The sequence below is a fragment of the Schistocerca americana genome, chromosome 2 (assembly GCF_021461395.2).
Source record: "Schistocerca americana isolate TAMUIC-IGC-003095 chromosome 2, iqSchAmer2.1, whole genome shotgun sequence".
In the NCBI taxonomy this organism is placed as follows: domain Eukaryota; kingdom Metazoa; phylum Arthropoda; class Insecta; order Orthoptera; family Acrididae; genus Schistocerca; species Schistocerca americana.
The window spans coordinates 197,526,919-197,599,007 of record NC_060120.1 but is presented as its reverse complement, the minus strand read 5'-3'; the positions used below and the strand labels follow the sequence as shown (position 1 = coordinate 197,599,007).

The window sequence follows — 72,089 nt, the reverse complement described above, 5'->3', positions numbered from 1 at the left end:
TGAACGCATAATAAATTCAGTAATCATTTTTTTAACACAGTGATCATAACAGCTTCAGTCTCCTCCCCCCCCCCCCCCCTTTTATTCATTTGAATTCTGAAGTGTTCTAAATTGGTTTGACCAGCAAAATTCAAAGTCAATATAAAAGTCAAAATTTATCCGTGTTTTATCTTTATCAAAATTGACATTTTGTGTGTGGCACGAAAGTGATATTTCTAGGGTAACCTATTTTAATCAGATTAATAGACAGTATAAAGTTTTGTAGTATACATTATAGTGTAGTGTTATGTATTCATGGTTTTACCATATCTATACAGAACGTAAAACTATCAGTTCAATAGATTTTTTGGTTCTAAAATTCTACTATATTATGCAGTGTTACAACTTGTTGTTTTGCATGAATATATACCAACTTGTACAGGGAAGAAACTCAGTTAACGCCTAATTAGGCTGGCGACCGTATTATTATCAAATTGGTAGCATCTTCAGTGTTGCTTTTGGTCCATCCTGGCGTGTAATTGCATTTCGAACTTGCTTGACGGATCATTGTTATTACAGAGTGGGCGTAAGTCTGATTTTCCACCATTCAGTTACACGCGGTCGATATCTATACAAAAATCCTATCTCATAAGGTGAACCCCGCTCAATTACCATAGCACAGGCTTTAACGAGTACTGTGTCACGCGCACATTACAAGCTCATAATAGGAGGGAAACTCTATGATACACAGTAACTGTAAAGAAACTTCTAAAGAAACAGATTACTGCATAACAAATTTAAAAGGAAGCCTAGGAGTATAGATAAATGCTGAATGCGACGCGTTTGGCTGTCAAGAGACCAATGCGTGATGCCTTCAATGACTACCATAGCAGAATAATGTAAAGTGGTCCTTCACAAAACCCAAAGAAGCACGAGCTGAAATTAAGAGTAAAACGCTTTACTCTGTTTTCAAATATTCCTTTACAAAGAAAAACCCAGGAGTATTGCCTCAACTTAATCTTGTACCTCTGTAAATATGAGTGAAATAGATATTAGTCTCAGTGGCATTGCGAAACAGCTGCAATCGCTAAAATTTAACAAGGCCTCAGGGTCTGATAGAATCCCTGTCAGATTTTGTACCCAATTTGCTGCTGGGTTAGCCCCTCTCTTAACTACACTCTACTGTAGGTCCCTCGAATAAAACAACCGTGTCCAGTAGCTGGAAGAAAGCGCAGGTCGTACCTGTGTAAAAGAAGCAATCTAATTATTTAGCTTTCTCTCAGATCTTTCTGAAGACTGGGCTAAAAAACCGTGAGGCGGAAGTCTCAAAAGTTGTTTCTTACCACTACTTAAGTGAACTCCTGCTCAGTATTACGAAGTGGCATTCTGTTGTGCATTTCTGCCATTGCATTATCCAGATCCTGGTTGCAGTTCAGTTCTTACGATATACTTCACAGCTTCTGAAGCACAGCAAATAAAATCTATTTTTCTTTCTTAGAATTAATTATCTGTACATGTATGAAAGGCAGTGTCCTGACTGATTATTATCGCCCGGCTCAAGCAACTAACGATAAAAACTCGGAATTTGGGGAGGGTGCTGATCTTACACTGCAGTAGTCGCTTAAGAAGGTATTTTTCGAAATTACACCTCTACGGGAGTGAAACAAGAGATGAAAGAATTTTTGAAAAATGTCGCTCTTAAGGCATTTTTGAAGCTTGACCTACGAAAATTGGTATTTGGTTCTTCGGTCACAAATAAATAAATACGTGTTTCGGCATTTTCGGAAATGGGGGAGAAACAGCGGGTTAAAGGTTTTTAAATAAACAACTATTAAAGTATTGCTATAATACACTCCTGGAAATAAAAATAAGAACACCGTGAATTCATTGTCCCAGGAAGGGGAAACTTTATTGACACATTCCTGGGGTCAGATACATCACATGATCACAATGACAGAACCATAGGCACATAGACACAGGCAACAGAGCATGCACAATGTCGGCACTAGTACAGTGTATATCCACCTTTCGCAGCAATGCAGGCTGCTATTCTCCCATGGAGACGATCGTAGAGATGCTGGATGTAGTCCTGTGGAACAGCTTGCCATGCCATTTCCACCTGGCGCCTCAGTTGGACCAGCGTTCGTGCTGGACGTGCAGACCGCGTGAGACGACGCTTCATCCAGTCCCAAACATGCTCAATGGGGGACAGATCCGGAGATCTTGCTGGCCAGGGTAGTTGACTTACACCTTCTAGAGCACGTTGGGTGGCACGGGATACATGCGGACGTGCATTGTCCTGTTAGAACAGCAAGTTCCCTTGCCGGTCTAGGAATGGTAGAACGATGGGTTCGATGACGGTTTGGATGTACCGTGCACTATTCAGTGTCCCCTCGACGATCACCAGTGGTGTACGGCCAGTGTAGGAGATCGCTCCCCACACCATGATGCCGGGTGTTGGCCCTGTGTGCCTCGGTCGTATGCAGTCCTGCACGGCGCCAAACACGCATACGACCATCATTGGCACCAAGGCAGAAGCGACTCCCATCGCTGAAGACGACACGTCTCCATTCGTCCCTCCATTCACGCCTGTCGCGACACCACTGAAGGCGGGCTGCACGATGTTGGGGCGTGAGCGGAAGACGGCCTAACGGTGTGCGGGACCCTAGCCCAGCTTCATGGAGACGGTTGCGAATGGTCCTCGCCGATACCCCAGGAGCAACAGTGTCCCTAATTTGCTGGGAAGTGGCGGTGCGGTCCCCTACGGCACTGCGTAGGATCCTACGGTCTTGGCGTGCATCCGTGCGTCGCTGCGGTCCGGTCCCAGGTCGACGGGCACGTGCACCTTCCGCCGACCACTGGCGACAACATCGATGTACTGTGGAGACCTCACGCCCCACATGTTGAGCAATTCGGCGGTACGTCCAGCCGGCCTCCCGCATGCCCACTATACGTCCTCGCTCAAAGTCCGTCAACTGCACATACGGTTCACGTCCACGCTGTCGCGGCATGCTACCAGTGTTAAAGACTGCGATGGAGCTCCGTATGCCACGGCAAACTGGCTGACACTGACGGCGGCGGTGCACAAATGCTGCGCAGCTAGCGCCATTCGACGGCCAACACCGCGGTTCCTGGTGTGTCCGCTGTGCCGTGCGTGTGATCATTGCTTGTACAGCCCTCTCGCAGTGTCCGGAGCAAGTATGGTGGGTCTGACACACCGGTGTCAATGTGTTCTTTTTTCCATTTCCAGGAGTGTATTTTTAAAGCTATGTCTATGAAAATTGGTATTTGACTTCTCGGTTACAGATAAAAATGGAAGTTCCTGAGATTCCGGAAATCCAACCCCTAAGGGGGTGAAATAGAGGATGAAATGTTTTATGAAATATTTCATTAAGAGAGCATATGTAAAGCTAAATCTACGAAAATTTAAAGTTGGCTTCCCTGTTAGAAATTTTAAAAAACCGTGTTTCACTGTTTTTGAAAATTCAACCTCTATGGGGATGAAATAGGGGATGAAAGTTTTTATGGAACTCATGCAAGCATTTGTTAAACTAAATCCATGAAAATTTGTATTTGGTTTCTCTGTTAGAAGTAAAAAGACGGGCATTTTTCACTCTTTTTGGAAATTCAGTCCATAAGGACTTGAAATAGGAGGCGTAATGTTTTATGAAAATATTTCCTTGTGAAACCATTTTTAAAGCTAAATACAAGAAAACTGGTATTTGGCTTCTCGGTTAGAAATGAGGAAAAATACCTGTTTCCCGTTCTAGGAAATTCACCCCCTAAGGCGGAGAAAAAGAGCAAGGCTGATTCTCTGATTCGTCATCATCCAGCTCAAACCGCTAAGAACAGAAACCTGAAATTTGGATAGGGTGTGTCTGTAGACATCATTTGTTCAAATTCAACTTCTAGGGGAGAGAGGGGGGGGGGGGGTTGAAACACAGGGAATGAAAGGTTTTTTGAAAAGATCTCGCTATTAGGCCCCCTTGAAGCTAGAACTAGGAATGTTGGTGTTTCGTTTGTCAGTCATAAATTTAAAAAAAATACGTGTTTCAGAATATTTCGGAATGCAACAGCTAAGGGGGTTAAACAGTGGATTAAAGTTCTTTATTTGAAAATAAATCAGTGTTCAGGAAGTTCTAAAGCATTTTAAGGCTACATCTACGAAAATGGTATTTGACTTCTCGGTTAGAAATAAGAAATATCTCGTTTCAGTGTTTTTGGAAGTTCAGCCCTCTAAGGGAGTGAAACACGGGATGAAAAGTTTTACGAAATTATTTCGTTATGAAAGCATTTGCAAAGCTAAATCTATGAAAATTTGTATTTGGTTTCTCTGTTAAAAATTTAAAAATACGCGTTTCATTTTTGAAGCAAATTCTCTGAATGTTAGTATTTCACTTCTCGGTTAGAAATACGTATTTTTACGAGACTGTTTCGTTATGTTAAAACAATTTTGAAGATAATTCTGTGAAATTTGGTATTTCACTTCTTGGTTGGAAGTTGGTTGGGGCTGAAAGTTTCTACGGAATTATCACAGGAAGAACGCAAAAGGCACGATTAAGAAAAACCTTGTATTCCAGCTACCACAATCGCATTTTGTTCAGAAGTACATTCGGAAAAGACCATGCTTCAAAGGCCTTAATTAGCGTGAAATGTTTGGAAGATGTTGCAATTTGTGAACAGCAAATAAATTCGATTAAAGAAAAACAAAAATATCTATGCAGATCACACGGTCTACGCAAGCAAAGCAGCGGACGCTAAGCTAGTATTTTACAAATACAGGCACATTTTCTGTTTTGATACGCTTGTGTGTAAAGATGCTGTGCGAAGTTTTATGTGCAATACTTCTTAATTGCGTGTTGTATAAATCATTACCAGTTCGCTTTGTGTGTGAGTACTGTTTGCGGCTGTGCATAAGCAGACACTCTGTAAGAGAAAGCCAGCAGGAGTGGCCGAGCGGTTCTAGGCGCTACAGCCTGGAACCGCGCGACCGCTACGGTCGCAGGTTCGAATCCTGCCTCGGGCATGGATGTCTGTGATATCCTTAGGTTAGTTAGGTTTAAGTAGTTCTAAGTTCTAGGGGACTGATGACCTCAGAAGTTAAGTCCCATAGTGCTCAGAGCCATTTGAACCATTTTTTGTAAGAGAAAACAAATCACTGTGAGATACCTGTTCCATGATGTCGTGGGCGAACCAGCAGTAGAGGTAGACCTGAATGGCGGGTATTGGCAAGTAGACAGCAGCCTTCATTGCGCTGCCTGTGTCCGGATTCTGAAAAAATTACCAACAATGGAGAGCACCGTAAAACCAATCTTAAATTAAATTTAGACAGACAAAACATATTACAATGAGCTGAAAACAACGGAATAAGAAATTCGATGCTGCGTACACAACATTCCAGCCGACCGATTACGAACCTAAAATGAAAGCAGTACAGAATGAATATGGAAATTACAATAGCTAGATCTGGGTTCGTTAAGGGGAAACAATTTATTTAAGGAACTCGGGGTATTCACAATACCTTCGCAATAATATATTCACTTATGAAATATTTTATCAATAACATATCCCAATTCAAAAATAACAGCGAAGTGCATAGCCACAACACTAGAAGAAAGGATGATCTTCTCTATTCTGGGTTAAATCTGGCTTTGGCAGAGAAAAGGGTGAATTATGCTGCCACAAAAATCTGTGGTCATTTGCCAAATAGCATTAAAGGTTTGACAGATAGCAAAACAACATTTAAAAACAAATTAAAAGGATTTCTGAATGACAACTCCTTCTACTCAACAGCTGAATTTTTAGATATGAAGTAGTAACTCTAAAAAAATTATTTTATGTAAAGAAAAATTATGTTAAAGTGACACGTTCCTCATCATTACGAAATGTCGTATTCATGATCTATGGAACAAGTATTTATGTATGTCTGTGCACGCCTCTGAAAATAGATTGAATAAATAAGAAATGTTGCAGCGTTTTCGGAAATCTGAGAGAAAGCCCATGACATGGCGCGTTGCTGTTCTTTACATCCTCTGTATCCAGCCTGGTAGATGTTCCATACCGACGAATAGTACTCAAGAATTGATCGAACAATAGTGTGTGGTGTGCGAGACGACTTTCTGCGTTAACGTATTACGCTATCTTGTGTTCCACCCGGGAGAGTTCAGTCTGGTATTGCTCACAGATAGACTTACATGCTCGCTCTATTACAAACATCTTCCTTCCTCCCTCCATCCCCCCCCCCCCCTTCTGAGATTTATTCATACAAACACAATACTTCGAGGTTCTGAACAATATTAGCAACTGCAGCAATATAAATTTGTACTTACGAAAGTAGATATGCATAAAGTCATACAAGCCACGGTCACACTCGATGCGAACTGTATCAGCACAACTGCACTCATTGCCTCCTGGAGATGGCGCACGAAACTGTAAAAAATCACGTATGCATGAAAGCGAAGCCTTCAATGTCGACTTGCTGATAACAACACAAATATTATAATTAGCATTGTTATTAGAATTACACGAACCGCCACAACAGAGCGCAAATAAGAAAGAAACAGTTGTTCTGAAATGTGCCCAAAAACAGGTTCTACCATAAAGAAAGGAACTACCAAAAGTTTTGTACTTAAGAACAACTATTACATCAAATTTCTTCGTTTAAGATTTCTCAACCCCAAAACACCAATATTTTTACAGCACTGTCGTAAGCTTCCTAATTATTTTTACCGTAGTTTAGCGATATCAGACGACGATTTAAAAAAATCATGAAGTAAGGTATGTCGGAGCGCGTTTTCAGACTTCCTACTTTCCATCTAACGTAAGCTCATCATCCAAGAAGCCAGTACCCCGGTGAGCTCACGCAAATCAATCGCCGATCGAGGTGGCGCAATGGTTAGCACACTGGATTCGCATTCGGGAGGACGACGGTTCAAACCTGCGTCCAGACATCCCGATTTAGGTTTTCCGTGATTTCCCTAAATCACTTCAGGCATGTGCCGGAATGTTTCCTTTGAAAGAACACGGCCGACTTTCTTCTCCATCCTTCCCTAACCCGATGTCATCGATGACCTCGCTGTTTGGTCCGCTCCCCCGAATCAACCAACCAACAGAGATCAACCTTTAAGCCTTTTCATACGGCGCAACAATCGAGTCACGTGCTTAAACATGCGAGCACTTCCTCTCTTATAAGGCAGGAGCGATCAGTGAAGCATTTATGTTTCAAGAGAACATCATACAGAAACATGGGTAAATTGTAAGGAGACGTGACAGAGTAGGAGAAAGGGACAATCGTGTTTGGCCCTGCCCGTGGCCATACGTTCTGTGAATTTGCAGGATTTGTTGGTGTTTCGCGGCGGGCTGTTCAACGTGACTTCAAGCACTGGTATAAAACACGTGGCTACGAAACACCACGTTAGAACTGCGGTCGGAGAAAGCTCCTAACTGAAAGGTGCCGGAGACGCGTTTCACGCACTGTGAATCACAATTGCCGGCCGCGGTGGTCTAGCGGTTCTAGGCGCGCAGTCCGGAACCGCGCGACTGCTACGGTCGCAGGTTCGAATCCTGCCTCGGGCATGGATGTGTGTGATGTCCTTAGGTTAGTTAGGTTTAAGTAGTTCTAAGTTCTAGGGGACTGATGACCACAGTAGTTAAGTCCCATAGTGCTCAGAGCCATTTGAACCATTTGAATCACAATTGCTTCCAAACTCAATATGAATTGCTGCCGGCAGTTTATGAAGGTCCATCCCCATCTGTTAGCAAGAGAACATTGCGACGGGAACTGCATGTAATGGACATTTGGAGTCGGTCACCTAGCAGGCGGCCACTGCTCAAACAGGCGCTTAGAGACGACAGCAGAGAAAGTCATCGGTGTAAACTGAAGGGGATCACTGCTGTTAGCTGTGGTGGGACATTACGCGTACGACTGAAAACGTGTATCGAATCGGGATTCGAACCCGGGATCTCCTGCTTACTAGGCAGGTGCCTTAACCACTGAACCATCTACGACACAGGGTTATCGCAACTGCACGGACTATCTCGGCACGCTTCAACGGAGCGCAACCCATCCGCAGTCAATGTCCATTGACTTCATTTTCACTACTCTGAGGTTCCCACTGGAGATGGGACGTACTCGTGCATCGGCACTGAAGAAGGTGGATCCATTGCCTAGCTAGGAGTATGAACTGTATGTATGCAATCTTTCGGACACGTCCGTGAAAACAGACATCACACATTCATAAAATTCATAGGGCTGTAAGTGTATGTAATTGGTTGTCTGAACACTTCCCCACCCTATTACATCTCGACTGGCCTGCAAAATCATCTGCCTCGACCCCACACAAAATCTGCGGGACATGTTGGAAACTTCAACATCGCAGCGCGTCAACAATCGTTCGTTAATATATAAAAAAACTAAAAACCCGCCTCGATTGCGAAACAAGCACCTAGTGTTAAGTGTTAACCCAGGTTTCGGCGTAGATAACTACACCTTCTTCAGAACAACAATAAAACCCACATGTGCCTAAGAAGACCTTTATAAATGATTGAAAGAACACCATAGCTACATATTTATAAACGAAACAGAAAAGGAAAACAAAAACAGTACATATGTACAAAGTCAAAACCACTACTTAATGGTGTACGCTCCACCTCACATTGCGCTATGTTCGATGGGCCATGACCCGCCTTAAACTGCAGCTACAAACGGTCGCTCACTTACAGTCCTGACCCGCTATCCATGCACATGCGCAAGACAAGGGAAGTTACTTGAATGCGCATGCGCATACGTATACGAGAAAGTTTATACATGGGTCGGGGCTAAATAGCCCATATATATTTCCAAGCGTGGATCAACGTATATAAAAAACTGAAATGGATAGAACAAGAGACGAGCTAAATAGGAAATGAAACCTAAAAATAGCCGCACACAGTTGCTTGTATTAGTAAAGAAACTTATATATGAAGCTACCTATGACAACAGGAGGAACTCTTAAAAACCATACCTAAAGCCAGTAGCTAGCCTGGGAGAGGGGGGTGGGCTCAGGGGGATGTAATCTAAAGACGTCGTGGTAATCAAGATATAGGGATTAAACGTGAGATGTTCAACGGGCTAAAATCACCTTCATCGTAAAAGGAAAATGAGGATACAAAGAAAGAAGATGAACAGCTTGACCAACCGCGCTCGCCAATCAGCACGCGCATGTGGTAATCGCCAGATCATCAGATTTACAAGTATGAAGAATAAAGTAAATAAGAGAAACCTTCAAAATATTTTCTATTTCTTAGAAGGAGTTGGTCATTGAGGATGTTGTCTCTAGCATGTTGCAGATGCTTAAAGATCTGCATTTCTTCCAAAACATCCAGTTTTAAGCCCTTAACCTCGGCATGAAGTAACTTGATATTAACTGGATGGCTCGGCGCATGAGCCGTTTCCACAAGGTTTTCCACATAAGTAGAGCCCTTAGTACCGTCACCGCTTGTAGTAGGAATATTCTCTTTATACCTGAGACCCAGAGCTCGCCCCGTTTGCCCGATGTATGACTTTGTACATATGTGTGGTGTCTCCGCCAGACACCACACTTGCTAGGTGGTAGCTTTTAAATCGACCGCTGTCCGTTAGTATACGTCGGACCCGCGTGTCGCCACTATCAGTGATTGCAGACCGAGCGCCGCCACACGGCAGGTCTAGAGAGACTTCCTAGCACTCGCCCAGTTGTACAACCGACTTTGCTAGCGATGGTTCACTGACAAAATACGCTCTCATTTGCCGAGACGATAGTTAGCATAGCCTTCAGCTACGTCATTTGCTATGACCTAGCAAGGCGCCATGTTCAGTTACTATTGATATTGTGGATAATGTACAGTCAAGAGCGACGTTCACCATTTATGGATTAAACTTAAGTATTCCACCACCTACGTCCGTTTTTTCTAAAGTCTAATTTCCTTGTCCTGTTCCAGACCTCACGCCAGCCTGCGTGAGCTAAAACGCATGCCTTTCGGCTTCCTCTAGTAACCCGGTGTTGGCTCTCCTGCCAACCCACAACAATATGTACTGTTTGTGTTTTCCTTTTCTTTTTCGTTTATAAATATGTAGCTATGGTGTTCTTTTAATCATTGACAAAGGTCTTCTTAAGCACTTGAGGGTTTTATTGTTGTTCTGAAGAAGGTGTAGTTATCTACGCCGAAACCTGGGTTAACACTTAACACTAGGTGCTTTTTTCGCAATCGAGGCGGGTTTTTAGTTTTTTAATGTGTTAACCAACGATTGCTGACGCGATGCGATGTTGAAGGTTCTTAAATTCGTACCGGCCGAGGTGTCACATGCAGCAAGTAGATACTTAGATGTTATTCTGAAAATAGGAAGTATGGCTATTCACTTTATTAAACAGTGTAGAGTGCTCAATCTCTCCCCAAGTTTTATTGATGGTTTCATAGGTAAATCCTGCCGTAAAATGCCAGTCCTTAGAAAGAAGCTGCGTTACCAGGTATTTAATGCTAGAATCTCTGATTTATATGCGAAGAAAGATATTTTGAATAAAAGAGCATATATGATGTACGGAGGTGAACTTTACCGCTTTGTCTAGCATTATTGTTTTCCAGCGTATTTACAACTAACATGTTGTTTGTTTACATGTACTTTCTTTATTTCCTGTAAGGGAACAAGGAAGACTAACCTGATTATCAGGAAGTTATGATGCAGGTTTTGTTTACTTTACTTGTCCATAAGGTGGCTGTGTTGTATCGTATTCACATTGTCCCATGACAGAACTTGCTATGAGTCAACGACAGACCCATTCATTACTCAGTGCTATACAGAGACTTACAGTGCAATACGATGGAGCGTTAGCGGTATAGTATTTCCTGGTCGCTGGATTGGAAGGGGAGGGGACCTGCAAGGTCACCTGACCTGAATCCCCTTGATTATTTCCTGTGGGTATATCTAAAGTCACCTGTGTATGAGACCCCAGTGGATACGGAGATGGAATTAATCGCCAGAATTGTAGCTGCCTGTTACGTGATTCAAAACACACCATGAATATTTGTCAAGATTCGTCAGAATCTCGTTCGCCGCTGTCATACTTGCATTGAGGTTTATGGTCGTCGGTTTCAGCACAATTTGCACAAATGGTACGTTTATTTCGTCAATGATGACATTTGCAGTTAACTAATGCAAAAAAGATACTCAGTACTGTGATTTTATTCCTATTATCTCCTTAAGCTGGGTTATCCGACCCCAGGTTCCCTGTCTCAAACTGTTCAGTGAGACACCCTCTGTGTCCTGTCAAATTTTTGGCCGCTCTTACGGAAACACCTCGAATATCTAAAATACTCATCTCTCTCTTGTGTCATTCCCACTCATTTTTAAAAGCTGGTGACGATAGATCGCTAGACTGCCCCTTTTTGTGCACACAGCCACTGGACCTGTGAACGTCCTTCATATCAAGAACAAACAGCGAAACAGAGCTGACATCACGATTCTGCCGATGTGAAGAGAGTTGTGCAGACCGAAAAATGTCGCACTGCAATGCTAAGCGAAATGTCGCGCAGTGCCGTGTACTTTCGGGAGGGACCGAGCAAAGCCTAGTGACGGGCCGTGGTTTGGCCAGCCCATGGCCCGGATACGTTGCACGCGTAATTTGGCACGCCGTGGCCGGCCCTGTTTTAATCGGCTATAGTCATACCAGTGAATGTTGAAATTATTTAAATGGCTCTGAGCACTATGGGACTTAACATCTGAGGTCATCAGTCCCCTAGAACTTAGAACTACTTAAACCTAACTAACCTGAGGACATCACACACATCCATGCCCGAGGCAGGATTCGCACCTGCGACCGTAGCGGACGCGCGGTTCCAGACTGTAGCGCCTAGAACCGCTCGGCTACTCAGGCCGGCCCAGTGAATGTTGTGAGTACTTACTTTAAAATCTGTTGATGAGTGCGGATACAGTTTACAAGTGTCGTGTACCCGACATGGTCTGTAGCGGCCGTCTTTTGCGGCTGGTGCGCTTCGCACGAGGCTACGGGCCCGTCGGTGATTTCGGGACGGCCGTCGCTCTGGTGGTCCCACCCCAGCCTAGACAGACGCCAGTTGAGCAGTCGGAACTGGGCCGTGACGTGCGTCATGATGCTGGCGAAGAAGCAGTCGAGGCCGACGCTGATGTAGATCCAGTAGAAGGTGGACGCGAACTCGACGCCGTAGGCGAGCTCGTAGAGCGGCAGAGGGCCGGCGTCGATCCCGCGGATCTGGCTGAAGGGCAGTAGCCGCTGGGCGGAAACGCCTCGCAGGATGAGCGGGAGAGCCGCCCACAGGAAGAAGATGGTCGTCACGTAGCCCACCAGCAGCAGCGTCAGCCGCGGGGCCAGGCGGCGGCGCCGCTCGTACGCCTCGCCCATCTGTCTGGTAGAGGACGACGTACTTTTTAAATTTTTTTTTTAGTTTGATTTCATTCTCCTGCCCCATATGGGCAGGGAAGGACTGGCAGCGGTACAATCCGCCGCTCTTCAGCCGGGTGATACATTTAATAAAAAGATGAAAATGATACATATACAGGGCGATAAAGGGGGACATAAGAACATACACTACTGGCCATTAAAATTGCTACACCAACAAGAAATGCAGATGATAAACGGGTATTCATTGGACAACTATATTATACTAGAACTGATTTGTGATTACATTTTCACGAAATTCGGGTGCATAGATCCTGAGAAATCAGTACCCAGAACAACCACCTCTGGCCGTAATAACGGCCTTGATACGCTTGGGCATTGAGTCAAACAGAGCTTGGATGGCGTGTACAGGTACAGCTGCCCATGCAGCTTCAACACGAACGCGTCTGTAGCACGTCATCTTGCTGGTGTAGCAATTTTAATGGCCAGTAGTGTAATAAGGAGAGACAGTGGGGGTTGAAATATACACGTACACGTAGACGTTTATTGTGAGACAGTTAAAAGAAAGTCGACATAAAGTAAAAAAACACACAGTCGGCGATTTGTATAGCACGTAAAAAACACTGAAGTCACACACACAAGATAAAAATTGGCCACAAGAATTAAAACATTCCTAAACGACGACACTTAAAAACCACTGTACGAGACGGAGCACATACCATGGAGAGTAAAACCTGACACGAGGGACCTGCCGAGGGAGGGGAGGCCTGAGAGGAGGGAAAAGACTGAACAGGAGGGGACAGAGGGGTGGGAGGAAAAGCAAGGGGGGTCGGGGGCTGCACCAAGGGGTAGGAGACGGGCGGGGTGGGAGATGAGGATGGAAGGCAAGTCAGGAGGAAGCTCCGAGATGCAGATGGGGTTCACTGAAAAAGGAGGGGTGAAGGAGGAGGAAGAAACCGCTCAGAGGAAGGGGTGAGGAAGGGAGACGGAGCTCTGAGGAGGTGGGGAAGCTGAGGTTTGAGTTGGTAGGTGGGGTAGATATCAGGGCGAAGATCACCATCCGGGAAGGGTAGGAGCTGGAAGTTGCATTGGGTAAAGAGGTGGAAGGTGTGGAGATGGAGGGAGGGCGGGACACAATGGTAAAGGCGTAGCAACAGGTTGGGGAGAAAGAGGGTACGAGGCACCAGGGAATGGGGAGGTCGAGTCTGCGACTGATGTACAGGGTGCAGGATGTGTTCGCCGGCCGCTGTGACAGAGCGGTTATAGGCGCTTCAGTCTGGAACAGCGTGACAGCTACGATCGCAGGTTGGAATCCTGCCTGGGGGCATGGATGTGTGTGATGTCCTTAGGTTAATTAGGTTTAAGTAGTTCTAAGTTCTAGGGGACTGATGACCTCAGATGTAAAGTCCCATAGTTCAAAATTGCTTCAAATGGCTCTGAGCACCATGGGACGTAATTTCTGAGGTCATCAGCCCCCTAGAACTTAGAACTACTTAAACCTAACTAACCTAAGAACAGCACACACATCCATGCCCGAGGCAGGATTCGAACCTGCGACCGTAGCGGTTGCGCGGTTCCAGACTGTAGGGCCTAGAACCGCTCGGCCACCCCGGCCGGCAGTCCCATAGTGCTCAGAGTCATTTGAACCATTTTGCAGATGTGTTCGAGTAAAAGGAGAAGATGTGGAAAGGGGATGAGGTCTTATCAACGTGTAAATTCAAACTGTAAGTTGTAGCAGCACACACGTGAAAAAGAACTGAGTATAAAAATTAAGAACGGAAAGAGGAATAAGCCTCCTGGAGTCAGCTTATGAATGAAATGTCAAAATCCCGAATGCAAGACTTAAAAATGTCATGGAAAAGGCTAATACCCGAAGAACAATCAGGTTTTAGAAAAGGTCGATCAACTATTGACAATGATTTTACTGTTGGGTGTAGCCACAGTCATATAAAACTTTTTGCAAGATATAACCGCCATTTGTCTGTAGAACAGGATTTTTTCCACAATCTAGTTTTCGGCCTTAGCCATTTCCAAGTGTAACAAGTATAAAAAACCATTAGACTTGAGAAGAACACAAGCGATTATTCCACAACCATACCAAGTGATGAAGTCATGCTAACTGCCAGTAAATTAGCCTATTACACAAATGTTCTCGCATTTACTTTTGACGAAATTGGTTTATATAACCGAGGATACATAGTTTGATGATGAGTGTAATGTTTTATAATGCTACTGAAACTTGAAAATGGCCTAAGGCCGAAATCTAGATTGTCGAAAAGGACTTCTTGTGCACTCAAATGGCGGTTACATGTAGCAAGCAAAAAACTGGCAATGTTTTTACTTTCCCACAACTTACAGAAAATAGACGAGAGTTCAGTAGGAAAAACTATCTCGCCTTTTTGGATTTTGAGAAAGCTTTCTATAATGTGAATAGAGAAATTCTGTGGAAAATCGTGGCTGAACGAGGTTATCCAATTGGAGGAGTAGTAATCGGTACACAATCGCAATTTACGACATGCTACTCAATGGAACTTGAATATCCAGTGGTAAGTGGGACGCTACATCCATGCTGCGATGGTAGGACAGGACAGTAATTCATAACTTCTGATTGAAAATTCCATTCGCAACGTTGTATTGTTCCGACAAATCGAACAGGGGACTACTCGGCGCGCCACCGTGTCCGTTCAGTGAACTACGATGTATCATAACAGCCAAAACACTGCGACCGGAGCTCACATATCGTGCAAAAAAATGGTTCAAATGGCTCTGAGCACTATGGGACCCAACTTCTGAGGTCATTAGTCCCCTAGAACTTAGAACTAGTGAAACCTAACTAACCTAAGGACATCACACACATCCATGCCCGAGACAGGATTCGAACCTGCGACCGTAGCGGTCTTGCAGTTCCAGACTACAGCGCCTAGAACCGCTTGGCCACTTCGGCCGGCACATATCGTGCAAACGTAGAACAAATAGCTGCTCTAAACATGACAATATTTGCTCAGTGTTAGTTACCTGCACACCTTTCCATCTTTGCGAGTACGGACGTGCAACTGGACGATAAATGTTGCAAACAAAGAAGAAAAAATTGCAATGATACTAAGTTATGGAGAACGTAGGAGAAATGTTGAGACTGCTGTTGCCTTACATGCCGAGCGTTTTCCAGAGAAAGGTCGCTCTCGTTCGTTCTTTTACAAGGCTGTGATCGCCTTTATGTCTAGTGGCAGTCTGCAGACTGGCAAAAGGAAACGAAGAAAAAGTGTTACAGGAAAAGTTAATGAAACAGCTATACTAGCACTAGTGCACCACAACCCACGGGAAAGCGCACGACAGTTTCCCCCTCGATTCCGGTATGTTGTAGGTAGTATTGTCACAATACTGCATCGTCATAAGTATCATCCATACCACGTGTCACTGCATCAAGAACTTCATGGCGCCGATTTGCACAACTGGGTAGTGTTCTGTGAATGGGTGCGTCAACAAATGCAAACGCCCCCCACGTTCTTTTCCGAGGTACTATTTTCCGATGAGTCTACATTCACAAACCATGGTAGCGTTAACCGGCATAACATGCATTACTGGTCACGGAAAGTTGACCATCAACGTTCTTGGTCGGTTAACGAATGCTGTGGTATCATGAGGAACAAACTCATTGCTTCGTTTTATCAACGGCTCGTTACATGGACGTAAATATCGAACTTTTTGGAATAGGAACTACCGGTTCTACTCCAGGATGTTGTCCTGGACGTTCGACAACGTATGTGGTTTCAGCATGACGACTGCCCAGTGCGTTACGCAATTGAGCATAGGAAGTATTAGACCCTGTTTACAGTAGTCGGTGCATCGGGAGAAGTGACTCTATTAATTGACCTGCTAGGTCGCCGGATGTCATGTCGCAGGATTTATTTCTGTGGGTATATTTGAAAGATAATGAGCAGCAGCAAGTGCCAACGTTTACCCTCGCAGCGTGGTGGTGGGGTCCCACGTGCCATTGGATATACAATGACCAATGAATAGTATGTCGTACATAAAGGTTATGTACACATTTCTATTACTCCGATTGCAGAGCGATCTGTGGCAAAACGAAGAAAATGTTTCACACAAAACGTTAGCCTACTGCCGCCGAGCAGTGTGTCAGCAGTGCCGCAAGTAGCCGCAAGTGGCCTATTTAGCGTTCATATAAGTGTAGTGGTCAAGTTGACAATTTGTTTGAGTGTTCTTAGCGCACTTGTTTAGTTAAATCCGCCAAATCATTGTGTAGTTTCGTATTTAGCAGGGGCAAATCTGCATTTTCATATCTGTGACGTGTAAAGTCGCGTAGTCGTCTGTCATTTGTTTACTTCTTTCAAATAGTCTTTGTACGTTACTGACAGTACAGTTCACCTTCTGCCGCCGAGCAGTGTGTCAGCAGTGCGCAAGCAGCAGCATTACTACATTTGCTAGGCAGTCTTGTATTTTAATAACCGTTTAAATTTTGTGTCGAATTGTTTGTGCTCTCTGTAGATTAGTTCAGACGTTCTTTGCACAACAGTATTTAACATGGATAGCGACTGCGAGTGCTGTGTTCGGATGCGGGCTGAGTTGGCATCCCTTCGCTCCCAGCTTCAGGCAGTGTTGGCTTCGGTCACACAGCTTGAGGCTGTTGCCAATGGGGATCATTGTGGGGGTCCGGATGGGAGTTTGTCGGGGGCGGCCAGCTCGTCCCACGCATCCCCCAATCGGACTACGGCTGTGGCTGCCCGGGATACTGCCCACATTGAGACTGACCCCTCACCCGTGGTAGAGTGGGAGGTCGTCTCGAGGTGTGGCAGGGGGCGAAAGACATTCCGGAGGGCTGAACGGAAGTCCTCAGTTTGTCTGACGAGCCGGTTTCAGGCTATGGATCAGAGGCAATCCTCTCCGGCTTCCGGCGAATATCTGATTTGTTGAAGACTGCCAGTCTCGCTAGCAGGATCAAAGCAGAGCTCACCATCTGCAACATCGTCGACAGGACTGACTGTGGACCTTTGGTACAGAGCCGAGTGGAGGGTCTGAATCAGAGGTTGAGACGGTTCTGCGACCGTGTCGGATGCAGATTCCTCGACTTGCGCCATAGGGTGGTGGAGTTTCGGGTTCCACTGGATAGGTCAGGAGTCCACTACACACAGCAGGCGGCTACACGGATAGCAGGGGTTGTGTAGCGCAGACTGAGCGGTTTTTTAGGTTACATGGCCTCAGGCAAGTACAGAAAGGGCAACAGCCTCAAAGGGTGCAGGACAAAGTCAGGACATGCGGGGACCAAGAAGCAATCGGTATGGTAATTGTAAACTGTCGAAGCTGCGTTGGTAACGTACCGGAACTTCAAGCGCTGATAGAAAGCACCGAAGCTGAAATCGTTATAGGTACGGGAAGCTGGCGGTGCATGCAACCGGTGGTGACGTGTTTGTCGCTGTTAGTAGTAGTTTATCCTGTAGTGAAATAGAAGTGGATAGTTCCCGTGAATTATTATGGGTGGAGGCTATACTCAACAACCGAGCTAGGTTAATAATTGGCTCCTTTTAACGACCTCCCGACTCTGCAGCATTAGTGGCAGAATAACTGAGAGAAAATTTGGAATACATTTCACATAAATTTTCTCAGCATGTTATAGTTTTAGGTGGAGATTTCAATTTACGAGATATAGATTGGGACACTCAGATGTTTAGGACGGGTGGTAGGGACCGAGCATTGAGTGACATTATACTGAGTGCACTATCCGAAAATTACCTCGAGCAATTAAACAGAGAACCGACTCGTGGAGATAACATCTTGGACCTACTGATAACAAACAGACCCGAAGTTTTCGACTCTGTATGTGCAGAACAGGGAATCAGTGATCATAAGGCCGTTGCAGCATCCCTGAATATGGAAGTTAATAGGAATATAAAAAAGGGAGTAAGGTTTATCTGTTTAGCAAGAGTAATAGAAGGCAGATTTCAGACTACCTAACAGATCAAAACGAAAATTTCTGTTCCGACACTGACAATGTTGAGTGTTTATGGAAAAAGTTCAAGGCAATCGTAAAATGCGTTTTAGACAGGTACGTGTAGAGTAAAACTGTGAGGGACAGCAAAAACACAGCGTAGTTCAACAACAAAATTAGGAAACTACTGCGAAAGCAAAGAGAGCTTCACTGCAAATTTAAGCGCAGCCAAAACCTCTCAGACAAACAGAAGCTAAACGATGGCAAAGTTAGCGTAAGGAGGGCTATTCTTGAAGCGTTTAGTGAATTCGAAAGTAAAATTCTATGTGCCGACTTGACAGAAAATCCTAGGAAGTTCTGGTCTTACGTTAAATCAGTAACTGGATCGAAACATCATATCCAGACACTCTGGGATGATAATGGCATTGAAACAAAGGATGACATGCGTAAAGCTGAAATACTAAACACCTCTCTCCAAAGCTGTTTCACAGAGGAAGGCCGCACTGCAGTTCCTTCTCTAAATCCTCACACGAACGAAAAAATGGCTGACATCGAAATAAGTTTCCAAGGAATAGAAAAACAACTGAAATCAGTCAACAGAGGAAAGTCCACTGGACCTGACGGGATACCAATTCGATTCTACACAGAGTACGCGAAAGAACTTGCCCCCATTCTAACAGCAGTGTACCGCATGTCTCTAGAGGAACGGAAGGTTCCAAATGATTGGAAAAGAGCACAGGTAGTTCCAGTTTTCAGGAAGGGTCGTCAAGCAGATGCGCAAAACTATAGGCCTATATCTCTGACATCGATCTGTTATAGAGTTTTAGAACATGTGTTTTGCTCGCGTATCATGTCATTTCTGGAAACCCAGAATCTACTCTGTAGGAATCAACATACATTCCTGAAACAGCGATCGTGTGAGACCCAACTCGCTTTATTTGTTCATGAGACCCAGAAAATATTAGATACAGGCTCCCAGGTAGATGCTATTTCCCTTGACTTCCGGAAGGCGTTCGATACAGTTCCCCACTGTCGCCTGATAAACAAAGTAAGAGCCTACGGAATATCAGACCAGCTGTGTGGCTGGATTGAAGAGTTTTTAGCAAACGGAACACAGCATGTTGTTATCAATGGGGAAACGTCTACAGACGTTAAAGTAACCTCTGGCGTGCCACAGGGGAGTGTTATGGGACCATTGCTTTTCACAATATATATATAAATGACCTAGTAGATAGTGTCGGAAGTTCCATGCGGCTTTTCGCGGATGATGCTGTAGTATACAGAGAAGTTGCAGTATTAAAAAACTGTAGGGAAATGCAGGAAGATCTGCAGCGGATAGGCACTTTGTGCAGGGAGTGGCAACTGACCCTTAACATAGACAAATGTAAAGTATTGCGAATACATAGAAAGAAGGATCCGTTATTATATGATTATATGATAGCGAAACAAACACTGGTAGCAGTTACTTCTGTAAAATATCTGGGAGTATGCGTGCGGAACGATTTGAAGTGGAATGATCATATAAAATTAATTGTTGGTAAGGCAGGTGCCAGGTTGAGATTCATTGGGAGAGTCCTTAGAAAATGTAGTCCATCAACAAAGGAGGTAGCTTACAATATACTGGTTCGACCTATACTTGAGTATTGCTCATCAGTGTGGGATCCGTACCAGGTCGTGTTGACGGAGGAGATAGAGAAGATCCAAAGAAGAGCGGCGCGTTTCGTCACAGGGTTATTTGGTAAGCGTGATAGGGTTACGGAGATGTTTAGGAAATTCAAGTGGCAGACTCTGCAAGAGAGGCGCTCTGCATCGCGGTGTAGCTTGCTGTCCAGGCTTCCAGAGGGTGCGTTTCTGGATGAAGTGTCGAATATATAGCTTCCCACTACTTATACCTCCCGAGGAGATTACGAATGTAAAATTAGAGAGATTCGAGCGCGCGCGGAGGCTTTCCGGCAGTCTTTCTTCCCGCGAACGATACGCGACTGGAACAGGAAAGGGAGGTAATGCAGTGGCAAGTACAGTGCCCTCCGCCACACACCGTTGGGTGGCTTGCGGAGTATAAATGTAAATGTAGATGTAGATTTGTCGTAGATTCGTAATTCGCAATAAAAATGGTGTCCCCACTGAAGATTTCAAAGTTGCCCCCGCCACCCACGCACAGCGTGTGATGCGACGGGGAGCTAGTGTGTTGTCATTGGATATCCCCCTCCGAGACAAAAAAAATGGAATTATAACATTTTTTCATCCGATGTGTAGTTTTCAGGATATTTAAATGCCTTCAGTTAAGAAATTGTTGAACATGAATGGAGTTCTTTTGGATCGTGCATTAGACTACATGTAATTTTGTATGCAGATGACCAACTATGGTTACAGAGAATGAAGATGGGAGTCTATAAGTTGCAGCCGATAGCCTCAGATTACAACCTAATATTGTCGGTAGATAAACGAAAGTGATGGCTTTTCAGGACAGACTACCAGTAAGATCTAAAATAGTCTTGAATGACAAAACCTTTGAGTACGTAAAACATTTTAAATATCTAGGATGCGACATCACTTACGAATATAATCATGACCTTGACCAAACATTAAATAAACTTACTTCCATATGTGCAACCATCATAAAAAAAGTAGAATAAAATCAGGGAAGAGAGGTAGCTGAAGTTTTATAAAACAATGGCAGTACCTACACTTACTTACTGACGTGAAGCATCGGTAACAACAAGACGTTAAGAAAGTAGAATACAGGCTCAAAAACTGAAATTTCTAAGAAGAGTGAAATGATGTACGATATCGAAAAAGAAATGAAGATATAAGGAATGATTTGGGAATATATAATGTAACGAAAAAGTAAAGGTTAATAGGAGAAAATGGAAGGAACGAGTAGTGGTGAAAGATTCCCAGGAAAGGCTATCAATTACAAATGCACTGAAAGAAGAAATGTAATATGACCATACAAGAGATGGAGTACCGTAACAGGCAATTTTCCTAACACGAGAAGGGACGAAGGAGGAGGAGGAGGAGGGTGCTCGGATTAAAAAGGCCCCTGGTGTTCAATCTCTACCTCAAAGAATCAATGAAGGAAACAAGAAAAGATTCAGGAGTGGGATTAAAATTCAGGGTGAATGGATATCAGCTATAAGATTCGCTGATGATATTAAGACCTACAACTTGCTTCCGACATTTTTGATCGAATTTCGAAGCTTTATTGTGATGAAACTTACAAAAAACTTAAGATTCAGAATCTTTACCGTCCCTGGTCACTTCTTCCATCATTCGGGCGACATACGAATCCTGCGTCGGAAGAACTGGGTGTCTTCAAGAGAAGATCCATGAATCAATCAAATTTTTCACTTGTTGTTATGACCGGAAGTGCTGTTCAGCTAAACCGTCTACCGTCGATCGAAAAAGATGGGTAGTCAGAGGGAGAAACGTCCGGAGAATACGGCGGTGCGGTAGGACGTCCTATTTCAACGTTTCCAAGTATAAAATGTTCGATCAGGTGAACATCCGCAACTGAGGAACATATTTATAGAATGAAAGTCCGCTTTGGTTGCCACTAATTTTCTTAATTCATTCCATGACCTTTTCCGGAGCTTAAAGCTTCATCTGCAGATGCTACCAACTGCGAACAAGAGGAGAGGCTACTAGCATACGAGCGCTACAGAGCTGACATACTAAAATGGAAGCTACAGCTGTGAAAAGTGGTGTTCTCACATAATTATGGAAACATGAATGTACGGCAGTCTGCACAGTCAATGATGGGCGATCATATCCACGTCAAACGCACGGAACTGGAAATAAACGTTAATTTTGGGGGAGGATTCAGGACAGAAATGAACTCAATAACAATGTAAATAAAGAAATAAGTGCTCGGGGGGACCAGCAACCACAGTCAGGAAAGCATGACACGGTAGTGACCAGTAGAGAAGTCCCAGAGGCCAACTGGCGGCAGCGGCGACTGCGACTCACTTAGGAGATAATGACGCTGGGAACCGAAGTAAATAGCAGCAAAATAGCGGGAAACTAGATCTGACTGGCCAGTCCGATTACATAAGTGTGGTTCACAAGAACGATGCAGACTAGAACTACGAATTAAAGAATAAATATGATAGTATACAAACATGGGAAACAGGTAAAAAGCCTAAAAACCAACGTGGCAGAGCACATCAGATTAAAGAGATATAAAAAAAATACACCTAAAAGTGTGGCTACGAATGATGTACGGAAAAATAAATCTAAAAATTGAGCAATAAGACAACGAGAGCTGAGGATAGTTGGAGAATGGTGCCAGCTGTTAGCATCGGTACCAGTGTATAGACTCATCTTACACAGCAAAAACATCTTAGTATAGAAAGTTTTAGTTACGTTTAAAACAATAAAAGCTAAACGAGTAACAATAGACACATGTAAGCCAGATTCGAAGTATGTTTTGATGGGATTTCTGATACTGGCTCGAGCATTTTATTTCTATCGCTGTATTGTGACCGCTTGTGTTTCAGTAGTCGGCTCAGACGCATCAGCTGCTTTCTATAACGAACTCTTACGAAATTTTCCGTCTGTTTCAATAGCTCCGAAAACCTTCTCTCTTCCACCACCATACCGATCTTCGGCGTTACAATCACCGTTCCTGAAATTCTGAAACCGTTCTTTGCCCATTCTTTCACTGACAGGTGTCTCACGAGAGTTCTCACACAGCGTTTTATGAGCCTCGGCCGCAGATTTCTTCATGGTAAAGCATAAATTTAAAACCTCCCACAAATGACGGGAATTGGTCTCATACGTTGACGTATGTACATGTACGTTTACAGAGATACACCGTACGGTGCGTGGAGGAGGGTGCTCTGTTCCACTGCTAGTTATTTCCTTTCCCGTTCCACACGTAAACAGAGCGAGGGAAAAACGACTGTCTATATGCCTCCGTATGAATCCTAATTTTATCTTCGTCATTCTTACGCGCAATGTATGTTGGCGGCAGTATAATCGTTTGGCACTCACCCTCAAACGCCGTTCTTCAAACTTTCTCAACAGTGTTTCTCGAAAAGAACGTCACCCTCCCTCCAGGTATTCCCTTCCGAGTTCCAGAAACGTCTCCGTAACACTTACGTGTTGTCCAGACCTACCGCTAACAGATCTAGCAACCCGTCTCTGAATTTCTTCGTTGTGTTCCACTAGTCAAGTAGTGTTCCACTACTTAAGAGCGGGTCGCACCAGCGTCCTACATGCAGTCTCCCTTACAGATGAACCACTGTTTCCCAAAATTCTCCCAATAAACTGATGTCGACCTTTAGCCTACCTTACCACAATTCACACGTGATTGTTTCATTTCATATCACTCTGTAACGTTACGCCCAGTTATTTAAACAACTTGTCTGTGTCCAGCAGGACGCTACTGTTACTGTGTCCTAACGTTACAGGTTCGATCTTCCTACACATCCGCATTAACTTACATTGTTCGACATTTAGATTCACCACACCAATTAGAAATTTTGTCTAAGTCGTCTTGTATCTTCCTACATCAACTCAACTTCTAAACCTTACCATACTCGACAGATATCATCAGCAAACAACCGCAGATTCCTGCCCATCCTGTCCGCCAAATCATTAATGTATATAGATAATAACCAAGAATAACCTTCTGATGAAATCACAAATCGACTAATATTTTGATGGCGTTATGTTTACGAATACCTAAGGTTCCCTTCCATCTGCACCACTACTTTCCACTATTACCATCTACTGTAAAACGGACGCAGCAAAGTTGTAGACCTAATAATTGCTATGTTCAGTGAAAGTGGGGAAGAACGCAAGACCCGTTGAATGGAATGAACAGACTAATGAACGCACACAATAGACAGAGTACACCGAAGAAAGACGAGAATAATGAGGAGTGGCAATAATGGAATTAACAATAAACTTGACATGAAATTTCGGGACCGCGAAATAGACGAAGTTAAGGAATTCTGTTACGTTGGAAGCAAAATATTACGTAACGGGCGAAGCACAGATGACGTAAAAAGTAGGCTAGCACTGGCGAAGAGGGCCGTAATTTGAGGAAGAAACTATTGAGAACGTTTAGAGCGCAGCAATGCATGCAAGTGAATGATGGACTGTGAGAAAACACGAAAAGAAGAGAATCTAAAAGTTTGAAATACGTGCTGTTGGACTGTGTTGAAAATTATATGGTTGCTAAGAAAAGAAATGAAGAGGTTCTCCGCTGAATCTGTGAGGGAAAGATTGTGCGAAAACATTGACAAGAAGATCTGGGTGAAGGTGACAGCATATAGGTTTAGACGTCAAGGAATAACTTCCGTGGTACTTGAGGGAGCAGTAGATGATAAAAGTGTAGGGGACTCAAAAATTGGAATGTATCCAAAAATAATAGAAAACACTGGGCCCAATTCTGGCACAGGAGATGAATTCATAGAGGGACCGTATCAATCCAGACAGCTGACTGATGGTCTAAAAAAAGAAGAAACGTACGCAGAAACCAGAAATTTTCTGAATGATGATACTCCATGATTCAAAAGGATTCATCGCATTTCACAAGACTACATCTTCTACATCAATGAATATTGAAAGCTAGGGTGAATTTTAACTTATGCAACGAAAATTGGATTGGTGACAGTTGTAAGTTTGCCGTCCATGTAGTTACTTGGACGGTCTCCTTGCAACAGTTAGCTCTCACCCCCATTCGTTCATTAGCGAATGTGCGTCAAGCTGACATGGCAACAATATAACAATAAAACGGGTTTTGTGTTCTCCGTTTCGACGGGTACAATTCAGTTACTACTATGCGGTGTGATTTTCGTCACCTCCTACAATGTAAGGTTGGCATTTGGCATCCAAATATGCCTGTTCTCATGTTATGTGTTTCTCTTGGATGAAATGAGAACGTTATGAAAGACCCCATCTATATGCCTTCTATTCCAACAACTTTTTCGTTAACTCTACCATCGCATAGAAGGAGTTGTGAATACAGTAACTCCAGATATGCTCGCAAAAGTACGGGATGAGCTCAACTGCAGTCTGGATGTCAATCACGTGACCTGTTGAATGCAAATTGAATGGAATTTGAAAACGTTCTAAGTGCCAATTTTCTACTAAACGCGTTTTCATTTCTATTGTGTTGTCAGTACTCTGTTGCATGTCCTTAGATATGATGCAGTTGCCAAACCATGCATCAGTAGATAGTGCATGTACGTTACGTCAAGCTGTACTTGGCTTTGGAGTCCCAAAATTTAAAAGATATGAAAAGTAGTTTTGTTGTGTGTAGTTTCACTAGTTAAAAATATAATGTTGTATTTCTCTACTTGTTTGATCACTGCTGATAATGTCATTTATTTACACAATTAGCGCCGTTACCGGTTTAGATGCCGATAGGTTCATCTGCAAGCGTCTGCTTAAGTTTGTATAACTTTTGTTGCGAACAGTGCCACCAGCCGGAAATACAACTAATCTGTAACTGGCTGCGTCATTCAGCAGTAATCATTGACGGCGGCGGAGTTCACGAGATCCAGCATGGATAAAATAACAATGTAACACATTGGTTTCTGTAAAAAACATCCAATGACTAATATGAACAACAACTACTGTAATATAAACATGAGCAGCCGTCTGACGATGAACCTGCTCAAATGGCTCTGAGCACTATGGGTCTTAACATCTGAGGTCATCAGTTCCCTAGACTTAGAACTACTTAAACCTAACTAACCTAAGGACATCACACACATCCATGCCCGACGCAGGATTCGAACCTGCGACCGTAGCAGCAGCGCGGTTCCGGACTGAAGCGCCTAGAACCGCTCGGCCATAGCGGCCGGCGATGAACTTGTCGGTTCCAAACCGGTACTAGGGTTGTTTGTGTAAATAAATAACGTTACTAGCAGTTGCTTGTTACTCTTTTTTTCTTTGCAAGAATCAGATTGAAAAAAGTTCTTATTTGCACTTAAAAATGGCTCTGAGCACTATGGGACTCAACTGCTGTGGTCATAAGTCCCCTAGAACTTAGAACTACTTAAACCTAACTAACCTAAGGACATCACACACATCCATGCCCGAGGCAGGATTCGAACCTGCGACCGTAGCGGTCGTGCGGTTCCAGGCTGTAGCGCCTTTAACCGCGCGGCCACTCCGGCCGGCATTTGCACTTAGAACCAGTCAGTTCCCTGGTATGACATTTAGAACGTTCTTAAATAGGGTGCGGAATATGACAACCTAAGGCGTCCTACTGTGAAAAGAAATGGTACCCCACACCACCAGGGCCCGGTCATCGGGCCGTATGGCGTCCGACAGCTACGCTAGTATCACCGCGCCGTCTGAGGCGACTCTAGACACGTCTTCGGTGGTCATCGGGACTTAATTTTAAGCGAGACTCGTCACTGAAAACAATTATATCCCAGTGAATGAGATTCCAGGCCGAAGACGTGTCTGGAGACGCCCCAGACAGCGGCGGGATTCCAGCCTAGCTGTCGCCAGCCGTACCACCAAACAGCCAGGGTGGATGGTCTGGGGTGCCATTTCATTTCATAGCAGGACCCCTTTGGTTGTCATACGCCGCACCCTTACAGCACCTTCTCAACTTTAAGGACACAACTCAGTTATTTGCAAACAGATATACATTTTCTTATTCTCCTGGCACATGACAGATTTGGCACGTAGAACGTTTTCCTTTTCCACTCCTCATTTGTGAAAGGTAAATGAACCGTTGAGCCTAAACGTAATTGCAAAAACTACGGGTTGGTTATATGCCCATGCATGTAAAAAACATACCTTTGTCAAATCGGATGGTTCTTTTGGAAACATTTTGCAGTACTATGCAGAAGTTAAAATTTATCCCAGTTTCTATCTTTATTCATGTAGAAGAGTTAGTTGTTATGAAATCGGATGAACGTTTCTTAAACGCCTTGTCTTCTGCGTAATAGCAGCTATTTGTTTTGATTAAATTATCTCCTTATTATGCATTGGCTGCGGCGTAGGTTCAGCCGCGTACCCATTTTCATGTGACAGAATTACGACTATGTTTCAATCAGTAAAGTAACGTCAACACTCAAAATTACACCGAATAAAAAAAATTTGGGTGCTGTTAAAAAATTTAAAAAAGCCATGCTGGTTTTCATATCTTCGTAATGAACAAGGTTGGGAGACAGCCAGTATGCTGGTAAATCTCCTCCTGATCGTAAAACAATATATGGCTCATTATTTTTTTTATGTTACTGCCACACGAAATTTTATTTGAGGTGGTTAAGATAAATGGGACACCTGTATGAACAGGCTGCGCGAATTAAATTCCAAAGAGAAGAGTCGATCAAAGCTTTGATACGCCGCCGGTAGAAAGGGGCACCTGTGCAGGAAAACGGTTTCAAGATTAAGGATTAAGGCGGTTATGGATACAGCAACGGTGATCAAAGTGCGAAGTGCAGTAGGTCTTTTGCCTTTAACAAAAACGTTCCCAGCTGCATTGCATCGCTAATTAATGGAAGTTTACCAATGGAGCGTAATATCACAAAAATAGTTGTGGTTCTGGTGCCAGGAATTTGAGAAAGGAAGAACAGACGTGCGAGTTAGGCAAAGATTAGGGCAGCGAGTCACCTTTACCTCACGTCGTGTCGAAGGGTTGACTGAAGCCCATCGCCGCATTCTCGCGAGGCAGTCTCTACACGATCTCAGCATCTACATCTACATCTACATTCATCTACATTTATACTCCGCAAGCCACCCAACGGTGTGTGGCGGAGGGCACTTTACGTGCCACTGTCATTACCTCCCTTTCCTGTTCCAGTCGCGTATGGTTCGCGGGAAGAACGACTGTCTGAAAGCCTCCGTGCGCGCTCTAATCTCTCTAATTTTACATTCGTGATCTCCTCGGGAGGTATAAGTAGGGGGAAGCTATATATTCGATACCTCATCCAGAAACGCACCCTCTCGAAACCTGGACAGCAAGCTACACCGCGATGCAGAGCGCCTCTCTTGCAGAGTCTGCCACTTGAGTTTGCTAAACATCTCCGTAACGCTATCACGCTTACCAAATAACCCTGTGACGAAACGCGCCGCTCTTCTTTGGATCTTCTCTATCTCCTCCGTCAACCCGATCTGGTACGGATCCCACACTGATGAGCAATACTCAAGTATAGGTCGAACAAGTGTTTTGTAAGCCACCTCCTTTGTTGATGGACTACATTTTCAAAGGACTCTCCCAATGAATCTCAACCTGGTACCCGCCTTACCAACAATTAATTTTATATGATCATTCCACTTCAAATCGTTCCGCACACATACCCCCAGATATTTTACAGAAGTAACTGCTACCAGTGTTTGTTCCGCTATCATATAATCATACAATAAAGGATCCTTCAGAGAAGAGGTAGAAAAATTTTGGGAGCTCTTAGATCAAACGACGAACAACATTAATAAAAATCACATCAAAATTTTAATTGGAGACTTCAATGCCCAGTTAGGAAGGGAAAAGAGATATAGAGACATAATAGGGAAATGGACAGCACAAAGAAGAAGAAACAAAAATGGCATAAGACTAGTGGAATTTTGCAGAAACCATGACATGATCTCAAAGTCGACGTATGTTAAGAGAAGACCAAGTAAACTAAAAACTTGGAATCATCCAGACTGGAAAAAAGGAGAATGGCAACTGGACCATGTCTGCATGGATAAGAATTACCACAAGGAAATTTACAATGTGAAAGTACTGAGAGGGACAGATACCGGATCAGATCATTACATGATAAAAATTAAAATTAAATTAACCCCATTAGCAAAGAAAAAATCCCACCAGAAGAAGAAGAGAACCTATGACCCTCATAAACTGATACAAAATGAGGATTATGAAGCACAAACCAGGGATATAAAAATAACAGATGATCTGGAAGAAATAATTCCCAAATTGAAACAAATAGCTGAACAAGTTGCCCCTATAAATCCAAGGAAAAAACACCAGTGGTGGAACGATGAATGTGATGAAGCAGTGTTGGATCGACACCAAGCCTGGTTAAGGCATCAAAATGAAAAAACAGAAAAATCATATTTGGAACTCACAAAACAAAGGAAGACAACACAAAAAATAATAAGGAGAGTTAAACGTCAGTACCAAAAAGATATACTTCTAATGATAGAAACAAATAGTGAAAAAACGAACTCAAGAGACTATTACAAAATATTTGGCAGACAATTACAAAGATATGATCCTCCAACATTAATGTTAAAAGATAAAGATAATAACCTAGCCCATAGCAATAGTAAAAATACAGAAATTCTAGCAGAAACATTTAACAAGTTACTAAATTGTGAAGATCCCCCAGAACTTCTTCAGATAAACACAGAAACCCCAATTAAAACACCAGCAGAAAATATAAATCCACCTACAATAAATGAGGTCTACAGAGCTTTGAAAGAACTCAAAAACTACAAAGCAAGTGGAGAAGATCAAACGTTTGCTGAACTTTGGAAATATGCAGCAGAACCAGTAAAGATAGCATTACACCAATGCATAGTAAAAATCTGGAATGAAGAGAAATTACCAGAAAATTGGACTACTGCTGTAATACATCCATTACATAAGAAAGGAGAAAAATCAAATCCAGACAACTATAGAGGAATTTCCCTTTTGGACTGCACGTATAAGATCATGTCAAGAATACTATACAACCGCTGTAAAGATCAATTAGAACTGGAACTGAGAGAATATCAAGGAGGATTTAGATCCTGGAGAAGCTGCCCAGAACAGATAATCACCTTGAAGCTAGTTATGGATGTCTACAAAAGAAGGCAAAAACAACTAGTCATAACCTTTGTAGATTTCAAAAAGGCGTATGATTGCATCCATAGATCTTCAATGATGAAAATATTAAGGAATTTTGGACTTCATCCTAAATTAATAAAAATGATACAGTTAACCTTAACAAACACCAAATCCAAAGTAAAATTTAGAGGAGAAATATCTGAACCATTTACGATTAAAACAGGGTTGAGACAGGGAGATTGTTTATCACCATTGCTATTCAATGGTGCTCTTGAATACGTAATGAGAGAATGGTACAAGGAAAATCCTATGAATATTAAAATTGGAACTAAGAAAGATAAAATAAACCTAAATTGCTTGGGATTTGCTGATGACCTAGCATTACTAGCTAATAATATTCAGGAAGCCACGAAACAAATAACAAGCTTACAAAATATAGCACAAAAATTAGGACTCCAGATATCATTTGAAAAGACTGAAATAATGGTAACGGATCCACTTGTAATAGATCACATCACAGTGAACAATAGGGAAATTAAAATAGTGAAACAATTTAAATACCTGGGTGAAATTATAACACATAAATTGGACGAGAAACCTGCATGGCGAGCAAGAACTAATAAAATGATAAAAGCTCAAAAACTAACATGGTCTACGTACAATAAAAATGTTTATCAATTAAAACAAAATTAAAACATTACAAGACGGTGGTTCAACCAGAGGTTACATACGGAAGTGAAACTCTTTTTAAAGTCACCCAGAAAAACAGAATTGACAAAATTTTAAAAGTAGAGAGAAGAATTGCTAGAACATGCATAAATAAGAAATATCAAAAAGCTGGGCAATGGCGGATAGTTCCAAATGAAGTGGTATACAGAGAACTGGAGCCCATCACTGATACTACACGACAGAAAAGGATCTCTTTTTGTGGTCACATTCTGAGGACACCAGGAACCAGATTGTCAAGGAAAATTATTGAGAAACTCTGGAATTTGAAACAACAAAGAGGATGGCTTAAGGAAATAAGAGAGGATATGGAAGAACTGGAAATAACTCTGGATGATTTGCAGAACTAAACGCCAAATTTAAAGAAGTTGAGGGACACAGAAATAAGATTTAAACCAAAAATTGACAAACGACATACAATGAAAAGGGTATTGACAGATGAGGAACGACGAAAAGCATCGGAACGAATGAAGAGATACTGGGCCACTCGGAAGGGGAAAATACCAAAGAAGAGGACCAGAAATGATTGACTGAAGTGGTCCAATGAGGCCGTAAAAGCAGAAGAAGAAGAAGAAAGGATCCTTCTTTCTATGTATTCGCAATACATTATATTTGTCTATGTTAAGGGTCAGTTGCCACTCCCTGCACCAAGTGCCTATCCGCTGCAGATCTTCCTGCATTTCGCTGCAATTTTCTAATGCTGCAACTTCTCCGTATACTACAGCATCATCCGCGAAAAGCTGCATGGAACTTCCGACACTATCTACTAGGTCATTTATATATATTGTGAAAAGCAATGGTCCCATAACACTTCCCTGTGACACGCCAGAGGTTACTTTAACGTCTGTAGACGTCTCTCCATTGAGAACAACATGCTGTGTTCTCTTTGCTAAAAACTCTTCAATCCAGCCACACAGCTGGTCTGATATTCCGTAGGCTCTTACTTTGTTTATCAGGCGACAGTGCGGACCTGTATCGAACGCCTTCCGGAACTCAAGAAAAATAGCATCTACCTGGGAGCCTGTATCTAATATTTTCTGGGTCTCATGAACAAATAAAGCGAGTTGGGTCTCACACGATCGCTGTTTCCGGAATCTACATAGTAGATTCTGGGTTTCCAAAAACGACATGATACTCGAACAAAAAACATGTTCTAAAATTGTACAACAGTCGACGTCAGAGATATAGGCCTATAGTTTTGCGCATCTCCTCGACGACCCTTCTTGAAGACTGGGACTACCTGTGCTCTTTTCCAATCATTTGGAACCTTCCGTTCCTCTAGATACATGCGGTACATGGCTGTTAGAAGGGGGGCAAGTTCTTTCGCGTACTCTGTGTAGAATCGAATTGTTTTCCCGTCAGGTCCAGTGGACTTTCCTCTGTTGAGTGATTACAGTTGCTTTTCCATTCCTTGGACACTTATTTCGATGTCAGCCATTTTTTCGTTTGTGCGAGGATTTAGAGAAGGAACTGCAGTGCGGTCTTCCTCTGTGAAACAGCTTTGGAAAAAGGTGTTTAGTATTTCAGCTTTACGCGTGTCATCCTCTGTTTCAATGCCTTCATCATCCCGGAGTGTCTGGATATGCTGTTTCGAGCCGCTTACTGATTTAACGTAAGACCAGAACTTCCTAGGATTTTCTGTCAAGTCGGTACATAGAATTTTACTTTCGAATTCACTGAACGCTTCACGCATAGCCCTCCTTACGCTAACTTTGACATCGTTTAGCTTCTGTTTGTCTGAGAGGTTTTGGCTGCGTTTAAACTTGGAGTGAAGCTCTCTTTGCTTTCGCAGTAGTTTCCTAACTTTGTTGTTGTACCACGGTGGGTTTTTACTGTCCCTCACAGTTTTACTCGGCACGCACCTGTCTAAAACGCAATTTGCGATTGCCTTGAACTTTTTCCATAAACACTCAACATTGTCAGTGTTGGAACAGAAATTTTCGTTTTGATCTGTTAGGTAGTCTGAAATCTGCCTTCTATTACTCTTGCTAAACAGATAAACCTTCCTCCCTTTCTTATATTCCTATTAACTTCCATACTCAGGGATGCTGCAACGGCCTTATGATCACTGATTCCCTGTTCTGCACATACAGAGTCGAAAACTTCGGGTCTGTTTGTTATCAGTAGGTCCAAGATGTTATCTCCACGAGTCGGTTCTCTGTTTAATTGCTCGAGGTAATTTTCGGATGTGCACTCAGTATAATGTCACTCGATGCTCGGTCCCTACCACCCGTCCTAAACATCTGAGTGTCCCAGTCTGTATCTGGTAAATTGAAATCTCCACCTAAGACTATAACATGCTGAGAAAATTTATGTGAAATGTATTCCAAATTTTCTCTCAGTTGTTCTGCCACTAATGCTGCTGAGTCGGGAGGTCGGTAAAAGGAGCCAATTATTAACCTAGCTCGGTTGTTGAGTGTAACCTCCACCCATAATAATTCACAGGAACTATCCACTTCTACTTCACTACAGGATAAACTACTACTAACAGCGACGAACACTCCACCACTCCAGATAGTGTACTGGGTATAATGTTTAATAAACATTTTCGCGCAGTGGAATTCTTACCTTACTTTTCATTTACCCTTGTACACTTCACGGGTAAAAAATAAAATATAAAACGACCGTTGGTTGTTTAATCAAACGAATACAAACAGGACTTATATAGTATAAATGTTACAGGCTACTTGGGTTACAGTTCACAGTATTAATCACGTCATACGACGGCACAAAATACCTAAGATCCAAGGAAAACTCTGAGTCATGTCATATATTTCATGGTATGATGCTCTCTTTTACTGTTAGACAGCCACTTTTAATTCTACTTAACTTGTCTCTACCTGATGATATGGCTCCACATGCTGCGCGGAGTGGGACCTCATCCATCCCATGATTGTCATGTCACAACAAATATTTCAGTTTTCTCAAAAAAATAGTGAAAAGCATGAATATAATTCTAGGATGAAAACCAACCACTAGAAAACCTTCAATGGGTAAACATTAGTGTAGAAATGAGTCAGATACATGGCTCCACATGTGTTAAATATCGCTTGACTAATGTGGTGGAGTTTAAGACTGCATTAAAAAGCTTTCTATTACGCACCTTCTTGTATTCCGTTGAAAAGTATCTTCACGGAAGATACCGCCGTAGGCCGTAGGCGGAACTTAAGTCACTAATTTGCCTCAAAAACAGTATGCTCGTCCCCTCCAGCGAACAAAACGCAATTAACACTCAAATATGACTAACAGGCTGAAGTCCTATGTTCAACAACTCGAAGTCTCATACTTGGTACTGTTTTCCACAAACTAAAAGTTACAATTATTTACTATCAAAAACAGTCTTGATCACAATTTATTTATTACGGTGACCTGTTTCGACCGCTACTGTGGTCATCTTCAGACCAATGAGTAAGAAGCTCCTTCTGCTGGAGAATCACTACTGAATTCTCCAGCAGAAGGAGGTTCTTACTCATTGGACTGAAGATGACCACAGTAGTGGTCGAAACCGTCACCTTAATAAATAAATTATGATCAAGACTGTTTTTAATGGTAGATATTTGTAACACATTGATCACTGTCACTCCCATAATGTATTCAAAAGTAATTAATAGTTACAAAGTTCAACTGCTGCACATGGAAACCAAGTTCCACAAAAGTTTACTCTTAGTACGCGCACAGTGATGTAGATCCTTGGGAAAACAGTCAGTGGTCTAACAAAGTTTGTGAAGCAGGTTACAACATCAAACCACGGAAATGGACCATCGACGGAGCTGCAGAGGCCAGGCAGTGTCAATGCAGGAGACAGCTGGTCGGCAGCAGGCGGCGGCGCCGTAGTGGAGCAGATGTCCGTTTGTAGCTCTGACATGACGTGGACTGCCTCTGCATGGCAGTGAGCGGACTTAAATACTGTCGCGTGGCTATATATCGCAGGCACTATTTTATGTTATGTAGGTTGCAGATGTTTATAGGTCCCCCCAGGTAAGCGACCCTTTCTGGTGCTGAAAGGACCGCCTATTGGAACCGCTGCAAAACTGTTTTGTTGTGCTGAGTGGTTGAGTAGCATGTAGGCAACCTGCGACGTTGTTGTGCCAGATGGGTTGCCGTAACATGTCAGGTAGCCGTAAAATTGCAACGTCGCGAAGATGGCATGCGACAAATGTGTACTACATGCTTGTGGTGCAAATGGTTAGCCTAAACGGGCAAAGTAGGTAACAGTGTTGACATCTACACTCTATATTAAAAGATAAGATAAAGTAGGGGGATTCTCATTCAGAAATCGCATCTCAATGCTGGTTGTTTGTAAGAGACAGGCGTTATGCTACATGTAACAAGGAGAAACATCTATTACCATGTCTTGGTGTTTGCCAGGGGCAGCACCGAGGCCTATCAATATTACGATTTTTCATTCATATCAGTCGGGATCCCATGACTGTCCCTCAAAAAAGTAATTCATTGGTTCTGCAGGGTCACGCTCAAAAACATGCATACCCTCAGCACCTTCATATGACTAGTGCCTGAGAACACAGATTGTTCACTCGGCCATGTACGAGCTTAGAGCAACGTCATGTGCCTTTAGTAAGGAAGTGGGCTTGTTTGCGAGAAGTTTCTACACGGACAGTACGATGACTTCTGGGCCATCACGCAATCTCGCTGCAGCGAACATTGTTGCAATTTCACGTGGCTCGCAGCAGCAGAGAGAATTGCGGCGACAGTTGAGCACTCAACACGAAACACAGGAGTAGCACCAGCTCGCCTCTCCAGATGAGTCCCCGTTTTGTGTGTAGAATCACGTTGGACGCATCCATGTTTGGAGGCTACGATGGGAAGGAACGTTGTGAGACTGCTTTTGTCATAGTAGTATGTCGCAGCACCTGGTTCGGAGGTGCGGTATGCCATTGGGTACAAAACTCAATCATCTCTGATTTTTATACCTGTAATTTGTAGAGCAGGCCTTACGTTTCTGGCGTTTTAGGTTCGGTGACTGTGCTCTGTCCTTACATTATATGTGATACTTTGTTTGAAAGAGGTAACCTTATACCACATGATCCCCATGTGTCCTGGCTTACGCCGGTGCAGGGGTCGACTGTTCCACCGACTTTCACATTCTCCAAATGTGTGACCCACTGCAAACATGAGATCCTGGGTTCCCGAGTGACTCAAGCCGCTCCAATCGCTAGCTGGTACCACTGATGAGCCCTGACATAGAGCTGAGGCATCATGGAATAACATAACTATATCTATCATGCAAAATAAATTCATCACTGAGCCCAATCGTTGTGTCTCCTAGAGGTGGCAGCTCTCTTTACCAAATGTTGGACACTGTATGTTGTGGATTACTTCGTAAACAACACCAAGGAGAGGTGGTCTACAGAGTGCTGTAGCGGCTGTCGTTATAGGAAAGCTGGACAGGAGCAGAAATGATTAGCCAACAAGTAAATACAGTAAACAGAAGCTTTACTTAATTGGTAGCTTTCTGCAAGCGCATGAAGACTCTTAACAAAGGGAAATGAAGCAGTAAAGTTCAGCTAATATTAATAGCAACAAGAGTATCACTGGGAGACGCTCTCTTAATTGATGCATGAGCGATAGTAACAGGGCCGTGACTGGGGTGCAACTCGGCTTTCTTGGGATTGGGCTGAGTGGCTGCCGCCGCCGACCCTCTACTATAGAGGACGCTCGTGGTACAGAGCTGCTGGGGGCGTGGCTCAGCAGGCGTGCTCCACTGGGACCACCGGATCCTGCAAGACTGCTATCGGCATTTGATGGAAATTTATGTTGCCCTTACAAACCATGGGATGCCAGCAGTGTGGTATCGATATATGATAGCACACTCCATAACCTCTGATCATTTACAAGTTTAATGAAATATTCGTCCTCTATACTACATACTGCCTTGCCGCAGTGGTAACACCGGTTCGCGTCAGATCACCGAAGTTAAGAGCTGTCGGGCTGGACTAGCACTTGGATGGGTGGCCATCAGGGCTGCCGAGCGCTGTTGGCACGCGGGGTGCGCTCAGTCCTTGTGAGGCAAACCGAGGAGCTACTTGACTGAGAAGTAGCGGCTCCGGTCTCGTAAACTGACACAGAGCCTGGAGAGCAGTGTGCTGACCACATGACCCTTCATATCCGCATCCAGTGACTCCTGTAGACTGAGGATGACACGGAGGCCGGTCGGTACCGTTGGGCCTTCCAAGGCCTGCTAGGACGGATTTTAGGAGATACTACATACTCACAGCAAGTAAAATTTCGTTATTTGCTGTCGTTTCTGCTATTGGGGTTTTAACAGGCAGCTGTGTATAACATTTGACATCAAGTCGTACTTATAATTAGGAATGTAGTACTGTGGTCTTTCATAATTTAAAGCATGTAATGTATCATTTCCGAGTGGCGCAAGTGTGCTCTACCAGTACTTACTACGTATGATGTGTCAGTTTCTAGAGGAAGGAAGACATCTTCAGTATGGGTTTTTTGTTCTAATACTCTTAAACAGGCCAGATCATGGTCGAGTTATTTTCCCACGGGAGCCGGTGTACTCCAATACATGTTTCAGAGAAACTTGTACAAGTCCTGAAAGTGGGAACAGGAAATGATCAGTGAAAAGGCCTACCACCTACCCATAATTCTGACCGGCCAGTAGACCTAAATGTTCTACAATTTCGTGGAGCGATTTTGAGCTTTAGAAGTTGTGTGACCTCTGGGCTGAAGGTGATGTTTCCGTAGTGAATTTCTTAAAAGCGCAGAAAGTAATCCTTCTTGATCAACCGAGTTCTTTTGTGAAGTACAGAAAATTGATAGCTCCGAAAGTGCGTTTCCGGAAGCGGCTGTGGATTTGGGTTTCAATCATTCCGCTTTTTCAGGGAAGTGTTGCCATTTAGCGATCGCCTAGACAGTTCAATAGGTCGAGTCCTCATATTACATTGTGAACCCGAGTAGCTAGCTGGGCCGTGGAGTTTAGCCAGCGAAACAGACTTGGCGAGGTTTTCGTTGAAGCCAACAGATTATGGTCGTCTTACTGCAAGTTTAAGTGTGTTTTATTCTGTGTCTGTCTTTTCCTATCCACTTTGAATTATAATTCAAGTTTCGTTATTGCATATTTTGGAGATAAGCAGTGGAACTTGAGGGTAGCCGTTTAATGGTTCAAATGGTTCTGAGCACTATGGGACTTAACATCTGAGGTCATCAGTCCCCTAGAACTTACAACTTCTTTAACCTAACTAACTTAAGGACATCACACACATCCACGCCCGAGGCAGGATTCAAACCTGCGACCGTAGCAGTCGCGTGGTTCCGGACTGAAGCGCCTAGAACCGCTCGGCCACCGCGGCCGGCGGTAGCCATTTCCACATAGTGTATAAAGTGTTAGAGGTCAACATAATCCAGTTCAGTGGTCCAATATCCCAATCATTCTGAAAGTCGTTGAATTCCCGCGCGGCTTTGATTATTGATAATGGAATAGCGGAAAGTTTAATCTTTTGAAAGCGAGGCTGGCGATTATTATTTAGCTTGATTCTCAGATGTGTAGCAGTGCAGAGAATTAATCCTGGTTAGATCAAAATTTTAATCATGGCTGAAGCGGCAGTTGTTGAAAAGCTTCACGGTAAATGATAACAGCCAAATAGTTGCAGGATTAAGATTTATTGAAATTCTTGACCACGGTTTCGGTATATCTAAGTATACCTCCATCAGAAGCAAGAATACACTAAAATCAAATCCTGCAGCAGAGGTGCATAAAACAACCTCCACTTTCTTTGTGGCGGCTTCAACTCTCCTGGGGACACGTCAATGAGGTGTCTGAAGTGTATTTTTCTTCAAGGGCCGAAACCAAAGAATGTAATGATGCTGGCCGCTGGGGTCTGGAGCGAAGCCGAGGCCCTTAATCGTCCAGAATGTGTTCCATTGTGTTGAGATCGGGACCCTGCTTTATGATAGAGTGCATTGTCATGGCGACACAAAGAATCATCGCTTACGAACTGTTCTACTGTAGGAATTACACAGTTCACACTGTTGTAAAATGTCTTCGTATTCTTCCGCATTTAGCGGTTTTAAGCAAAAGACACCCCCCACCACCCATATCGTAACATCAACACTTTTTTACTTCACTGTTGACACCACAGATTATAGTGGGTAACGTTCTCCAGCCATTCGCCAAATCCAAATCTTGCCATCCGTTTGCCAGGCGGTACAGCGTGATTCAGCCTTACAAATCACTCGTTTCCTGTCACCCACTGTGCGGTGGCGTCGGTCTTTACACCCCCACAACCACCGCTGGTCTTTTGTTACAGAGGAGATGCTCAACCATTGCACCCCATTGTTTTTGCCTCCTCCCTTCCCCGCCCCTCCGCACCCAGTCACTAGCCTGGCTGGATTGCTGGTAGCACGTTAGAACTCAAGAGTGATCGCTTCCGCTGATGCCATCCGGTTTATTAACAGCCACCCCCAAAATGCTCGGCGGTCCATACCCGTCAGTACACGAGTTCTGCCTGCTCTTGGTTTAGCTGTGATTGATTGTTCATTCGTGTTCCAACTTCACATTAGCATCGCCGTCAGTAGACTTTGGAAGCTTTGGAAGGATCTAAATGTCCTTGAATGACTTGTTACTCAGGTGATATCCAGTGACTTGTCCATGATCGTAATCAATGAGTTCACTTTAACGACCCATTCTGCTGTACCTGCTTCTCTACTGACAACAAAACACTTGCCGCCATCTTTGTTACTTGCTGATCCGCCTCTCGTTGCATCTTTTTTTAGACAGCAGGTGAGCCTGTGGATGCCAGAACATGGAATTTCAAGCGGAGAATTCAGAACATTTCCGACATATTCTTTTGTTTCATTTCAATAGACCTGTGACAGCCAGAAACAATTGCGCCGTGTTTGGGGTTAACGTCACTGGACAGAGCAGGGCAAGAAAATGGTTTTCTCGTTTTGGGGATGATCCTTCCGGCATTAGAAACTCTCGCGATCAGGAAGACCTTTGGCGTTTCATGAAGATCGTTTAAACGCATTAATCCACACTGTTCCACGTCCGTGCACTCGAGAATCGTCAAATGTGATGAACTGTGATCATACCATCTTCGTGTGATATTTGCATGCAATGGGGAAGATGAAAAAGTGGAGAACGGGTACCGCACGTTCTAAGTCAAAATCATATAAATAAGCGGGTGGCCATACGCTGTGTTATCAAAAGTATCCGGAAACCCCCAAAAACATACGTTATTCATATTAGGTACATTGTGCTGCCACTTACTGCCAGGTACTCCATATCAGCGACCTCAGTAGCCATTAGACATCATGAGAGAGCAGAATGGGGCGCTCTACGTAACTCACGGACTTCGAACGTGGTCAGGTGATTGGGTGTCACTTGTGTCATACGTCTGTATGCGAGATTTCCACATTCCGAAACATCCCTAGGTCCACTGTTTCCGATGTGATAGTGAAGTCGAAACGTGAACGGACACGTATAGCACAAAAGCGTACAGGCCGATCTCATCTGTTGACTGACAGAGACTGACGACAGTAGACGAGGGTTGTAGTGTGTAATAGGCACACATCTATCCAGACCATCACATAGGAATTCCAAACAGCATCAGGATCCACTGCAAGTACTACGATAATAGTTACTATTAAAATCAGTCTTGTTGACAAATTTATTTATTCTGGTAACCGGTTTTGACCACGCCTGTGGACATCTTTAGACCAAAATGCTATATGAGCAGGAGCCTTCTTCTGGTGGTAAATCACTGCTGATTAGTAATAATCTTGATCACTGTCTGCTCCCACGATGTATTCAAAAGTACTATGATAGTAGGCGGGAGGTGAGAAAACTTGGAATTCATGGTCGAGCGGCTGCTCATAAGCCACACATCACGCTGGTAAATGCCAAACTATGCCTTGTTCGGTGTAAGGAGCGTAAACATTGGACTAGTGCACGGTGGAAAAACGTTGTGTGGAGTGAGGAATGACGGTACACAATGTGGCGATCCGATGGCAGGGTGTGGGTATGGCAAATTCCCGCTGAACGTCATCTTCCAGCGTGTGTAGTGCCAACAGTAAAATTCGGAGGCGGTGGTGTTATGGTGTGGTCGTATTTTTCATGGAGGGCGCTTGCACCCCTTGTTGTTTTGCGTGGCACTATCACAGCACAGACCTACATTGATGTTTTAAGCACCTTCTTGCTTCACACTGTAGAAGAGCAATTCGGGGATGGCGATTGCATCTTTCAACACCATCGAGCACCTGTTCATAATGCACGGTCTGCGGCGGAGTGGTTACACGACAATAGCATCCCTGTAATGGACTGGCCTGCACAGAGTCCTGACCTGAATCCTATAGAACACCGTTGGGATGTTTTGGAACGCCGACTTCGTGCCAGGCCTCACCTATCGACGTCGATAACTCTCCTTAGTGCAGCATTCCGTCACGAATGGGCTCCCATTCCCCAGGAAACCTTCCAGCACCTGTTTGATCGTATGGCTGCGAGAGTGGAAGCTGTCACCAAGGCTAATGGTGGGCCAACACCATATTGAATTCCAGAATTACCGATAGAGAGTGTCACGAACTTGTGAGCCATTTTCAGCCAGGTGTCCGCATACTTTTGATCACATAGTGTATGTGCATCTCTGCTCGTTCGTCATCAGTTGGCTTGTGAACAACGCCGACCGTTCGTATCCTGTACCGTTACTGGTAACGAGGAATGGTGTCTTTATGTTAAAATAAAGGAGAAAAAGGATTGGTTGAGGCTAAAAAAAGTAGCTTGATCCATGCCCTGTGGGCATCGCAGAAAAGATAATGTTATGCATCTGGAGACACAGCGACAGAGTGGTGAACTACTAGGAATTACTTCCCCGAGGTGTAACCGTCAGTGCTGATCTTTATTGGCAGCAACTGAGATACACGCAATCCAGGCACAACGACCAGGAAGACAGCGTGAAGTGGCGCTCTTCCACGATAACTCCCACCCCCATTCTGCTAGACTGACAAATAAAACTTTACAGCAGTTCCGTTGGGAAGTCATTCCGCAGCCACCTCGCTCACTTTATCTTGCGATCTTAGATTGTCACCTTTTCCGCTGTCTGTTGAACAATCTTCAACGAACTTTCTTTCCGAGTGAAATTACGTTCTAACATGGCTCGACGAGTTCTTTGTTCAAATCCATACGATTTCTACAGTTGCGGAGTAAAAAGGTTACCGCAGCACTGGCAGACTGTTGTAAGTAGTGAAGGATAATATACACTGTGTACAAAATTAAAGCAGCAAACCGAAATTTTGCAAGGTTGTGTTTACTTTGTCACAAAATAGTATAATTAAGTGATAGTAACGTAGAAGCAATTTAAAGAATACAGAACGTAAACAACTGCAACACGCATAACGGTAGACAAAAACGTTCTTTGTTTTCTCCAACTTAACGGTTCACACACACATTCCAACAACTGGTTAATGCGTTCAGTATGGCGTCTGACCACCTCTAGCAGCAATACAGGCCTGACTGAGCAACTGGGCGTGGTGTGAGTGATGTCATCAATCTCATGTTTAGGCAATAACGCCGATTCTTCCTGCAGCGCTGCTCGCAAGTATTGGTGGATGCTGACGCGATGGCAACCCGTGTCTCTAGTGCATCCCAGGTATGCCCTATGGGATTCAAATCGAGAGAGCGTGCAGGCCACGTCATGTGTGCAATATCTTCCGTATCCCGGAAACCATCAACCACACGTGCTCTATGTGCTGGAGCATTATCGTCCAGCAATACGAAGGCTCGGTCCTCAGCACCTCGGAACAACCGCATGAGGTCACAAGATCCCGTCACTATACCTTACAGCAGTTAAATCTTGCCGATTTAACAGTACAATTTCATGAAGAGATGTTCGAATGGTTAACATAATCCTGGCCCACACCATTAGGGATCATCCTCGTAATCAGTCTCTTTCCATAATGGTTGGGTCCCAAAATCGTGTTCCACGTTCCCTCTAGATGCGAATGCGTCTAGAATCACTGTCCAGAGCAAATGTGGACTCATCTGTGAGAAAAGCCCACAGTTGGACCGTCTAGGTGGCATGTTGGCGGCTCCACTCTACAGCACGTCTCTGACAATAAGGGCCGCTCTACTGAAGCCTTCCGTACACCCTCTGCCTCGATACAACACGTCCAGTGGATGTTGCGAGATCGGATGCCAGCTGCTGTGCAATATTAAGGTGGTACCGTCGTGTCCGTAGAACCAAATAACGGTCCTCTCTTTCCAATGTTACACGTGGTCGGCCCCGCCCTCGTCTTCGGGATAGTTTCGATCTCTGTAAACTGTTGCCACTATCGAAAGACAACAGAACGATTCACATTACGCCATCAGGTCACATCAGTTTGCGACTGTCCTGCTTCCATTCTTCCCGTGGCCCTCCTCTGCAGAGAGCCTGGTAGGCCTCTTCTCTGTGGCATACTGCACCCTCTGTGACTGTGTACACAGCCATTGATAGGTGCCCTTATGTCATCGTTGGCGTGGTTGTCCGTTGAGCAGAATGACAGCTCTCGTGCAGGACACGATCGTACGGACATCTGTTGACAGTTTGTATGATTGTACCGTGAATTAGACTCAGGGCGGGGACGCAGTTGAGCGCGCGATGGCGATGAGTGCGGACAACGGAGCGCGCGCGCCCGAGCCAACCGGCTGGGTCGCGCCGGGGCCGGCCGCTGGCCGGTCGGTGGGGCCTGCCCCGCCGGCCGTCCCTGCGGCTGCTCCCCACAGGACGGATACAGTGGCGACGACCCCTGCAACGACAATGGATTCTGAAAGGCAACATAATGAGGACAGGATCACTTCGAGCGATATGCGAATGCAGAGCGGAGGACAACATACGTCAAACCCCTATGACGAGAGGCATCAGCTAACACAAAACGATCGGCAACAACGGGAACTAAGACGTGAAATACAACACATGATTCTGCAAAGTGAGGAAGTATACGACGACCGCACTAGTACAGTTCCTACTTCACAGCCTGAAGAACACGTAGACGACGTGGAACAATTTTCTCCACCAGAAGACGACGACGAAATGGAGGGAGTCTCCTCTGAAGAAGTTTGGACCATGCAGCCCACCGACGGAGAGGGCGATTTTACACTAGTTCGCCAAAGAAAACGACTCAACGCTTCTCCTAAGCAGAACAACTCTCGGAAGCGACAACGTCCAGAAGAACTGAAAACTTCCAACCGTTATGCGGCTATTGCGACGGAAGATATTACGGATGCCCCAGAACGTATGGACCACACGAGTGATGTCAATCTCGAAGCAGATAAAGAGGGGACAGATGGCTCTGGCCGGAACTTACCATGCAAAGTCCCGCCCGTTACTATTTACCATACCAAGAACTACATGAAACTCAACAAGGCGCTGAAAGCGAATATTGACGGCAGTCTTAAGGCCATATACCAACGAGACAGGATCAAATATCACTTTGACTCCTATGAAGATCAACGGCGGGCCATCAATTTCTTTGTGTCGAATGACATCCACTTTTTTACACATCAGGCCGCAGAGGACAAGGACCTCAAAGTGGTTGTCAAACGTCTACCTGCCGAAGTTACGGAGGAAGAACTGAAAGCCGCACTGATAGAGAAGGGTTTCCCTGTCATCAACGTCCACCAGTTTAAAAATCGAGACGACAACACGAAAGAATTCCGACCTCAAGATGCTTACTGTGTCACGTTGCCAGCCCAAAAGGAAAACTATAAGATTTACGACATCAAATACCTTCTATATACTAAAGTCGCTATTGAAACCTACAACAGACAAGAAGGACCTGTTCAATGTCGCCACTGCCAGCGATTCGAACATACAGCTAATTATTGCAGCTTGCCTGCTCGCTGCGTTCGATGTGGAGGGTAACACCGATCTACAGCATGTACTCATCCCCGAGGGATGACCTTATCGTCAAACTGCATCGCACTACCCCTATTGCGGATTGTTACATTAGACTCATAGACAGCTTTCTGCAGGACAGGAAACTGTATGTCCGAGTCGACGATAAAAACTCCGAAAAGAAACTGATCTCCGCAGGAATTCCGCAGGGCTCTGTCATTTCGCTTCTGCTTTTCAACTTATATATAGATGACATCCCAACTGTCCCCCTTGTTACGGCGAGTTTTTATGCGGACGATACGGCCTTTCTGACAACTGGACGACACTTGGACCAGCTAATCGCTAGGATGCAACGGCAACTTGCTGTAATGGGACGCTGGGCGCTGCAAAATAAGATAACGATCAACCCGACGAAGACGGCAGCCGTTCTGTTCATACGGAGGAAACCAGTTCTGAACAACAGACTCCCAATAGCTGACCAATTTATCCCATGGTCGCCGGGAGTGAAGTATCTCGGGGTCTACCTCGACAAAAAATTACTCTTTGTGCAGCATATTGACGACAAGAAGACGGCAGCCCAGAAGATGGCCAGGTCATTGATTCCGTTCCTGAAGAGTAAGTATCTCAACTCTAAGACTAAACTCCAATTGTATAAGGCAACAGTTGGACCCACAATGTTGTATGGCTCCACCTCGTGGGGAACTACGTGCGTCTCCAACTACAACAAACTCCAAGCGCTGCAAAACATTTGCTATTGATGGATCACAGGAGCTCCATGGTGGACAAGAAACGTCGACATCCGCACCACACTCCACGAGACCACTATACAAGAGAAGGTCCATGATAAGGCTCTACGAGTTTTTGACAAGATCGATGCCCTTAGGGACGAAGTTCAACAATTAGAATCGGTAGGAACGGTAAAACCTGCAAGATGGCACAAGTATCGAGTACCGAAATCAATAACGTTTCACCCCCCATACCCAATCTGTCATAACACGAGGAAGCAGCCACACATAACAGCCTTGACACATTTCACCCTCCACGGGAGATAGACGTCACCAAAGACAGCAGGCTAAAGGACCCATTGCGTGCCCAAGCCTAACTGATGTGTAATAAATAAAGTGTTTTCCTTTTATCCTTACATCCCATCCTAGAAGAATAAGTCATCAAGGATGATCCCTTCAGTTCACACTACACACTATATTAAAAAAAAAAAAAGGGCGGGGGGGTTGTGGTTTCTTGTTTTAATTTTGGACACCACTGTATTATTGATGACTAAAGTCTCTGTTATGAGAATCTGTTTTGTTTATTACACTTATGCTGCGAACTTTTGCACCAACATAATTTGTTTATTTTTTTATTTACGCGTCAAGTTCCGTACGACCAAATTGAGGAACAAATCTGCAAGGTCATGAAACGTGTCAGTACATGAAATTACAACAGAGCCGGCCAGAGTGGCCGAGCGGTTCTAGGCACTGCAGTCTGGAACCGCGCGACCGCTACGGTCGCAGGTTCGATTCCTGCCTCGGGCATTGATGTGTGTGATGTCCTTAGGTTAGTTAGGTTTAAGTAGTTCTAAGTTCTAGGGGCTGATGACCTTCGATGTTAAGTCCCATAGTGCTCAGAACCATTTGACCCATTTGAATTACAACATAAAAGTAATAACAGATAAAAATAAAGTGTTCATGAAACCAAAAATGTCAAACCATAAGCTTAAGTAGACGCAATCAGCAATACAACATAAAAATCAGCTTAAATTTTCAAGGAACTCTTCGACAGAATAGAAGGATTGACCCATGAGGAAACTCTTCAGTTTCTATTTGAAAATGGATGCAGCAGTATACTACACACCTTTCTGCGCGAGAGTTGAGGAAATCCGACCCCAATGCAGGATGGATTTCTGCCTAGTATTAACTGAGTGAAAGCTGTTTATTCTTGGGAATAAGCTGATATTGTTAACAAGAAATGACATTAAAGAATGGGAATATTTAGAGGCCAATGTAAAAATGCCCAGGCTAGCGAACAGGGGTCGACAAGAGGTTCGCTAATTTACACCACTTATTGCCCGAATCGCCCGCTTCTGAGCCAAAAATATCCTTTTAGAATGGGAAGTGTTACCCCAAAATATAATACCATACGACATAAGCGAATGAAAATAAACAAAGTAGACTAATTTTCGTGTCTAACGATCACTTACTTCAGATACCGTTCGAATAGTAAAAATGGCAGCATTAAGTCTTTGAACAATATCCTGAACGTGGGCTTTCCACGACAGTTTACTATCTATCTGAACACCTAGAAATGTGAACTGTTCAGTTTTACTGATCATATGCCTATTTTATGAAATTAAAAAGTTCGTTTTTGTTGAATTGTGTGTTAGAAACTGTAACAACTGAGTCTTACTGTGATTTAGCGTTAGTTCACTTTCCACAAGCCAAGAACGGCACTATTTGAAACCGAGCCACTGTTATACCAAGCTAGTGTCATCAGCAAACAGAAATATTTTAGAGTTACCCGTAATACCAGAGGGCATATCATTTACATAAATAAGGAACAGGAATGGCCCAAACACTGATCCCTGGGGCACCACCATTCGATTGTACCACACTCAGACCCAACATCACAGCCATTCACAACATCGAGAATAATATGCTTTTGCTGTCTGCTGCTAAAGTAAGAGGTGAACCAATTGTGATCTACTCCCCATATTCTGTAATGGTCCAACTTCTGGAGCAATATCGAGCGAGGTGGCGCAGTGGTTAGCACACTGGACACGCATTTGGGAGGACGACGGTTCAATCCCGCGTCCGGCCATCCTGATTTAGGTTTTCCGTGATTTCCCTAAATCGCTCTAGGCAAATTCCGGGATGGTTCCTCTGAAAGGGCACTGCCGATTTTCATCCCCGTCCTTCCCTAATACGATGAGACCGATGACCTCGCTGTTTGGTCTCGTCCCCCAAACAACTAACCGACTGGAGCAACATTTTGTGATAAACACAATCAAAAACACCTTAGTTACATCAAAAAATATGCCTAGGGCTCCAAACCTTTTGTTTAACCCATCCAGTACCTCACAGAGAAAAGAGAATATAGCATTTTCAGTTGTTAAACGACTCCTAAAGCCGAACTGTACATTTGATAGTAAACTGTGTGATATAAAATGATCATATACAGCTTTTTCAATAACTTTAGCAAGCACTGGTGGCGTAGAGTACATGCCAGAGACCACTCTCCACGGTATCCGGAGCACGTGAGTGATGCAGTGCGGATACCTGGCGAACTCGGCCTGGCTGGAGACGAGCTGCTCCAGCATGCGCAGCAGGCGGCGGAACTCGCGCTGCCTGGAGAGGAAGACGGCGGCCTTGGCGATGCCGGCCAGCAGCAGGATGGCGTTGCCGAGGCTGGGCGACACCTGCTGCGCGTCGCCCCAGTAGGAGCGCAGGCTGAGCGCGCAGGTGCCCACGCCGGCCGCGCTGCACGCCAGCACCAGCGCCGTGTACAGCGCGAACAGCCGGCGGCCGGCGCGGCCGCGTGGGGACCACAGGCCCGCGAAGCGCAGCACCAGCACGCTGGCGCCAGTCAGCGGCGCGCCGCCGCCACCGACGCTGCCGCTCCTAGCGTCCGTGTCCTGAAACCGCGCCAGAGTCTGCAGGCCTCTCGGCTTATCACCTAGCCGGTTCAATGAATAACATTCCACTGAGGTGAAAACTCACGGGACAGCCATATCCACATACATTAGTGGCGGTAGTATCGCGTAAACATATACAGGGCGATAAAGGGGGACATAAGAACATACACTACTGATCATTAAAATTGCTACACCAAGAAGAAATGCAGATGATAAACGGGTATTCGTTAGACAAATATACAGGGTGATTCAAAAAGAATACCACAACTTTAGGAATTTAAAACTCTGCAACGACAAAAGGCAGAGCTAAGCACTATCTGTCGGCGAATTAAGGGAGCTATAAAGTTTCATTTAGTTGTACATTTGTTCGCTTGAGGCGCTGTTGACTAGGCGTCAGCGTCAGTTGATGCTAAGATGGCGACCGCTCAACAGAAAGCCTTTTGTGTTATTGAGTACGGCAGAAGTGAATCGACGACAGTTGTTCAGCGTGCATTTCGAACGAAGTATGGTGTTAAACCTCCTGATAGGTGGTGTATTAAACGTTGGTACAAACAGTTTACAGAGAATGGGTGTTTGTGCAAAGGGAAAAGTTCTGGACGGCCGAGGACGAGTGATGAAAATGTAGCACGCATCCAGCAAGCATTTGTTTGCAGCCCAGGAAAATCGACTCGCAGAGCTAGCAGAGAGCTGCAAATTCCACAATCAACTGTATGGAGAGTCCTACGAAAAAGGTTAGTTATGAAACCTGAACGTCAACTACCCGAGGCGATGGATCGGCCACCAGGCAGCCCGTGACAGAGCACTTCATCACTGGCCTCCAAGAAGCCCTGATCTTACCCCCTGCGATTTTTTCTTATGGGGGTATGTTAAGGATATGGTGTTTCGGCCACCTCTCCCAGCCACCATTGATGATTTGAAACGAGAAATAACAGCAGCTATCCAAACTGTTACACCTGATATGCTACAGAGAGTGTGGAACGAGTTGGAGTATCGGGTTGATATTGCTCGAGTGTCTGTAGGGGGCCATATTGAACATCTCTGAACTTGTTTTTGAGTGAAAAAAACCTTTTTAAATACTCTTTGTTATTATGTGTAACAGAAGGTTATATTATGTTTCTTTCATTAAATACACATTTTTAAAGTTGTGGTATTCTTTTTGAATCACCCTGTACTATGCTACAAATGACATGTGATTACATTTTCATGCAATTTGGGTGAATAGACCGTGAGAAATCAGTAGCCAGAACAACCACCTCTGGCCGTAATAACGGCCTTGATACGCCTGGGCATTGAGTCAAACAGAGCTTGGATGGCGTGTATAGGTACAGCTGCCCATGCACCTTCAACACGATACCACAGTTCATCAAGAGTAGTGACTAGCATATTGTGACGAGCCAGCTGCTCCGCCACCATTGACCAGACGTTTTCAATTGGTGAGAGATTTGGAGAATGTGCTGGCCAGGGCAGCAGTCGAACATTTTCTGTATCCAGAAAGGCCCGTACAGGACCTGCAACATGCGGTCGTGCATTATCCTGCTGAAATGTAGGGTTTCGCAGGGATCGAATGAACGGTAGAGCCACGGGTCCTAACACATCTGAAATGTAACGTCCACTTTTCAAAGTGCCGTCAAGGCGAGCAAGAGGTGAGCGAGACGTGTAACCAATGGCACCCCATACCATCATGCCGGGTGATACGCCAGTATGGCGTTGACGAACACACGCTTCCAATGTGCGTTCACCGCGATGTCGCCAGGCACGGATGCCACCATCATGATGCTGTAAACAGAACCTGGATTCTTCCGAAAAAATGACGTTTTGCCATTCGTGCACCCAGGTTCGTCGTTGAGTACACCATCGCAGGCGCTCCTGTCCGTGATACAGCGTCAACGGTAACCGCAGCCGCGGCCTACGAGCTGATAGTCCATGCTGCTGCAAACGTCGTCGAAATGTTCGTGCAGATGGTTGTTGTCTTGCAAACGTCCCCATCTGTTGATTCAGGGATCGAGACGTGGTTGCACGATCCGTTACAGCCATGCGGATAAGATGCCTGTCATCTCGACTTCTAGCGATACGAGGCCGTTGGGATCCAGCACGGCGTTCCGTATTACCCTCCTGAACCCACCAATTCCATATTCTGTTAACAGTCATTGGATCTCGACCAACGTCGTGATACGATAAACCACAATCGCGATAGGCTACAATCCGACCTTTATCAAAGTCGGAAACGTGATGGTACGCATTTCTCCTCCTTACACGAGGCATCACAACAACGTTTCACCAGGCAACGCCGGTCAACTGCTGTTTGTGTATAAGAAACCGGTTAGAAAGTTAACTCATGTCAGCACGTTTTAGGTGTCGCCACCGGCGCCAACCTTGTGTGAATGCTCTGAAAAGCTAATCGTTTGCATATCACAGCATCTTCTTCCTGTCGGTTCAATTTCGCGTCTGTAGCACGTCACCTTCGTGGTGTAGCAATTTTAATGGCCAGTAGTCTAAAAAAGGGCAGTGAATTGGTGGAGCTGTTATTTGCACTCATGTCATACGTGAGAAACGACTTCCGGTGTTATTATGGCCACGCGACGGAAATTTTAAGACTTTGAACGTGGATCGGTAGTTGGAGCTAGACGCATGGGACATTCCATACCGGATATCGTTAAGGAATTCAATATTCCGAGATGCAGGGTGTCAGGAGTGTGCCGACAATACCAAATTTAAGGCATTGCCTCTCACCACGGACAACGCAGTGGCCAAATGCCCTCCCTTAACGAGCGACAGCAGCGGCTTTTGCGTAGAGTTGTCAGTGGTGCTGCGCCACGAATAAGTACAGGCGCGGGTTCCGACAATTCTTGTAAATTTCACGCAGCTATGGCTGCAGGGTAGTAGTTACGGGACCAATTGTCACAACAGTTGGTAGGTGCAGGCGATATTGATGTACTGCAAACGATTCTGCAAGGAATGTTTATGGCTCAAATGGCTCTGAGCACTATGCGACTTAGCTTCTGAGGTCATCAGTCGCCTAGAACTTAGAACTAATTAAACCTAACTAACCTAAGGACATCACACACATCCGTGCCCGAGGCAGGATTCGAACCTGCGACCGTAGCGGTCACGCGGTTCCAGACTGAAGCGCCTTTAACCGCACGGCCACACCGGCCGGCAAGGAATGTTTATGACACCGCTCACAGCTTGAAGGCACGACCCGGCAGACAATGTGTACCAGTGTGAAGTAATCAGGGCAGCAAAGAGACCCACGTGCCGCAAATAACTTGTACGTTGCAGTTACAACAACGCCTAGTGACCTGTGCGCAGCGGCGAAGCAGGCTGAGGAATGCTGACATTGTAATTATCAAAGAACACTCCACTTGTCTCCTCCAGAGGAACTACGTCAGAGGCGTAGGAAAAAGAAGTATAAATAAGCGAGCCTGGAGGCTAAATCAGGCAGTTGTGTCGCCATTCTGTCTGAGTCTAGAACCGGAGAGAATGGCGATTGTTTACGTTGCCGGACAACCACGACGACCTTTTGGTGATGGACATCTGTGGCAAACCGACCCGCTGAAACTACCTCCAACCTCCACTGCACCGACGGGCCGTAACTGTGGCGGGGTGCGTCGCGCCTTGGAGCTACACCGGCGCGAGGAGCGAGAGGTGTGCTGGCCACCGTTCTCCGTGTAGCATTGTCCGGTGGACGGCAAAGCTGTCATCTGAATGAGCAGCCCTGGGCGGGTGGCCGGAGCTGCTGAAGTTCATCACAACGACGGCGGTCAGCTGCTTCCCTTTGGCGCTCTACATGGGGTCCACGAGTGATGCTTGAGGAAGCAGTCAGCCGGCCACAGTGAATGCAAACGGCAGCCACTTAGCCGTGGCGCGAGTAAGACCGCTACGTCAGCAGGTCTGGGCAACCGGACGCCGTCACTGCAGATTCCAGCGTTCACGTAGCGCTGACCTCTCCGCACTACATTGTGCCATCGCCAAGTTCAGTGATAGGCCAGCTGTGTACCTTCGATGTAATAAAGTCAGTGACACTGTTGCCTGTGTTTCTTTGCACGCATCGCCAACAGTCATCCGTCTCTCCCAGACCATACCTCTAGGTCATTTGGGGATATCATAATCCCTCAGCTCAGGAAGTTGTAACAGTGCTAACAGACAAGCAGCACTGCGTCAGATAACCGCAGAAATCAATGCGAGACGTACGACGAACGCATCCGTTAGGTCAGTGCGGCGAAATTTGGCGTTAATGGGTATGGCCTCAGACGACCGACGCGAGTGCCTTTGCTGACAGCGCGACATTGCCTACAGAGCCCCTCCTTGGCTCGTAAACCACATCGACTGGACCCTAGACGACTGGACAACCGTAGCCTGGTCAGATGAGTGCCGATTTCAGTTGGTAAGAGCTGATGATAGTGTTGGAGTGTGGCGCAGACCCCACGAAGCCATGAACCCAAGTTCTCAACAAAGAAATGTGCAAGCTGGTGGTGGCTCCGTAATGGGGTGGACTGTGTTTACATGGAATTGACCGGCCCTCTGGTCCAACTCAACCGATCATTGACTAGGAACTGTTATACACGACTATCTGGAGATCATTTGGAGCCATTCATCGATTTCCCAAACAACAATGGAATGTTTCTGCATGAAAGTGCGTCATGTCACCGGAACACTTGGTATGAAGAAAATTCCGGACAAGTCGAGCAAATGACTTGGCCACCCATAGAACATTTATGGGACGTAATCAAGAGGTCACTTCGTGCACAAAATTCTGCACCGGCAACAGTTCCGCAATATTGTGGGAGGTTACAGAGGCAGCAAAGCTCAATATTTCTGCAACGGTCCTCCAACGACTTGTTGAGTCCATGCCACTTCGAGCTGCTGTATTAAGCCGGGTAAAAGGTGTGGTCCTACACGATATTAGGACACGACTTTTGTCACCTCAGTTTATAATAATAGTAGTGGCGTGTGGCGCAAGGGCATCGTGTAAGTCTTTCAATTGGACGCCATTTCAGGAATTTGCGTTTCCATGAGCCAACCATAGCTGGTGTTCCCAGGTCCTTACCCATCCAATTACTACATAGGCCAAACATTGCTTAACGCCTAGTTTACCAGTGATTAGTGCCAGAAATCACCTTTTATGTACCGACGACTTAGCTTACTACTCGATGGCTGAAACATCACGACTGCTGATAGCTACTGACCTATAGGAGCCGCCTCCGTTACTGATTTTGTAGTAGCAAACATTTCGCTCCTTTTCTAGCTCTGAGAATACCGATGTAGCTCTTGTTTCTTCTGTACTACGCTATCTGTGAAATGTTTCTTTTCTATTTTTATAAAGTTCAGAGAATTTCATTTTTTTTAATTGATGTGTAGTCATATTTACGTTTTGTGTGGTTCGATTCATTACTGCAATAACCCGGGTTGTACGTTAAACGAGATAAGCATCTGTGGGTTTGTCTGTAACCACTGGCAAGTAGGAGTCGAGTCACCTCTTCTTAGTAATACAACCTTGGAATATATGTGCTGCTGATCTGACCAGCGACATGTTACATATCAACTACTGGACGAGTTCCCAAGTGATCAGACCTCAGTAACCGATAACACTGACAGTGAAAGCGAAATACTGACACCGCAGGATGTGGCATTTTCTGGATGTAGCTGCTTCGAGTGCCACCATAATCTTCGGCGAAGCTAATTCAGAAGATAGAACCAGTTTTAAGGATTTCAGGGTAGCTATCATTGGAGTGCTACTGAGGCTGCCAAATGTTCGCCAACAACTAGTGTGAATAAAGCACTGTGCAGTCAGCTGTAACAAGTCATACATTCCACTAGATAAACGAGTAAATTAAGCTGAAAATGCACACGCAGGGGGAACATCAAGAAGACGTGCATCATTTGGCACTGAGACATCCATATTGCATCAAATGGATGAGCCATACTTGTGATGTTCCAGTCTTTATGGTTTACAATAAATGTTTTGCAAAGTACCACAAAAAGTCAACAAATCTGGTTTCGCCGTTTAACCATATGCAATAAATCATTGAAAAATAAGATGAACTCGCTTATTGCGATTATAGTTCGGCATGAATCATAGGATATTTCAAAACAAATTAAATTTGTGCCGCAGTAGCACCCAAATTTTCCCCGCCTATCGCTCTAACAGCTTTGGCTACCCGAATACACTTCCAGGACCGGCCCAAAACTCCATATGTTCTGGTGTTTTCATTTGTTGTGAAATGTGTTACAACTGATGAGAAATCAATTTGCGTGTTCATTCTTAACGCAGCTGTTGATCATAACTGCAGTATCTCAGACACTGCCCTGGAACATTTTAAAAGGTAAACTTTCTTGGCTCTAAATTGTATTAAAATATTCCACCCTATTATCCCATAGTTGAACGAATGAGTTAACTGAGAACCTGGGTGTGCATCGAAACCATAAAAAAACTGCAACCCCCGTTGAGGCTACCCTCAACAGAAGAGCACGAAACCTTGGCTTTCAGCAAGAAATTCATTCGACCACGGCATGATAGCCAAGAATACTTTAATAAGTGGAAACAAAAACATTTCAGAGCAGTTTCTTTCTTAAAATACTTGTACTTAGTTAATTTGACATGTACTTGACTGTACCTTGTAACGTAACTTGGCTTTCAGTACTAAATTTTTCATAATACGTGACAAGGATGGGAGAAAAATTTTATACCGTTCATACACTCGCACCAGTGAACGCCATAACACTTACATGTATATGATGTACTTCATGTCAAAATGTCGACGTGCTAAATAGAATTTTTGTTAATTATATTTATGCACTCAGTTACTGATATGTGATCGGAGGCTTTCCCGGAATATGTGATGTTTCTAGAGCTCTCGGGTGTCCATCCGCATGCGATCGTTGATGTCCCGCGATATTTCGGCGGATAGCCTTTCCACCATCATCAGGTGGTTCTGATGTAGTGGTCTGTCTGCACACCCTTTCACCTTTTACTTTCCCCTCCTATGGGAAGTGTATGGGGGAGTTTATAGCCTGTTGGCCTTTACTCCACAATGTATGTCGTGTGTGTGTGATTATCTTGGATAGTTTTGACTGTCTCTGTATTGTGGTGGTGTCTTGTAGTAGCCTGATGTTGGCGAGATGTGGGGCATTTTAAGGATTAAGGATTGGCATTAGGACTTGGAGAGTTTGAGATTTTTCTCTTCGACTTAGTCTCGATTCCAAGGTTACGCCGAGATACTTGGCGGATCTGCGCCAGGGGAGTCGGGATACATGTAGGTGCAGGTGCAAGTGGGGGGGGGGGGGGGGGGGGGGGGAGAGGTGTTGAGGGGGTCTGCATATCCCTAGCCTTCAGGCAATCAGCATAGCCTGTGTCTTTTCAGGGTTGATGGTGATGTGTCAGTGACGAGCCCAGGTTTCTGTGCCATCTAAAGCCCTTTGTAGAATACGAATGACCTGCGTCTTATTCGCATTACGAGTGTAAAAGGCTGCGTCGTCAGTATACTGTGCGATTTGCACCAGGGGGACTGTGGGAGTGTCTGCAGTGTACACACTGTACAAAACGGGTCCCAGGACCAATCCCTGTGGCACCCTGGCACGAATATGCCTTTTGGTGAAGGTGGTTGTTTCTACCTAGACAGAGAAAGTTCTATTCGTGAGATAGCTTTGGATTGACCCGACTATGCTCCCGGGGAACCCCTGTATGTTAAACTTGTATAATAGCTCTTTATTCCACACTGAGTCGAAGGCTTTGGCTACATCAAGTAGCACTATCCCGCAGTAGCCTCTGTGGTTGCAGCCCTCTGTGGCTGCTTCCACCAGTCTCATGATCTGTTGTGGGGCGGAGTGCATCTTTAGGAATCCGAATTGGAAATCCGGCAGAAGTCGATCGTTGGTGACGTGAACTCGTATGGGTAATAGCAGGAGGCGCTCATAGATCTTGCTGAGAGTTGGCAAGACGCTAATCGCCCTGTAGTGCTGCGGGAATAAAGGGTCTTTCCCTGGTTTGTGTATCGCGACCACTGGCGCATGTTTCCAATAAGCTGGGAACTCGCAGGTACGAGTAATCTCATTGAAGTCGTTGCGAGGTATTCGATAGACGAGGGCGGGAGGTTTTTGACTAGCTGGTTGCTCATACTGTCGTGTCCTGGCGCCTTTTTGTAGGGAGGCCACGTGTTCGGGGATGAACAGTGGGTTTCGTGCTCTGGGTCCTCCTCAGCATTGAGGAAGACAGCCAGCTGACGACGGACTACCTCTTTATGTTCATCATCCTGGGGTTCTGCCGCTTGAAATTGCTTCTCGAAGGACTCGTCGAGCGCGTTGGCCTTTTCAGCGTGGCTGTAGGCCAGACCCCCGCTCGCTGTGCAGTGGCGGTATCCTGGCGCGTCTTTTGGTGAACTGCGTGGTTGCTTGCCATAGAGTGTGATCGTCCATTTTGAGAGCTGTGAGGCGGTTTTGCCATTGCTGGTTTCTGTGCTCACTGAGCGCCACCTTCAGCTCTCTCTGTAGACGATTCAGCAGCCTCCTGGTGGCCTGATTTCTGGTGATCTTCCACTCTTTTGCTACTCTGTTCTTGTGTCGAATTTTTGCTGGCAAATGTTGCAGGAGTTGTACTTGCGGTGGCGGGCCGTCCTTTTGTGGGGGAGTGGCATCATCCGCTGCCTGCAAAATGTTACCTGTTAGGTCTTGTAGCGTTTGTTCTACTGTTTCGTCAGTAGGTGGCGGAGCGCGAGCGATATCAGAGGCGACAGTTTCTCGATATCGCTCCCAGTCTGTTTGTAAGACGTCTGGCACCGTGGAAGTGCTACCCATTCTCCCACATCGACCTCTAGAATCACTGGGTTGTGGCCGAAGGACATTTTGTTGATTGTTCTTGCTGACACAAACCCCATGATCATCCTAGTTAGGGCTATGTCTAGCACGTCGGGCCTACCTCCATTTTTTGGAAAATGTGTGGGCTCAACCGGACCCCATGTTTCGAAGTGGTGGTCGCGCGCTAGTTGTTGCAGTTTGGCGAAAGCTAGTTAAAAACCTTCCCCCCTCGGCTATCGAAAACGTCGCGAATATCTTCAATGAGATTACTCGTACCTGCGAGTTCCCAGCTTACTGGAAACACGCGGAAGTGGTCCCGATACACAAACCAGGGAAAGACCCTTTATTCCCGTAGCATTACAGGCCAATTAGCGTCTTGCCAACTCACAGCAAGATCTATGAGGACCCATACGAGATCACATCACCAATGAGCGACTTCTTCCGGATTTCTAATTTGGATTCTGACAGAAGCACTCCGCCCCGCAACAATCATGAGACTGGTGGAGCTAGCCACAGAGGGCTTCAACTGAGGCTACAGTGGGATAGTGGTACTTGATGTAATCAAAGCCTTCGACTCAGGAAGGAATAAAGAGCTGTTATACAAATTATACACGCGGGGGTTCCCCAGAAGCATAGTCAGCTTAATCTAAGGCTATCTCGCGAACAGAACTTTCTCTGTCTAGGTAGAAACAGCCACCTCCACCAAAAGGCGTATTCGTGCTGGGGTTTTGTACAATTTGTACACTGCAGACACTCCCACTGCCCCCATGGTGCACACTGCACAGTATGATTTTACACTCGTAATGCGAATAAGGAGCAGGTCATTCGTTGGCTACAAAGGGTTTGAGCTGACACATAAACCTGGGCCCGTCACTGGCGCATCAACATCAGCCCTGAAAAGACACAGGCTATGCTGATCACCTGGAGGCTCAGGAGACGCAGACCCTCTCAACACCTCCCCCCCCCCCCCCCCCCCTTTTACCTGCACCTACATGTATCCCGCCTCCCCTGCCGCAGATCCGCCAAGTATCTCGGCGTAACCTTGGAACTGAGACTAATGTGGAAACCTCACATAGACGAGGTCCACAGGGAGGTCTGTGCCAGAATGTCTATCCGATACCCAGTCCTCAACACAACCACCTCCCGTCCCTGCTCTGTAGGAATTAATGTTAAACAATCCCTTATACGGCCAGTAACGGAATATGCATGTCCTGTCTGGGGATACACAGCGAAGCAGCATCTGGACAAACTCCAGAGGCTAAAGAACCGCACCCTCAGGAGGGCACTGCATCTACCCATGGGGTTCCCCACTGACGATCTGCACGTAGCTGCCGAAATCTCCCTCCTCAAAGAAAAATTCCAAGGTCTGGCAAGGGCTTTCAATCAGAGCTCTTCCAGATCTGGAAATAATCTCATCCACTCCCTAGGCCGGTATTACATGTCCCGTGATAAGCACGAACGCCCTACGACGATCTTCGATGACTAAGTCGAAGAGAAAAATCCCAAAGTTTCTAAGTCCGAATGCCAATTCTTAATCCTTAAAATACCCCACATCTCGCCAACCTCAGGCAAGTACAAGACACCACCACAATACACAGACAGTCAAAACTATCCAAGATAATCACAAACACACGACATACATTGTGGAGTAAAAGCCAACGGGCTACAAACTTCTCCGTACACTTTCCCAAGGAGGGGAAAGTAACACGTGAAAGACAGGCAGACAGACCATTTCATCAGAACCACCTGATGATGGTGGAAAGGTTATTCGCCGAAATATCGTTGGGTCTTCAACGATCGCGTCCAGCTGGACACCTGAGAGTACTGGAAACACTCAGTTATTGTTTTGTTGAAAATGTAACAAACTGACATATTCTTGGTTTTAATTTTGTTCGATTCATAAAACAATGTACAAACGTTGGGGTTAAGTGGCCTTGCACATGGTTAGTGTCACGTGCAAAATGCGCCGACAAAGGTAGGTATCGGAAGCTGTGGTCAGACGGTGGTGGGTCGTTTGGTAGATGCACGGTGTTAATGCGAGTGAGATACGATCTTGTGCAAAAATGTTAAGAGTGCTTATTTAAATGTGAGTAGCATCTAGAGTAGCAGTTTTGTATGGTAGGAAAAGTCGTCTCCGTAACACAAATTATCGGAGCCCAAGAATTTCTGTCTGAATTAATGGCAACGTTCCGTGCGCCCAACTAGGGCATAAGGCCCTCGAAATGGACAAATTCATACTTGTAACAATAGCTGCCAGCAGGGGAACGTGAAGACATCATCCAGCTGCCATTACATCTTACCTACGATGTTCCAAGTTGTAACGAGAAAAGGCAAGGTAGAAAACTTTTGTTAAACAATGTTCAGAACTGTGTCATCTCGCGGAATCGGGTGTCCTGGCAGTGGTCTGCGTTTTCCCAACACAATATTTCGACGTCACAACTCGCCCCGTCTTCATCATGCATTTCCTGCGACAGGTGTAGAAGCTGAGCGTGTCCCATATTTATGCTTGGGCGGTGTCTGGTGTACCCTACGCCGTCCAACCCACTGTGGCCTTCCCATGTGGTGCTATTCGTCTCTAGGCGTTCCGTCTTTCGTCCTTGCGGGATCGGTACGCCCCTGCAGGGTGCAGAGAGAAGGCCAAAACGACGACAGGGATTCGATTTAATGCCGGAGCGGACGCCAACAGCCTGAGAAACGTCTGCAGCGTGCTGGTAGTGCTGGGAACGCTCCTGACGGTCGCGACTTTAGTAGGGATTGCCTTGGTACGGCCACTGCCGGGGAAAACAGCGGAAACGGGTGCGGGCGGAAGACGGAACACCTAAGAGATAAATATCACCGCCAGGAACGGCCGCAGCGGGCGTGGACGGCGTAGGAATCACCAGACACCGCCCTGGCAGAAATATGGGACATGGTCAGCTTGTCAACATGAAATGTGCGCTGAATTGCATTAAATAAATGAATTAAATCAAAAATAAAATGTCAAACCCAATGGCTGAAACGGGCTTACAGCAAGCCCTCGAATAGCCAGCGTTCTCGTTCAAAGAAGGGAATGAAGAGTGCAAAAAATAAATAAATAAAAGAAAGAAAGCTTGTTGACCAGCCGCAGGAAACGTCTGATGAAGACGCCGAGTTACGACGTCGAAATATTGTATTGCGAAGACGCAGAGCACCGGCAGTACACGCGATTCCATGAGATGACACCGAATAGCCGGGAAAGTCTATGAAATTACTTTGTAAGACTCTACAGGGAGGGAATGTGCAAGAAGATGAAGCTATTGCACAAGCTGCGACACCGCAAAGAGAAGCCGGTGAGCTCGTTCAATTTCCTACTTAGGCGCCGAGAAGTAGACGTGGTGCTTGTATCTGCCGAAATTAAACATCATATAACGTCTAAGGCGGCTAATAGGATCAAGCATCGTGCCAGTAAAACCCTGGTGAGGAAAAGGATCAGTGATATACGACGTAGACTGGACGTCACCTCCAGGCAGCTACTACGCCTGCATCTGGTCTTGGCAAACAACTTAACACCAGAGGACTGGGACAGGATGGTCGGTACCTCATGGTCGCTGGCAGCATACATCAAACACAACGCTACAGCTTGACAACTGACAAAATTTGAGGGCATGAGTAAAAGAGTGAAACAAACACATGATACCCGCAAGGTGGTAAATCTGAGTGATCGCACAGTGGACGATGCCACCTTAGAAGTACTGGGAAGGGGCCTCAACTTTGCCGTCACTCCTAGAGACCTACCAGTTTTCAGCTTTATCAGCTCTGTGGAGCAGGTGGTCACACTACCATCAAGGGCGTTAGAAGTGATTGGGAGAGAGACGTGCAGGGCGCTCACCAGAGCAAGGCCATCCAAACCAAACATCTCAAGAGACGAGAGGATAGCTCTCAGGAGTTTGCGGGAAGATGAATACTTATTGGAGTTATCGGCGGACAACGGGAACTCTACTGTCGTACTGCTGAAGACCCGCTATGACCAGAAGATCTGTCAACTTTTAGAGAACCCTGCTTACAGTCAACTGGAGAACGACTCCACCGATAGAGTGGACAGGAAGACCAGGGCTCTTCTTAATGAAACAGGATGGCCTGACAAGGTTGTCAAGCAACTGAAAGCTAAGGTACCAGGACCACCCAGACTATATGGGTTACCCAAGGTCCCTAAAGAGGGTATACCGCTTCGCCCAATCGTAAGCGATATTGCTGGAGCCACCTACCCTACGGCACCCACCTTAACAGGATGTTAGCACCATATGTGGAAAGGTGTGTCCACCACATCTGCAACTCCTCGAACTTTTTGGAACTCTCGAAAACCTACGAATCTCGAACACAGACATTATGGTCAGCTTTGATGTTGTGTCTCTGTTCACAAGGGTACTACTCCAGGACACACTCAATTTAAATAGTGACAGATCTGATGGAACTCTGCTGGGCCTTTTCACGCATATTTTAAGATCGACTTACTTCCTCTTGGAGGACAATTTAATGAACAGACAGAAGGGGTGGCAATGGGTAGCCCCTTATCTCCGAAAGTGTCAGATCTGTTTATCGAGAGATTCGAGGATGAGGCAGTTACGACTGCTGCCTACCAGCCTACTCGTTTCTTCAGGTACGTAACGACACATTCGTTATTTGGCCACAAGGTCGGAAACGAGTGGACGTGTTCCTTGACCGTCTGAACTCGAGACACCTCAACGTTAAGTTCACAATGGAAGTAGAGAATGATGGCCAACTTTCATTCATGAATGTCTTGGTGAAAAGGAAGACAGACGGCACATTATGCCACCGTGTGTATAGGAAACCATCACACACCTCCTTATATCTATAGGCTGACAGATGCCATCATCTGGGGCAGAAGAACGGCGTACTGAGAAAACTTGTATACCGAGCCAAGACACTGTCCGATTCGGACAGTTCGGCAGCAGAATTAGAACGTCTACAGCAAGTGTTTACAGACAACGGGCACTCAACCAGGGACATCCTCAAAGCATTACATCCCATCACACGACCTGATATAATGGGAGAAGACCAAGAAGAAGACACTAGTAGTGTACCTTTCTACCGTATGCAGGGCCTATATATGCTAACATTAGCAGGATCCTGAAAAAACACAATATCAGAAGTGTGTTCTGCCCGTCAATGAAGATCAGAGCACGCCTTGGAACGGTCAAAGAGGATCTGGTGTTAAGGAAGTGAATATAGTATCGGTCAAATCATCAAAACAATTGACATAAGTACCTCAAAGACATACCACGCTACGACAGCCCACTAAGTCAGCGTAGCAGAACATTGCTCGAAACTTGAACACGCCATGCATTACAATAAAACCAGACCCCAGATTCTGGGACAGCGTGATTATTGAATCTATCGAAATCGAGATGACAGAGAGCCTGATCAACCGGGAAACAGGATACTAGCTCAGTACGGCGTTGAATCCGGCTTCAGAATTACTAAAGAACCAACGGAAAGAAGTTTCCTTCTCTAGTGACGAACCTCAGACAACCAAGGGTATCATTAACGGGAGCGAATCTCTTATGGAGCACCAAGTGGAAACTACACTACTGCCCATTAAAATTGCTACACCACGAAGATGACGTGCTACAGACGCGAAATTTAACCGACAAGAAAAAGATGCTGTGATATGCAAACGATTAGCTTTTCAGAGCATTCACACAAGGTTGGCGCCGGTGGCGATACCTACAACGTGCTGACCTGAGGAAAGTTTCCGACCAATTTCTCATACACAAACAGTAGTTTACCGGCGTTGCCTGGTGAAACGTTGTTGTGATGCCTCGTGTAAGGAGGAGAAATGCGTACCATCACGTTTCCGACTTTGATAAAGGTCTACATCTACATCAACATTTATACTCCGCAAGCCACCCAAAGGTGTGTGGCGGAGGGCATTTTACGTGCCACTGTCATTACCTCCCTTTCCTGTTCCAGTCGCGTATGGTTCGCGGGAAGAACGACTATCTGAAAGCCTCCATGCGCGCTATAATCTCTCTAATTTTACATTCTTGATCTCCTCGGGAGGTATAAGTAGGGGGAAGCAATATATTCGATACCTCATCCAGAAACGCAACCTCTCGAAACCTGGCGAGCGATCTACACCGCGATGCAGAGCGCCTCTCTTGCAGAGTCTGCCACTTGAGTTTATTAAACATCTCCGTAACGCTATCACGGTTACCAAATAACCCTGTGACGAAACGCGCCGCTCTTCTTTGGATCTTCTCTATCTCCTACGTCAAACCGATCTGGTACGGATCCCACACTGATGAGCAATACTCAAGTATAGGTCGAACGAGTGTTTTGTAAGCCACCTCCTTTGTTGATGGACTACATTTTCTAAGGACTCTCCCAATGAATCTCAACCTGGCACCTGCCTTACCAACAATTAATTTTATATGATCATTCCACTTCAAATCGTTCCGCACGCATACTCCCAGATATTTTACAGAAGTAATTGCTTCCAGTGTTTGTTTCGTTATCATATAATCATATAATAAAGGATCCTTCTTTCTATGTATTCGCAATACATTACATTTGTCTATGTTAAGGGACAGTTGCCACTCCCTGCACAAAGTGCCTATCCGCTGCAGATCTTCCTGCATTTCGCTACAATTTTCTAATGCTGCAACTTCTCTGTGTACTACAGCATCATCCGCGAAAAGCCGCATGGAACTTCCGACACTATCTACTAGGTCATTTATATATATTGTGAAAAGCAATGGTCCCATAACACTCCCCTGTGGCACGCCAGAGGTTACTTTAACGTCTGTAGACGTCTCTCCATTGAGAACAACATGCTGTGTTCTGTTTGCTAAAAACTCTGCAATCCAGCCACACAGCCGGTCTGATATTCCGTAGGCTCTTACTTTGTTTATCAGGCGACAGTGCGGAACTGTATCGAACGCCTTCCGGAAGTGAAGAAAAATAGCACCTACCTGGGAGCCTGTATCTAATATTTTCTGGGTCTCATGAACAAATAAAGCGAGTTGGGTCTCACACGATCGCTGTTTCCGGAATCCATGTTGATTCCTACATAGTAGATTCTGGGTTTCCAGAAACGACGTGATACTCGAGCAAAAAACATGTTCTAAAAATCTATAACAGATCGATGTCAGAGATATAGGCCTATAGTTTTGCGCATCTGCTTGACGACCCTTCTTGAAGACTGGGACTACCTGTGCTCTTTTCCAATCATTTGGAACCCTCCGTTCCTCTAGAGACTTGCGGTATACGGCTGTTAGAAGGGGGGCAAGTTCTTTCGCGTGCTCTGTGTAGAATCGAATTGGTATCCCGTCAGGTCCAGTGGACTTTCCTCTATTGTAGCCTATCGCGATTGCGGTTTATCGTATCGCGACATTGCTGCTCGCGTTTGTCCAGATCCAATGACTGTTAGCAGAATATGGAATCGGTGGGTTCAGGAGGGTAATACGGAACGCCGTGCTGTATCCCGACGGCCTCGTGTCACTAACAGTCGAGATGGCAGGCATCTTATCCACATTGCTGTAACGGATCGTGCAGCCACGTCTCGAACCCTGCGTCAACAGATGGGAACGTTTGCAAGAGAACAACCATCTGCACGAACAGTTCGACGACGTTTGCAGCAGCATGGACTATCAGCTCGGAGACCATTGCTGCGGTTACCCGTGACGCTTCATCACAGACAGGAGCGCCTGCGATGGTGTACTCAACGACAAACCTGAGTGCACGAATGGCAAAACGTCATTTTTCCGGAAGAATCCAGGTTCTGTTTACAGCATCATGATGGTCGCATCCGTGTTTAGTGACATCACGGTGAACGCACATTGGAAGCGTGTATTCGTCACCGCCATACTGGCGTATCATCCGGCGTAATGGTATGGGGTGCCATCGGTTACATGTCTGAGTCACCTCTTGTTCACATTGACGGCACTTTGAACAGTGGACGTTACATCTCAGATGTGTCACTACCCGTGGCTCTACCTTTTATTCGATCCCTGCGAAACCCTACATTTCAGCAAGATAATGCACGACCGCGTGTTGCAGGTCCTGTACGGGCCTTTCTGGATACAGAAAATGTTCGACTGCTGCCCTGGTCAGCACATTCTCCAAATCTCTCACCAATTGAAAACGTCTGGTCAATGGTGGCCGAGCAACTGGCTCGTCATAATACGCCAGTCACTACTGTTGATGAACTGTGATGTCGTGTTGAAGCTGCATTGGCAGCTGTACCTGTCCACGCCATCCAAGCTCTGTTTTACTCAATGCCCAGGAGTATCAAGGCCGTTATTACGGCCAGAGTTGGTTGTTTTGGGTACTGATTTCTCAGGATCTATGCACCCAAATTGCCTGAAAATGTAATCACATGTCAGTTCTAGTGTAATATATTTGTCCAATGAATACCTGTTTATCATCTGCATTTCTTCTTGGTGTAGCAATTTTAATGTCCAGGAGTGTATCTTCACGGGAGACAACTGTAGCGCTCACGGACAAGAGGGGGAACAACCACCCGACGCCTTAGGCACCACACAAACGGGGCGCAGACTCAATACAGAACTCCAGACGCCAGTCAACGCCACGAGGGATTGCTGCTGCGTGCACGGACAGAATATGCAATCCCACAGCAGCCTGATCGGCAGGAAGCGTACCTTGTAGGGGCGTGCCCATCCCACACGCCCAGTAAAGTGACTGGAGCACGATATAAAGCCGGAGCGGTCGTCAACAGCATATGGAACGTCTACAGCGTATCGATAGTGCTGGGAAAGAGAAGGCCGGCGCAGACCTAGTACGGAACGCCTTTGCACGGCCGCCACCTGGGGAAAACAGCGGAAACGGGCGCGGACGGAAGACAGAACACCTAAAGACGAATAGCACCTCCAAAGATGACCGCGGCGGGCGCAGACCCCGAACAAAACACTAGACACCGGCCAGGCATAAATATGGGACACGGTCAGCTTGTCGACCTGTCGCAGGAAACACCTGATGAAGACGCCTAGTTGAGACGAAATATTATGTTGGGAAGACGTAGACCACCGGCAGTGCACCCAATTTCACGAGATGACACCGAATCGGTGAGAGGGTCTAAGAAATTACAACGGTTAGATCTGTCCAGGTAGCCGCTAGTCAGTAATTTCAATTTGTGATCAGTTCAGTAGCAATATACACTCCTGGAAATTGAAATAAGAACACCGTGAATTCATTGTCCCAGGAAGGGGAAACTTTATTGACACATTCCTGGGGTCAGATACATCACATGATCACACCGACAGAACCACAGGCACATAGACACAGGCAACAGAGCATGCACAATGTCGGCGCTAGTACAGTGTATATCCACCTTTCGCAGCAATGCAGGCTGCTATTCTCCCATGGAGACGATCGTAGAGATGCTGGATGTAGTCCTGTGGAACGGCTTGCCATGCCATTTCCACCTGGCGCCTCAGTTGGGCCAGCGTTCGTGCTGGACGTGCAGACCGTGTGAGACGACGCTTCATCCAGTCCCAAACATGCTCAATGGGGGACAGATCCGGAGATCTTGCTGGCCAGGATAGTTGACTTACACCTTCTAGAGCACGTTGGGTGGCACGGGATACATGCGGACGTGCATTGTCCTGTTGGAACAGCAAGTTCCCTTGCCGGTCTAGGAATGGTAGAACGATGGGTTCGATGACGGTTTGGATGTACCGTGCACTATTCAGTGTCCCCTCGACGATCACCAGTGGTGTACGGCCAGTGTAGGAGATCGCTCCCGACACCATGATGCCGGGTGTTGGCCATGTGTGCCTCGGTCGTATGCAGTCCTGATTGTGGCGCTCACCTGCACGGCGCCAAACACGCATACGACCATCATTGGCACCAAGGCAGAAGCGACTCTCATCGCTGAAGACGACACGTCTCCATTCGTCCCTCCATTCACGCCTGTCGCGACACCACTGGAGGCGGGCTGCACGATGTTGGGGCGTGAGCGGAAGACGGCCTAACGGTGTGCGGGACCGTAGCCCAGCTTCATGGAGACGGTTGCGAATGGTCCTCGCCGATACCCCAGGAGCAACAGTGTCCCTAATTTGCTGGGAAGTGGCGGTGCGGTCCCCTACGGCACTGCGTAGGATCCTACGGTCTTGGCGTGCATCCGTGCGTCGCTGCGGTCCGGTCCCAGTCGACGGGCACGTGCACCTTCCGCCGACCACTGGCGACAACATCGATGTACCGTGGAGACCTCACGCCCCACGTGTTGAGCAATTCGGCGGTACGTCCACCCGGCCTCCCGCATGCCCACTATACGCCCTCGCTCAAAGTCCGTCAACTGCACATACGGTTCACGTCCACGCTGTCGCGGCATGCTACCAGTGTTAAAGACTGCGATGGAGCTCCGTATGCCACGGCAAACTGGCTGACACTGACGGCGGCGGTGCACAAATGCTGCGCAGCTAGCGCCATTCGACGGCCAACACCGCGGTTCCTGGTGTGTCCGCTGTGCCGTGCGTGTGATCATTGCTTGTACAGCCCTCTCGCAGTGTCCGGAGCAAGTATGGTGGGTCTGACACACCGGTGTCAATGTGTTCTTTTTTCCATTTCCAGGAGTGTAGAACAAGATTTACAATTCTTACAGAGTTGTTTTACCTAAAACAGCAATCCTTTTCCCCAAAGTAAATCAGTATTACTGTTCAAGTTTATTTGCAGCGCAACATAAAGACAAAAACTTGTCGTCTTATACATTGTCACAATACGATGTCATATGTCCCTGCAGACCAGCACTATTAGAACAAAGATAATACGGTAGCCTTCTTATAGGCCATTTGTTTAAAATTGTCTTTCATTTAATTATGAAAGTTACTGCAAAGAATTGATTGAAGTTAAAAACAATCCAGCGCGTCTTTGGTATTCCATTAGTAGCAAGTGTGCTAAGAACATAAAAATTTCAGTTCACTTTTTCATCTTGCGTCTGAATTTAAAGGGAAATAAAATTTCAGTCACATGAGCAATTTTTCAGTCAAACAACATGTCAGTAAAATCATCTGAAGTTTGCTAACAATAATTCAAATTTGAAGTGTCAGAACGTTCAAGTTTCTGTCAGAAGCGTGGAACAAATTTTGCTCCTTAAGAGCTGGTGGTTTCCTAGAATCAGTCAATTCTTTAAAGGGGATAACTCACTGACCAATACTCTGCTGTTACAGCCGCTGAGTCAACGCTATGATCGGATGACAAAGCAATTTGTTGTGTACTTTATCCAAATTAAATATTTGCTGTAGGAACATGGGTCAAAAAGTTATTTATTAATTAGTACTTGTGATAGATCACGTGTGAATATTGTGTGTAGTAGACCTATTTCGCTAAAGTTCAGCACAGAGAAGTGACAGCGAAATACATTGAAGAACGCAAAGAACAGCACTGGCGGCTCGCGCTTTTGTGAACTAGTGCAGCTTCACCAGCCACGGTAGCAAAAAACTTGTAGAGCTAGTTGTACTTGACGTTACAGGCACTGAAATTAAGTAAACTTCACTTACATGGTAGACGAAGCTAACGCTCAAAATAACGACAGACAAGCAGAGCGATATGGGTTCGTCGTTCAGTGTACAACTCTTTACAACACAGTTTTAGTTATATTACCAATTAACGTTTTTGTACAGTTACAACTTATGTTAAGAAGATAATGATTCTCGCAAACATTTTATTACTGGTAAACAAAGGGCTGACTCATAGCTTTCTAGATACACAGACCTACTCACAGTGACCATATTGCAACATGATGTCACTAGCTGTTAACAGTTTATTTCATGTACGAAGTTTGAGTTCGTGGGTACTTTGTCCGAAAGTGTGTGTCACTTGCAAGTGTTATATTTAATGCAGTATACACCCGTCGTTCTTGTTTAAAGCATGTTCTACAAGTAAAAATGTAAATGTCGTGTGACTAGGGCCTTCCGTCGGGTAGACTGTTCGCCGGGTGCAAGTCTTTCGATTTGGCGTCACTTCGGCGACTTTCGCGTCAATGGGGATGAAATGATGATGATTAGGACAACACAACACCCAGTTCCAGAGCGGAGAAAACCTCCGACCCAGCCGGGAATCGAGCCCAGGCCCTTAGGACTGACATTCTGTCGCGCTGACTACTCAGCTGCCGGGGCGGACGTTCTACAAGTGATATGTTCTCTATTGCCAGGTAACTTATAAATTCAAAGAAGAAATGAATGTGCACGTGTTCCGATTTCCCAAATGCAAGAATCTGAGGAATCACTGGCGCAGCAGTACCCAGAAAGGATTTCGTACCTACACATCATTCAAGGGTAAGTAAAAGATGATAATTTGTTATGTGTTATTTCTCCCCATTGCATTACTTTTGCCAACTGTTTTTAAAAGTAGTTGTGTATGAAGACCGGGGTCGTTTGTTCCTTAATTGATCACCACAGCTGACAAGATTAGTATGAAGCTGGTTGTAGAATGTTTGTCTTTGACGGAACTGTTTTGACAAAGGATAGTAATATAGATTGCTTTTATGCTGTTACACATCTGTCACAAATATTTCCATGTGGGAAATGCTGTTTGGACAGGAGGGAAATTTTACGAGAAAACAGGACGGATTTTAACTGTAAATCTTGAACGATCAAGGCTAGAAGAGGAATGTGTTCCATTGATATTTCCTGGTTGTATATTCTACTTGTCATCACAATGACTTTCTGGAATCACCCAACGAAAAGTGAACAACTTCCACAAGCCTAAATGAAAGTATGAAATCAGCTGAGCAATAAGAAGTGGAAACAAAATTTCAAGTATGTCCCAGTCGGAAGGAGAGCTTAAAAGCAATTTTTCTGCATTCTGGACTATCATCGGGAAGACAAACAGGGTAATTTTTGTTAACGCAAGGCACTTCAGGATCTGTGACACAGTTGTGTTATTATGTAGTTACTAACTGAAAGTTGGACGGTTCAGTTTTGTTAAGGAAATTTAGCAAACAACTTATCAAACATATTTAAATTTCTTATGCAAGTACATTACTTTCATAGTATTGAAAGTATACTGAAGTCTGTTGAAAACAGTGCATCGCCAGATTTTGAAGATAAATAGCGCTTATTAGAGATAATGCAAGATAGTTTAGATATTCATATTGAAGACTCTGATGGTAAAGGCTTTTCTCCAGTTGTAAAGTATGAAATACATCTTGTGATTAGCAGGCATAGACTAAGATACAAACCAGAGGCACTGCTGTTTTTCTTTCTTGTGCAAGTTATTTTTCCAGTTTCCTACATTTTCACAAGAGAATCAGGAAACTTGTTAAAGCCCCATACAAGCACACTTTCTTTCCCTCTACCTCTTCCCGTAATGCTGCTACAGAACTGACTGCTTTGTATGATTTGTGAGCTCCTTCAATGAAGCTGTCATTCCTTTTCCCTTGGCTTGTTTTACATCCATTCTAAAACTTCTTTTGCGTCTAAATATATGCTGTAAAATATTTGCTTTGACCTGGGACCTGTTTGTGTTTGGAAGTAATTATTTAATAGCCATACAATGAATTTCAATTTTTTCATTTCACTGGTATACAATATTTTTCTTATTTCACTAGTTTTGTCTGTGTTGTGGCATGCTTGTAGGACATTTTTTGGTCTTCTGTGGTTAGATATAGTCAAATTTTAGTTTTGATGATCTGGAAGAGCTCTTGAAATGCATCAGTTGCTGCCGTTTCTGCAACACAGGCTGCCTCTCCAGTGCAGTTGGCACTTTTTGAAAAGCATTAAGTGTTTCCTTATCTACGACCCTTTTTGTGAATACATAAATAGAATGACAAGACACAGCAGACTGATTATTAGCTCTTTTTGTATAAAGCTCCTTAATTCGTCAGAGTTCATTGGGCCAACTGCAACTGCTACAAACCTTGTGGTGAGAACGAATTTCGGGACGGGGTGGAGGGGGGGGGGGGCGGGGTGGAGGAATGGTTAGTTTTTCTGATTTGTTTTCTTGCATTACTGTGTTTTAAGCATTATAATAAAATGAGACTGCTACGTCGTAAAGAAAAAATTAATTAATTAACTTGCTAGACCTTTGACTTTGACACAGATAAGACAGGTACTGGATTTAAACACTCTTTTGACTCTTTTTCATATATGCATACATTTTAAAAAAATTTTACCTGTCTAGTACAAAAAAATCTGTGAAAAAATTTGACTATAGATTATGTTTTCTTTGTAGCTGCTGTAAGGAGAGAACGGGTTAGGTACAGGACGAGATGGCGGTCGGAGGTTTCCGTTTCTCCGGTTCTCAGAGAGCGCGAGCCAAAGTCGGAGAAAACTGCTACAACTCGTTATGAAGACTCCGTCTCTCTTGGCCACAAAAGTACTCACAGTCGCCATTAAGATTTTGTATAAACACTTTCAGAATGAGAAGGCTGAACAACAGTGGTAGTACGATATCTTATGACTAACAAACTGGTCGCTTAGAACGGTCTTTAACACAAAAGCTGACGGCGAAATACTGCGCGTCGTTCGGACAGTGATAGTAGCAGATTCGCCCAGTATTGTTAAATTGCGAAGAAATCGCTATACACTGTATTGCTAAACACACAAATCGTTTTATGAAGGTCCGGGGATCCAACAGCGAATAAAAGTTCGTAAACGATATTTACCTTCTTTTTCACAAATTAAATTTTTTATTCTTGATAATTGCGATTACAAGCTGACCTCTGCACTTCAAACTTATCTGACCTCAAAAAAGCACGATGTTCAATCGGCATTCCTTATCTCCAACAACTGCAAAAAAAATAAAAAAATATGTAAAAAAAAACATCGATGCTTTTTCTTTTTTCACAGTAAAGAGCGTTGTCGGTACAGCAAAGAGCGTTGTCGTCTCAATTACAGTAGCGCATCATCGCTGGTACTCGCAGCCGGAATATTACAATAATATTACATTATGTAAGGACATTACAGTAATCCCACCCCTGCCCTGGCGTATGGGACTACAAGCCCCACCGCCACACCTTCACCTGCCCATGTTAGGCAAAATTTTTCTGCCTGACTCATGCAGCACCATCACCGTCAGAGGGCGGTGCGGGACTACAAGTCTCACTGCC

The 72,089-nt window shown here is 45.0% G+C and overlaps 1 protein-coding gene across 1 annotated transcript; it reads right to left on the bottom strand.

Moving 5' to 3' along the window:
- Window positions 1-11,891: 11,891 nt before the first annotated feature.
- On the bottom strand, window positions 11,892-53,482 carry LOC124593874. Its single transcript, XM_047132220.1, has 3 exons — window positions 53,440-53,482; window positions 47,898-48,294; window positions 11,892-12,375 (listed from the first exon to the last, which is right to left on the bottom strand). Exons 1-3 carry the CDS (start codon window positions 53,480-53,482, stop codon window positions 11,892-11,894), a joined length of 924 nt encoding a protein of 307 aa, XP_046988176.1.
- Between the last annotated feature and the right edge of the window lie 18,607 nt (window positions 53,483-72,089).

Excerpts from the sequence above, each read along its gene's own strand:
- LOC124593874 (XM_047132220.1), bottom strand. The coding sequence starts at position 53,482 with ATGTTTGCTACTACAAAATCAGTAACGGAGGCGGCTCCTATAG. Across the intron at positions 48,295-53,439 it reads AACGGAGGCGGCTCCTATAG|GTGATAAGCCGAGAGGCCTG; the intron begins GTCAGTAGCTAT and ends TGAACCGGCTAG. Across the intron at positions 12,376-47,897 it reads AGCCAGGCCGAGTTCGCCAG|ACAGATGGGCGAGGCGTACG; the intron begins GTATCCGCACTG and ends GTCCTCTACCAG.